Here is a 70,236-nt window from a genome sequence, read left to right as displayed (position 1 = left end):
AGAACAAGAGCCAAATCTCTTTCTTTGGTAACTTCTACATTTACATATAAATTGCTACCTAATGGCTCTGCCCTCTTTTATCTTAGCTCCAGATTCTAATGAGCTGGAAAAATGTCCTGTGCCTGGGAATAATGAAGCTTCCAGGCAGAGGGAGGGAGAGAATGTGGTCCCCGCTTGCTTTGCCGTGGGGAAGGCAAGGGGAGGGGCGTGCGGGGCCCCATTCCCAGTGGGACATATGTCCCAACGTCTCAAAGGAAGGGGAAGAAAACACTTTGCAACAGCTTAAGACACGGTGGGAAATCAGCCATGAAAGTCTGTGAAACCCACTACACAATTTGCAAACAGCGCATCATAATCCTATTTGTTCTGCCCCGTGTACGTGTTGCAAACACTTCATCCAAACAGAAACTAAAAGTGGAGAAGAGCCAGGAGCGCCATCTGGGATGTGACCTGCCACTAGCCTTAGCTGTTCAAATCCAGAGATCTCTGCAGACACTTGGGCTGGGGAGAGATGTTATAAAGCGCCTCCCTGCTAGGGCAGGGGTGTAGCTCAGTAGTAGAGAGCCCCTGGGCTCACTCCCCAGTATGGGAAGAAAGGAAGAAGAAATAAATCACAGACTTCAATATCATATTACAGCAGCTGTTGATGTCTCAAAATGTCATTTGTGTTCATTGCTATTTCAGAATGTCAGTAGTTATTAGACCTCCTACAGGATCTTGTCATTTAATGTGTTAATAAAGATGTACTGTGGTAACCAAGTGGCTCCTGGAAAATAGAGCTCTGCTATACAACATTTGCCAATTCCCTTGGTGTAAATATTCCTACCATTGCCAATTTCAACGATTACTGTGTTTAACAACTGGTTTGCACATTTCCTGGAAATTTAACGATCAGCATCCTGGGGAGCACAGTTGAGCTAGCTCCAGCCCACCATTGCACAGGAGTGAATTTTCCTGGGTCTGTGTACCTGCCCATGTGTGCCTTTCTTCCCTGAAATTCCTGCAGCCTTCAGTGTAATAATACTAGTAGCAAAAACAGATTTTAAATATATATGCATATTAAATCCTTACCCTAGGCATACTCACAAGCACTTAACATGGCTATCTCATTAAAACTACCAACCATCCTCGAAGGCAGATGTTATTGGAGCTGTTCTTCAAGGAGTAGGGGCAGAGAGGAGGAGAGATGCGGTTTTTGTTAGGGAGATCTGAGCGGCTGGATGGAGGCGGGACATCAGGCAGCGCGCGCCAAAGAACAACCAATCAGACTCCGGCAAATGAACCCTAACGGGCTTCACACCCACTTGTCACTCAGCGGGACACCCCCAGCCAATTCCCGACTATATAAAGACCCTGGCCAGCCGAAGCCATGCACGGATTCCCCGGTCCTCTACCCTGGCCTTCACCCTGGAGGATTGATGAATCGTGCCGGAGACCCAATCCCAATAAAGCTTTGTTCAGTCGCTTTTGGTCTGACTCCTTTTTGGCCTCCCGCATCCGACCTTACAGAAATATTTGGCAAAGTGAAGGCATTCTTGATTGTCATAACTGGGTTTGCTACTGACATCTAGTGGTGGATGCTGTTTCGCATCCTTCAATACACAGGACACACACACCACCCAGCGACGAATTATCCAGATCAAAATGTCAATAGTGCTGAAACTGAAAAATCCGGTGTTGTTGTTATTCCCTTTTTAAAGATGGGGAAACTGCACCCCATGGAGATTCCTTTGCCCAAGTTCACTCTTTCCATATAGTAAGTTCTGAGTGAAGACTGGTTTCTAGCCCCCGCCCCCCTTTCCTCTGGCAGATGTAGGGGAATTGCTTATCAGAAAGAAAGAACCTGCTTGGGCTTAGCCTTAGTAACATGAGTCCAAGACTCATGCCAGGGAGATGCAGGCATTGCATGTTGGGGATCCGACCTCAGCCCCTTCTAGGGGTAGAAGGAGACACGGCCTCAGAAATTATCTCTAGGGGTTGGGGGGGGGGGGTCAACCAGCTGTCTGAGAAATCCACCTAAGACAATAAAATGGCCAGGGTTGAGGTATAAGCCTGTATTACCAGTTACTCGAGAGACTGAGACAGGAGGATCACCAGTTTGAAGCCAGTCTCAGCAATTTAATGAGACCCTTTCTCAAAATTAAAAAAAAAAAAAAAAAGCTAGGGTTATAATTCAATAGTAGAGCACTTGCCCACCCTGTGTGAGGCTCTGGGTTCAATTCTCAGAACGGCAAAAAAGGAGAAGTGGGGGTCGTTCATTATTCCCGCAAATATTTATTAAACACGTATTATGTGCACTATTCTAGGTTCTGGGAGAGAGTAATAAACAACACAAATGCTCTTGCCCTTGTGGGGTATGCAGTGTGGTGGAGAGAACAGAGAATCAGGGGGAGACGCGGGATAAGTAAGTACAGATGGTGCTCAGTACCGGGGAGAGCAGCACGTGAGCTGCTGTGATAAACAATTTCAGGGCATCCTTTTGAGACAGGGTGGTCAGGGAAGGTTTCTCAGAGAAGAGGACACAGGAGCAAACACCTGAAGAACAGGAAACCAGTGGGGGGGAACAGAGAGGAAAGGGAATGTCACCCCGGAGGGACTGGCACTGCAGGTGGGGGGAAGCCCTGCAGAGGGAAAGAAGTTGGTTTGGTCTAGCCTTCGAAAGGAGGCCAGTGTGGCTGGTACAGGGGACAGACTGGAGGGGCAGACCAGCACCAAAGAGTGAAGAGGACAGTCTGCAGGGGCCATTGCACATGGGTGCAAAGACTCAGAACAGGTAGACACAAAACAGGGAAGCCCCAGGCTATCAGGGCTGGGCAAGTGAGTGCTGGGGAGAAGGAGGGTGGCTCAGGCACCCAGATGGACCTCTGGACTCTCCCCTGCTCCCCCTACCCACGTCCCTGAACCCAATACCTTCTGCAGTCTCAAGACTCCCAGATGCTAAGACCCAGGACCCAAAAATGTGTGTGTGTGCAGGTGTATGTATGTGTGCAACATGATGGTGCTCAAATACTCAGTGGTTTTGCAGAAATCCTCAGCTCCAAGGTCAGCTGGGACACTGGGGGACCAACACCCCTGGCTCTGTCTTGTCATTCGGTCAGCTGCTGCCCACCCATGCCCCACCACAGCACTGTCCAGCAGCAGTCGATGGGCAGGCCTCCAGAGCTGGATTCACTCTGCAGAGTGGACTCAGGCAGCCAGCTCTGCTCAGGGAAGCCCAGAATTCTAGATTGGGGTGGCTCCGCTCAGAGAACAGGGGATGGCGGGAGACAGAGAGGAGGAGAAGGAGGAAAGAAAACACGGCCAGGACTCAGTCCGGGTCAGCATCCCTGTGAAGCTTTGCTGTTCCCACAATAGCTCATCTAATCTTTCCAAACACCCACTTAGGATTCTGCTCCCCATTTTCTACTCAGGGACCTCATTGGACTCCTTCAGGTCCAGGACAGGAATCCAGGTCTTTCTTTTACTCACTGAAATGTTCACCCAAAGCTTGGATTTCACCACCAGTGACTGGAGAAGTTTCTTCAACCACACCAAACTTAAATAGGTGAGCCGAGGGGCCACCACTTGCCCAAGACGAATATGGCCTCTGAGAGTAGAGGAAAGATGGCCCTGATATAGGAAGGAAATGCAGAAAAGAACTTGCCAGAACTCTCCAGAAATAAAAAATGCCCAAGAGGAGAGCAAAGGTATTGAGAACTTGGAGACCCATTTCACCATGCTAAGGCAATGATGTTTTACAAACTAGAAAACAGATTCATCAGTTTCCACCCCTACAAGTCATGATGTTCTGTGTCCCTTCTCCCCACCCCACCCCATCCCATTAAGCAAAGGACATTTATTACTTTCGGAGGAGGGCAGTCGCCACTTGAAATAAAGAGGTCACAGCTTAGCTTCAAGTCTGCATGGAGACAGTCATCTTAAAAAACCCACCTGCCCTGGCACAGTGACGCACACCTATCCCAGCCATGCAAATGGCTGAGGCAACTGAGCCAGATCTTTTCTCAAAATTAAATGAAAAGGGTTAGGGATGCTGCTCAGTGGTAGAATGAATGTCCCTGGGTTCATCCCCAGTACTACAAGAGATAATAAGATAACTGGCCAGGTTGGAGGGGGGAAGGAGGATCTTAATTCCAAAATCTTCCTTTTCCGTATCAAGGACAGGGCTTGGCGGTCTGGGCTTGGAGTTTCTCACAAGCAGTGGGGAGATGGAATTCAGAGCACTCTGGAGTGTGTCTGCCCCGCAAGAAAGTGATCTCTTCCACACCTGAAGGTGGAACCAAGGAGATTCAGAGATGTGCCCAGGAGAAAGACAGCCTGAGTCTCTCAGGGACACCTTCCTCAGCCCTGGGTGCCAACCGGGGAGGTAAGAAAACAGAAATGCCAGTACGTAAAGGGTAAGGAAAGATCAGAGAGGGCTTCGTCCACGGAAGCTCTGAGACTGCTGCAGGGAATGAGCACTGTACGAACAAGAGATATCACACCGGAGCAAAACTCCACTGACGTGGGAGGGCATGGAGGAAAGAAAGCCACAGAAACAGCCATGATGTGTCTGCTGGATATCAGAGTTTTCGGGAAAATCCAAGAAACCATTCCCATCTGCCAAAGGGAGACTTGCAGCAATGGAGACGGAAAAGAGAGAACAATTTTAAGGGATGTTTGGAGGTTGATCTGAATTGAGACTGGTGCGCACCTGTAATCCCCGCTGTTCATTTTAATGCGATATTGTTTTTCAAATCAAAATGAATGAATGCAAAAAAATCCATGATGAACAAGATCAGTACTACTGATTTTTCCTTTTTGCCTCAGGCTTCAACATGGTTTGGCTCAGCTAAGTTACTGATCCTATGTTGATTAAAACTTTTGAAATTTGGTTCATCATGGATATTTTTGCCTTTATTTATTTTGTTTTTAATACTGCACTAAGTCCTCATTTAATCACTGTGGTTTTGATGACTTAAATGTCGCACCGGAGATGAGGGTTTCCGCTCACCTCCCCTAATCCCAGGATGCGGAGGTCTGGGGAGAGGAGGTCAACCAAAATTCAGTCTTGGATACACAGGAGGATTAAATGAGAACTTGTGTTTAAACTCCTGGGCCAGAGTAGACCGTCAGTCCCTGTTGCAGCAGACTCTGTGGGTACCTGGTTCCTCCGCAAGGCCTCACCATTTCAAGGCACACCTGCTGTCGGTACCTGCATTTCTTGCCTGAGGACTTTCTTGGCTACCAAGAGAGATAGACTGGAAGAGCTGGGTAATTAACAGCCTGGAGCAACCCTCAACTGATGAGCCACAGGAGTCAGTGTATGAACACCCAACTCTCTCGCCCCTAGGATGGGACAATTGGGAGATGTAATTTCAAGCCTCATTTCCCAGAGTCCCCAGGTGAGATGAACCAACGTCACCCCAATGTAACTAACTTGATAAGGTACCCCTGTGCTGGGTCCCTTCCCCATCTCACATGAGGCTTCTTGGGAAGTCTCCCCAATCTGTTGCACATATTTGCCTCAAGATTTACTCTCAGGACAACCCAAACCAAGATACCCGTGTCCTTCCTTTTTATCCCTCTTCTCCGTGGAAACACAAAATGTTCTGCACACACTTGGAAGTCCGGGCATCCCCTCAAAGGAGAGCCCCCCGGCCCCCCAGCTCTCTCCTGGGAGGGAAGTCCATGGGGGTGATCGCAGCGAGCACCAGGAGGCCTAGATCTGAAATGGACTTGGCTGCTTTTCTGTAATCTCTACACCTTGAGTGGAAAAATAATGGGCAGACACCTTTCCTGGCCGTTAATTCTTTATAGCCAATTCCGAGCCCTTGGGGCAAAAACTGATTGTCTGCTGTTACTGCCAGCTGGCTTGTCTTTCCCCTCACCTTCCTTACAGACTCCTCTTCTGATGCCTTCCCCCACCTCCTCTCAGAGCCTGAGAGGGACCAGAGAAGGCTGACGGTACAGACTGGAGAAGACAAGAAATGGTCCTCAGTGCAGAAGAACTAGGGGTTAAAGGCCAAAGGTTAAAAATCGGGGAGGTGGTGCCTGCATGCCTTCACGCTTTTCTGTGAGGATGTATTTTTTTGGATTCATGCTTTCTGTCCACGATCTTGTCCATACTCATAACAAATGTGTGTAAGTGGGGTTCTTATTATGCTCACTTTATGGAATAAGAGGTTCAGGGAGGGAAGCGTCTGAACTCCGGCCACATACAGAATAAGTTGACTGGATTCCCAAGGTCATTCTTGCCTGTGTCCCGTGCTGTTTTTGTTTTTTTCAGTAAGCATTTCCAGAACACCTACTATGTGCCAGGCTCAGTGGGGTCAGACTTGCTTCAATTGATTGGGATTCCCAAGGTCATTCTCTTGCCTGTGTCCTGTGCTGTTTTTTTTTTTTTTTTCCTCCTTTCAGTAAACACTTCCACAGCACCTACTATGCGCCAGGCCCCATGCTCAGTGGGGTCAGACTTGCTTCTATTACAATGATCCTCCCTGGAGAACTCAAGTGGTCACAGGAAAACCACCCGCCCACTCCCCAGCGACTCTCAGCACATCCCTCTAGAACCCGCCTCCCAACAGCTCCGCCCTGGGAACCAGTTCTTTATTCACGATGAACTTTGGGGGAGCGTTCCTACCCTAACCAAACCACAGAGAGGAGGACAGTGCAGTGGGCCATCCCCCCGGACCCTCAGACCCCATGAGAGGCCGACCACTGAACACTCCAACTGGACACTCCCCAGCCCGCTAGCGGAAGTGGGCGCTGGGCTAGCCCCTTGTCACGAGCGGTTAAAACCTGAGACGTGAGTCAGGCAGTTTCTCACTGCGCACGATCACACACAGTACTGGCGCCAGCTCCAGTCCTGACCCGACTCCGGTCTCACGCCGCGCATCCCGTGCTCACCCTGGACGCGCCCGGCTTCCTGGGATTCCATCCCGCCCGGCGGGCTCCCCACACGGGAAGCAGAGGCCGCTGCACCTCCTCGGCTCAACTTGCCCAGGGTCTCAGCTGTCTAGTGACATCTGGTGACCTCTGGTGTCCTCTGACGTCCAGTCCGGCCTGGTCTCAGCTCTCCGCTGACCCGCTCCTTGCTCTCTGGCCTGTCTTCTTACAGTTCTTGTGTCTGTCCAGGCTCAATAAGATGGATGGCACTTGCGGGTGTCCGGTGTGGCTGCTCTAAGCTACTTCAATTGGTTACACCCCATCTGGGGCGTCTCTCACTGGTTACACCTTTTTTAGGGTCGCATCATTGGGTTTTTGCACAGTCACACATAACACTGCAATTTTCATATAATATTCCCTAAAGTTCCATATAGTAAAAGATAACAAAGCAAGGGAAAGTCGTAAAGATCCACACAGCCAAAGCAGAACAAAGCGTGCCACTCATAAGGCCCCTAGTCCCCACTCTCCTGCCACCTGACAGCTGCCAAGTTGGTCTCAGAGCAGAACCCGGTCTGGTCCGGCCCTGCCTGGGGGCCCTTCTCCTAGGTATCCCAAGACCCTTCATGAGGCAGACGGGCATCCACATGTTCACCCACCACCTGAGGCTGCTGTGACGATCTTTATTGGTTTTGTGACTCAGACTCTGTGAGAAGGGCGGCGTGACAACCACGCAGGCTGGCATGCCATGCCATGGAAGATCTGGCAGAGGCAGGGACATGACAGAGGGCGCCGGCAGGAGTGTGTTGCATGACAAAAGTAGCCCAGGCCAATTCTCAGGAAGCGACATTAATCCGTTCGGGGGGGGGGGTTGGGGGGGGATGCCATGGAAATGAAATTTGCAAGCGAGGCAAGGTGACCTGCTTGTGGCAGGTGCCGTCTCTCTGTCCTCCCAGCATTCGACCTCCGCCACCAGGTCAGCCTGCTGGGAACACCTGCTCCTTGCCAGGGGCCTGAGTGCTGGCTACGGGAACATTCAACCCCTCGGGCAAGGAGCACGTGTCAGAGTGAGTGCCCCGGGAGCCCCCCTCAACCCAGGATCGCCGGGAGGCTGCTGTGTAAGCGCCCAGCCTTCCTCCCATTCCCTCCTGTACCTGCGCTGTGTTCCGCTCCGTCTCCCAGAGTTCCCGGGGACAGTAAGCTCCACTTACCCCAGGTTGTTATCATCCCCAAAATGCATTTACTGACTTCTGTGAAGAAGAAGAAACGAAAAACAAAACAAAACAAAAAGTGCACCTGCAGTGTTCCACATAAGACACTTGTGGGGACATCGGCCCTGTGCAAATGACTGCGTCCCCCAGTGACCAGAGCCAACCCCACAACAAGCACGGGTAGCCAAAAGGTTTGAGGGTGTTTCAAACAGCATGCATGAGCTTCCTTTGTGTCTTCAAAAGCTTCTCCTTGCCCCTCCCACAGCTTCCCAGTGAATCCAAACCAGGTCTTGCTGTGGAAGTTCTTCATACCATCCCCCCACCTTCCCTGGGAGCTGGGACCACCGGCATTTTTCAGAGATGAGGACTTAGGGGTTTATACTGTTAGGAATTAGCAAAGGCCAGAGTGCGCAAGAAAGGAGAGGAGAGTTGAGCCTGTCTTCTTGACCACAGAGTGAACCATCCCAGGCCCAGGCTGAGGCCCCTCGATCTCATTCTGCTCCAGCCCCAGCTCCCCCACCCCATGTTGCCATCCCCAGGAATCCTCCCCTTTCCTGAAAACATCTGGAGTGGGACCGGGGTCTGCTCCCAGAACCTGCCTGTCATAAAAGGCAGAGTTCATAAAGAGCTAAGAGTACTTAGTTTGTAATAAGTTCACAAAATGATCTCTGTGGCAAAACTGGAGGAAAAGATGATAGGGGTGAAATTTACATTTGTCAAATAATCAAAGCCAACATTCCTTGCGTGCCTTTTATGTGCTAGATGCTGTTCGAAATGCTTTACAACAAATTTGTCAACTTTCACAAAATTCCTTGGGAAAGATGTAATTACTTTCTCCATCTTATGGACAAGGAAACTGAGGCACAGAGAGGTTAAGAAACGTGTCCAAGGTCACACAGGATGTGCTGGACCCAAGCGATCTAGTTCCAAAGATATGTATGAACTGAACCTTCTTTATCAAAAGGCATCTGAGGCACCTATATTAGGCTACCTCCTGGTAGCCGTCAAGTGAGACACTTCAGGAGACAGTGCCCCCTGCAGGCCTGGAGGTCTGTTTTCATTTTTGTACAGTGGAGGGGGAGGCTCAAGACAAGGAGGATGTAAAAGGCTTAACCAAGGTTCTCTTATGATCAAAAATAAATAAATAGAAAAAATAAAATGAACTTCGTGGGTTTGCTTTTTGTTTTTTCTTTTGTTTTTGATCTTTCCTTTTTCTTGCTGTGCTGGGGATGGAACCCAGGGTTTTGCACATTCTAGGCAAGTGCTCTACCTCTGAGCTACAACCCCGTCCTTTCTATCATCTTTATTGATGTGTAATTCACAGACAGTAAATTTACCCATGGGGAGTACCGAAGCGCTTGACCTAGGGCGGAGTCACATCCTGAGGGACCTGTCATCAGTCGGAAATGTCTTAAGTCACAAATGCGTTGAATGCACCTGATCTAACACCTAGTTTGCGCTGTGCGCTGCAGAGTATGGGTTTTGATCATGCTCCTGATCAGGTGATACCCCTCACTCCAAAAAGTCCTTTCCTGCCTCTTTGCAGTCTGTCCCCTCACCCTCACCCCAACCACCAGTCCCAAGTAACACTAAGCTGCTTGCCGTCCCTTTGATTCTGCCTTTTCCACGTGGCCAGCTAACCACGCACCTGGCAGTCCTGCAGCAGGAGTTAATCATATAAATCCCCAGGCCTCGCCCACCCAGGGAACCAACCTGTCAGTATTTAAATGATGCTCTCCAGTGCCCGAGGACCACTGCCTCAAGATCACAATTTGGGGATGGCCCAACTGGATCCAGGTTTCTTTCCTCCCTGTTATATCTCCTGAGACAAGCACTGCGCCCATGAAGACTTGCCTCTCCTCACTCTCCTGGGAAGCAGGTTCTGTACCTCTGGCGTTGTACTTCTGGCTTTTCCTGCCAGATGGCATTAGAGGGACATCATTCCATGCAGCCATAGAATAAGAGCTATAGTGGAAAGCAAGAGGGCCCACAGGAGTCCAGGAACAGGCATGTGGACCTACTGATAGGTAAGGTATCTGCAGCCTCAGCTCAGCACCCAGGGGAAGGATGGACTTCTACGTGTGCCAGCTTTGGGAGGGTCTGGGAGGGAACTTGCACTGCCTCTCATGGAATTTCTAGGGGCTGGAAGGGCACTAAAGTCTGCCGTCAGGGCTGTGTGTCATTGTCTTCCAATTTCCCCTGTGGTCTTGTGCTCCACCCTGGACACGTGGCCTGTAAGGATCTTCCTCTTCAGTATCTCCATTTCCCCATGGCCCCAGATCCTGAGCAAGGACCCCAAAACACCCTGCCAACAAGCACAGACTCTCACCCTGCTGTCTACACTGCTTCCATTCTAAGCCAAACCTTGTTTGTTTCCAAACAGCAGAGGTAGGGCTAAGGGATTAGGCACCAGCTGCCACTTTGCAAACAATAACCCCAGCTCTTCACTGCAGCATCGACGGGAAAACCCAGACGTGTCCAGGAGGGCCACGGCCAGCCCTGAGGGTCACACAGGAGTCTGAGAACATAAGTGTCCGTGTAAAGGTGACAGAGGGACTTGAAACCAGGTCGGAGGGCAATTTGGGAGACTATGCATTAGAAGGGAGGCTATTGAACAAGGGTCTCAGTGACGTCCCATTTGTGAGAAACATGTGTGCATGTTCACAGAAATATGAGACAATTTGAGGCAGCAATTTTTTACTATATATAAAGAATAAATTATGTACAGTGAAAGAAGTCCAACAATGAACTTGGCTGCCTTGTAAGACAGTGAACTGTTCATCAGAGAAGGTGGTCAAATAAGGGACAGAAAACTTCTGGGTGAATAAGGGGTTTGACAATCAGAAGATTTGGACCTTTCAAAGACCTTCATCTCTGAGCTTTGAGACCCATGTTATTTATCTACTACTGTAATCATACAGACAGCCACCAGGTGGCGCCAAAGCTACACCTTCCTCAGCATCCAGCACTTCCTAATGGGAATACAAAATACCCGCATTACCACCACCAAACAAAGGATAAAGAGACAAGACTACATCCCTACTCTAATGAAGTCGCCATCCTGGAGGTGGGGGAGACAGTAAATAAATATGTGCCAAGGGATAAAAAGTTCTACAAGGAAAAATAGGCCGGGGCAAGAAGATGTAGAGGAGGGATGCAATTTTAAATGGATGGTTAGGGGAAGCTCCGCTGGTAACTTTGTACAGAAACCAGAAGGAAGTGAGGGGACAAACCATGGAGAAATAAAGTTCCAGAAACAGGAAGCTGTTCAGCAAAAAGGCCCCGGGGTGTGGCAGTGGGTGGGGAGTGCACTCTCAAGAAAGAAGCTAGTGGGAGGAAGAGGGGTAGGAAGGCAGTGAGAGTCCCCTGGGGACCTGCCCCCACTGCTGTTCAAAATCAACCACAAAGCCAGCCCGCAAAGATAGTCACAGAAAGGGCTGGGGCTGGTGATGCAGCTCAGTGGCAGAACACATGATTAGCACTCCCAGCACAATAAATAGATAAATAAATAGTTGGGGTTTTTAAGGTTTGAGGTGGTTGTTGTCCACAAAAATGGGTTCGTGAATATATTAAAGCAGACTTCTTGCTGGGTGTGGCAGCCCACACCTGTAACACCAGCAGCTTGGGAGGCTGAGGGAAGAGGATTGCAAGTTCAAGGCCAGCCTCAGCAACAAATTGAGACCATCTCAACATAAAAAATAAAAAGGGATGGGGATGTGGCTCAATGGTAGAGCAACCTGGGTTCAATCTCCAGTACCACAAAAAAAAAAAAAAAAGGAAAGAAGGAAGGAAGGAAGGAAGGAAGGAAGGAAGGAAGGAAAGAAAGAAGAAAAGCCAGCTAGTCAATATTTCAGGCTTTTGCAGGTCAGGTGATCTCTGCCACAACTACTCCATGCAATCATAACCACTCAATATGGCCCTTGTTGAATGAAGTCATAGAAGACATGTAGATGAATGAATCTAGCTGTGTTCCAATAAAACTATTTACAAAACAGGTGGGGGTCCAGATTTCCACGGGGACACATACCTTTATTGCTGTAACCCTAACAATCACTGGCACACAGTAGGCACTCAGTATATATTTGTGAATTGAATGAACTGTATTCTTTCTAATACTTGAAGAGTATTCTATTGCTGAAATAACCATCCTCAGACTATAGTTTTACAAACTGGCCCTCTTGGCTGTCAAAGAGACTTCTAAGGAGTGAGGTTGTGGGTCAAAGTCTTCTGAACTTACTGCTTTCAATTGACTGCATTCTTAAAATCTAGTGACACTCCACTCCTAGGTTCCCCGTCCCCTATCTCTTTAGCAGTTCCTTCCCAGTTACCTCTCCTGAATTTAAATTTAAGAGTCCTTGTAATGAGCAGAACAAGGTTCCTCACAGAAGACACTTGTGTCCTAATCCCCAGAACCTGGGCAGATGTCACGATAGATGGTAAGAGGAACTTTGCAGATATGATGAAGTCGAGCATCTGGAGATGGGAAGGTCATCCTGGATTTTGCAGGCAGGTCAAATGCCACCATCCAGGTCCTTACAGGAGCGGGGAGAAGGGTCCAAGTCAAAGAAGGAGGCAAAGGAAGCAGGGCTCAGGACCAGAGGGATTGGCCTAGGAAGGTCTCAACCACAGTCAATGGCTTTGAAGATGGAGACTGGGCCAGAAGCCAAAGAATGCAGACAGCCTTCAAAGCTGGAAAATGCAGAAGAATGGATTCTCCCCTGGAGCCCCAGAGGAAATGTGGCCCTGCTGTCACCTTGCTTTTAGCCCAGTGAACCCCTCCAGAACTAGAAGATCAAAAATGTGCTGCTTCAAGTCACTGACTGGGTGCTATTTGTTATAGTGGTCATAGGAATTCTATACAGAAACTAATCCAGGTCACCCAGAGCATCCTCAACCTTCTGCTCTCCAGCTAAGACTGTTCTTTTGGGCTTTGCATCCAGTTTGTGACCAACTCACAAATGGATATCTCTGGTCCTCTATGTTCACTTTTCCCACTTAACATGAACATATTTTATTTTTCACAGGTTCTTAGCACAAGCATTTTCCTGGGTGTGTGATTAGATGCTGTGGGCCCAAATCCATGTGTTCAGGAGGGGAAAAAAAGTTTGTGTGTTCACAGTTAGTCATATTCTAACGATTACATTTCCTCACCACATCATTCAGATAATACAAGTATTTAGGTGGTTCAGCATAGCCCTACTCTTTCAGAACAGTGGAAGCTCATTTTTCCATCAACATCTAGTTGAAAACTAAAGTTAATCCTTGAACATGTGGAACACCAGGGAGGCCCAATCTCAGAACACCAGTCCCCTGTCAGAAGCACTGTTTCAGTGGTCGCAACCCCCAGCAATTGTGTCCCCCAAGGAGACATCTGTAGAAAACATTTGATTGTCACGTCTGGAGGTGGGAGGGAGCTCCTGGCATCTCAAGGGTAGAAGCCAGAGATGCTGCCAAACATCCTACAATGTACAGCATGGTCCTACAACAAAGGATTATCTGGCCCCAAATGTCAGCAGTACTGAGATTAAGAAACTCTGCTCTAGATGAATCTCATACAGATGTTTTTTTAATAAGAGTTTGGACTGCTCAGAAACATTTAACCCAATCTCCCAGGAAAAGCCTCAGAGGCTCTTTTGACCATTATTCTAACTCTACCACAGACAATTTCCAGTTCTGGATTCGGTTTCTGGAGCAACCCCTTTACATTCACTCCATTCACAAAACAAACACCCCTGAGTCACTATATTAGTCAGGGTTCTACAGAGAGACAGAATCAATAGGAGACAGAGAGAGAGCACGCAAGGGAGAGATGAGAAGGGACTTACTAGGGGACCTGACTCACACATGGAGGTCGAGCAGTCTCATGATTGGCTGTCTGAAAGCTAGAGAAGCCAGTAGAGTAACTGAATCCCAGTCAAAACCAAAGAAGTTGATGGTATGACTCAGTTTGAGGCCACCAGCCTAAGAACATGAGGGATCTCTAGTCTTTGGTGTGAGTCCTGGAGTCCAAAGACCATAAAGTTCTGACATCCAAGCGCAGAAAATGAGGGTTGTCCCAGTTACAGGAGAAAGAGCAGAGTCCCTCTTCTACCCTGTTCTCTCCAGAACTTCAGTCAGTTGAATGATGCCTGCCGTTGAATGGGGTCGAGAGTGAATCTTCCTTACTCAGTCCACTGATTCCATGTCCACCTCTTCCAGAAACACCTCACACACATTCCCAGAAATCTAGGTATCCCTTAATCCAGTCAGGTTGACTCCTAAAATTGGTCATCGCAGTTGCCATGATCTCCCAAGACCCATTCATGATGACAGCGACTGGGATGCCAAGTTTTTTCAGATGGAAAGCAGAATCTTTCAGAACGCAGTTTACACCCACTTCAAAAAACACAGTGCTTTGAAAATCTCTTTGACTTCCAGCTAACTATGTAAGAAAGAGCATGCACTGGATTGAAAGCCACCATCATTATATACCTATCTTTTACGATCTGGGTCATTAGGCATTTGAAGTTATTAATACTCTTTGGGATGAGATGAGATTAGCACACCCTTTCCTGACAGACTCCTGCAGTTACCTCCATAATTTTAAAATGAGCAGCACTGGAGTGATCTTTATCAACTGCAATTGCAGATGTTTAAAGAAATAAACTCCTGTGCTGCAATCATTTCTCATTGATTTGTTCTTCCAAAATATCAACAGTTAGATTATCGACAGGACTCCACAGAATTTTGATGGTCTACCACCTGCTTAAGGATGATATAGGAGGCTGTTTCTATTACCAGTGATTTTGTTTTGTTTTGTTTTTGTTTGTTTGTTTGTTTGTTTTGTTAAGAGTAGCTATTCAACTCTGGAAAAGAAGGTAAAAGGACCTTGATGGCAGGGGGTATCTTTCTTTTGGGGCAAATGAACAAGGCAGCAACACCACTTTTCACATGTATCCTTTAAGAAATACTACTCCAGTTCCTTCTCAAAAGGAATGTTCAACTAGACATGGCGGTATGCGACCATAATCCCAGAGATTCAGGAGGTTGAAGCAGAATGATTCAAGGATCGCAAGTTCAAGGTCAACCTCAGCAACTTAGCAAGATCCTGCCACTAAAAAAATTAATGAATGAATGAAAAGGACTGGGGATATAGCTCAGTATTAAAGCTCCCTTGGGTTCAATCCCCAGTACCATTTAAAAAAAAATTAAAGGAATGTTCACCCCACTAACACTATACGAGGGTAGTTTCCCAGTTCACCTCTTGCAAATAATGAATTTTCACAAATTTTTAAATATTGACAATTTGATGAGTTAAAAAAATTACAACATTGTTGAAGTCCCATCTCCCAAATTATATTCCATAAATATTTAAATTTTGTTTTAAATTTCTATTTATCTAATTTTAAGATTGACCTCTACCCACCAGAGGGGGCGGGGGCGGGGGGTGGGGTGGCGGCTGGGGTTTGTTGTTTTAAGCTTTTTTGGCAGTAGCAGGATTGAACCCAGGGGTGTTTTATCACTGAGCTACTTCTGCAGTCCTTTTTATTTTGTCCCTAAATTGCCCTGGCTGCCTTGAACTTGCGAATCTCCTGCTTCAGTCTCTGAAGTAGTTAGGATTATAGGTGTGCACCACCAGGCTAAACCGGATGACAGTATTAACTTGCCCCCCAGTCAGGACAACCAAAAATGCCTGCAGACTCTGCCAAATATACTCTAGGGGAGCAAATTCGCCCATCTTCAACTAGAGGCTGAAGAATATTGAGGCCACATGACTCAAACTGGGCAGGAATACAGAAATATGTAAAGACCTGTATTATCTCAGCGATAGCCTTTTTTTTCCTTTAGGGTCTGTGACATTGTACTTCTGATCTTTTGTGACTTTGTAGTCACTCCTTTTCCAGTCTCCTTTCCTATAATTAATATCAGCGTACCCCAGGGTATGGTCATGGGTCTTCTGTTCGCAACTGAAAAACTTACTCCTTTGTGCTTATCTAGTTCTGCAGTTTTAAATGGCATCTCTATTGATAAACTCACAAATGTGTATTTCTGCCACAAATAAAGATGCCTTCCAAACCAAGGGGGGAAAGATAGATTTGGTACCACGGACTCTCCACTTGGAGGAAAGAGCTCATTGATGTGGGAGGGCTGCCAGGTCTTGCTCAACCTTCCTGGGCACCTGCCTTTAGTGTCATGCTCCCTTTGTGAGCAACTGCAGCGAGGGCGGGATTCCCACGTACACTCCAATCTACAAAGCTGTCAGCGCTCCAAGAAAAAGTCATGGAGGGAGAGGGGATGGTGCAGGGAGGCAGTGAAAGCTGATGAAGGCCGTAAGACCCCGAGAGACTGAAGCTGGAAGGGCACTGTGCTCGCCAACCCACACCGCTGTCCCAGCATGTCCTGGACTTAGTGAAACTGGCTAACCAACTGTGTGCGAGACCACTACCACCAACAAAGTGGGCGTGAACCAATCGGTGGTGGAAATTCGCAGCCTCGTTTTAACCGACCAATCAGAAACCAGGGTGACTTATTATGACAACCTCGAGAGCCAATTGAAAAGGGGGATTCGTTCAGCCCAAGAATACAGAGGGGAAGTTTACGAAAAGGCACAAATCAGAAGACACGTACGCGGCTGGACCACAGGATATTGTTTACAGAGACGGGTGAGAGTGCTGGAGGAACATTTGAAAGCAAGGTCGCACTCCACCGACACCCCACGCGCAGAGTACCCGCAAGTCACCCCCGAGTCCAGAGCTCGACGCGGGAGGGTACGTGCTGCGCACTGACGTCACGCGCCGACCCCGCCCCCTGGCCGCCCATATAGCGTAGCCCTGGCGCGCGCGCACACCATTGTGTGGCTGGACTCGGCCGCCGCTGCGGTGTGAGGCGCGTGTTCGGGTTCTCGCCGTCCCCGCACCCGCACCGCGGCTCCTGCCTTGCTGTCCGCCGTCCGACAGCCGGCCTTCGGGACCTCGCCCGCCACGGACATGCCGCGCGTCTACATAGGACGCCTGAGCTACAACGTCCGGGAGAAGGACATCCAGCGCTTTTTCAGCGGCTATGGCCGCCTCCTCGAAGTAGACCTCAAAAATGGGTGAGTCGGACCCGGACACCCGCGTTCGTACCCAGCGCCCAGCTCCCTGGGCCTGGTGACGGCGGGGGCTGTCGGAGAGAAGAGGCGGCCAAGGCCGCGGCGCCGCGTGGCAGAGCCTCCAAGATGGCGGCGGCGCGGCGCCACGGGTGCGCGCGGGGGTCGCGGGTGCGCGCACGTGCGCGACACCAGCTAACGACGACCCCGCCGGTGCTCGGCCCGCGCGCCGCCCCCAGGTACGGCTTCGTGGAGTTCGAGGACTCCCGCGACGCCGACGACGCCGTTTACGAGCTGAACGGCAAGGAGCTCTGCGGCGAGCGCGTGATCGTGGAGCACGCCCGGGGCCCGCGCCGCGATCGCGACGGCTACAGCTACGGAAGCCGCAGTGAGTCCCACCCCCGCGCGCTCCGCGCCTTTGGGACCTGGGGGGCGGGCGCAGGCTCTAGGGTGGGCGGGGTGGGGCCTCCCAGCCCGGGCAGGTGCGGGGGCCGGGAGTCGTTTGACCCGGGTGTCCCCGGGCCCCGCTGCCTCCGCGCCTGCCCGGGGCAGCCATGGGACACCGGAGCGCGGGGATTGGGTCTGGGTATTCGGTTTGAGCCAAGTTGGGAGGGGGTGGCTTCTGCTGGGCCCTCCTTGGCACTGTCGTGGGTTCTCCCACTTCAGAAGCAAGGGATGACTGTATTTCTCACATCCCCCTTGCTTATTTGTCAGTGCGTTAGTTAGAAATGTGAAAGTTTGGGGGCAGGCTGGGTGGAGGTGGGGTAGGGGCTGGGGAAAGGGGAGGAGCTTGAGGTGTAGGGCTTAAGAGTAAAGTCGGAGGGGGGCCAGAGAAAATACTATTCTAAAGTAATGTGGTATTGTACCACAGAGTAAATCTAAATGAGCTTTATGCTGTACTTAAACTAGTTGGGGCATGTTACTGGGAGGAGGTTGGGGGGATTTTTGGTTATGTTAAATGTTTGATGTTGAAATTGTTGCATGTTGAATTCAAACTTTTTAACAAGTCCTTGATGTTTCAATTTGAAAGTGACCAATGGGGCTGAGGCTGTGTCCACTGAGGCTAAGATGACTGCCTTTCCTGATTGGCCTTGGCTTTTCCATACATTGTGTGACCCTTGCCCTATGACCCTTTGGCTGACCTTACCGGAAGCCATGACGACAGCAGCCTTTTGCCATTAGACGCAGGGTGATGGTGAGGATTCCAAGGGTTAGACAAAACTGGTTAATCTGAACTAGGTGACTGTTACCTTGCGTGTTTTGTGGCCAAACCACCACCAAAAACCTCACACTGTGATGTAAGTACTTAGTGTAACTAGTAAAAATTTTTGTAAAATGTAGAAATGCATGTAATCAGTTAAGTTTTATATTTTACAATGTTCTGTAAAATAAAACTTAGCGAGGTAAATTGAATAAAGGAGCAGTCACTCTCTAACAGATTGTAGGAGAGGTTTAGTTGGATTTAGTCTATTTGACTTGCCCTTAATTTAATTTATGGCAAATCACAAATGTATCAAAGGTTTAGCAGTATAATAGCAAAGTCCTACTCCAGTAAATAAAAGTTGATATGTTTGTACTAACTTTCAAAAACATAATGCATCCCTATCATTACAAAGCAACTAATTGTTCCCTTCGTGTGATAAAGGTGGTGGAGGTGGATACAGCAGTCGGAGAACCTCTGGCAGAGACAAATATGGACCACCTGTTCGTACAGAGTACAGGCTTATTGTAGAAAATCTTTCTAGTCGTTGCAGTTGGCAAGATTTAAAGGTACGTGCTGTAATTTGAGGTGAAAAATAATATGATTAATTCTTAAAAGGTAGGACCTTTTAGCACTTTTTTAAGAACTAAAACCAGTATAACTAGATCTTTTTCTGAATCTGATAAATCTTACTGTTTCAGGATTTCATGCGGCAAGCAGGTGAAGTAACATATGCAGATGCTCACAAAGAACGCACAAATGAAGGTGTGATTGAATTTCGCTCCTACTCTGACATGAAGCGTGCTCTGGATAAACTGGATGGTACAGAGATAAATGGCAGAAATATTAGGCTTATTGAAGATAAGCCACGAGCAAGCCATAGGCGGTCTTATTCTGGAAGCAGATCTAGGTAACTTGAAAGACTTGTAGTGGGGAGGAAAAAGGGGTACTGGAGTCATTTTCAGTTGTTGCTTAATTGAACTTAAGATGGGTTTCATTTTGGTGTGTCTCCTTGGGTTCTTTTTCAGATGTTTTGATAATGAGCTAGATTTTATAGTAAGCACACACATCCTTTTTAGCTTTATCATTCCTTTTGCTAAATGGCACAGACATCCTCAAGATTGAGATTCGTTGTATTTTACAGGTCACGATCTAGAAGGAGGTCACGAAGTAGGAGTCGCAGGAGCAGCCGCAGTAGATCTCGAAGTATCTCAAAAAGTCGCTCCAGGTAAATGATGTGGTATTAGGATTTTTCCCCCCCCCCTAAATATAATTATACTTCTTCATGGAGTGTGTGTGTGTTCTGATCCAATACTCAAAAAATTCTGCCTTTTCTTTTCCAGATCCAGGTCACGGAGCAAAGGTCGATCACGGTCTCGATCAAAAGGCAGGAAATCTAGATCAAAAAGCAAATCTAAGCCCAAGTCTGATCGGGGTTCCCATTCACACTCTCGAAGCAGATCTAAGGATGAGTATGAAAAGTCCCGAAGCAGGTCTCGATCTCGGTCCCCCAAAGAAAATGGAAAAGGTGATATAAAGTCAAAATCCAGATCAAGGAGCCAGTCTCGTTCCAATTCACCCCTTCCTGTTCCACCCTCAAAGGCTCGTTCTGTGTCCCCTCCACCAAAAAGAGCTACTTCAAGATCCCGTTCTAGATCTCGCTCAAGGTCAAGGTCCAGATCAAGTTCCAGAGATTAACCCAGAACTCTACATTCTTTGCACACTATTATGGAACACTTTCCTACTTGCTTAGGCAGTTACTCTTCCATGTTTATACTTGGCCTCTTCTGCAAGAGGAATCTCCTGAAAACAGGAGCACACAAAAATTTGATTTGTGGCCAAATTTGATGAAAAAGATGAGGTTCTAAAATGGTGGCATGAAGTCAAAGACCCTCTCCCTTCTTTGTAGAATTAAGATAACTTTGATTTTATAGCTTTTGAGCTAAAATAACTTTTGTAAAGATTAAGCTCACTTAGATTTTTTTTTTTTTTTTTTTTTTTTTTTTTTTTTTTAAGTATTTTCAGCAGGATCTGCTGCAGGGGTTTTTTGTTTCATTTGTTTGCTTATTTTTAAATTAACTGTTTCAAGCTTTGGATACTTAAGGCTTTAGAGGGAGAACCCAATTTTCAATTATGTTGGCTTTTTATAAAGCTTGAGTTATATAAGATTTAAATAAAAGTTTGCTACCAAGATGATTGCCTTATTGAATAGGTCACTGTTAAATTCCTTTAAATGTTGATACCTGCTATTTGTGGAAACAGTGTAAATTCTACTAAAGTGTAAAACAAGGCAAGCCTCAGACCAGCAATAAATTATTCAGTTTGGATAACATTATTTTGTGCTGTTAATCAAATTTGCCAAAGTCTTTATCTGCCCCTCTAAGAAGTTGGGTTAAAAATAAAAGATATTTTGTAGTCAATCTATAACAATTTTGCCTGAAGTAATAAGTTTTTAAATAGTGAAACTGTTTTGAAACTTATAATTTGACTGAATTATTTAGGAAATAGCTCCTAGTATTTGGGATCTTTAGTTAGTGATCCCATGTTCTGGAGGTGGTTAATGAGATTAGTGTAGTTAAGAGTATGGTTCAGTGGTCTTTAATGTTATGTAAAAATGGAAGTAGCCTTTCTTTGATTAGAAATTAAGTGTATTGTTCAAAGTGGATAGGCACATACCGCATTTTCTGCTGAAAGATAACATTCAACAGGCACTTAGATCATTTGGTAAAGTCGGTTGCTTAACAGATCATTTGACAAGTAAAATTCCAGCAGTCAGTCAGTCCTCTTTGTAGTTTGTGAGGTTATGTGATAATTGGTTGGATTATTCTTGTAAATTTTTTAGACTTCTGTATGGTTGGTTTGAAAAGCAATGAAAATGGGCAAACTCAAAAACCATTAGTCCTTTATTATGAATGAAGTGTAGTACTGTGTAAACCAGATTATAGTACTGCAAATTTCTAGGGATTACTGGGTTAGCAATTAGTTCATACATCCATAAGACTAATAAGTTGAGACTGCAGGTCAAAAAGTGAGTTATATCCCTTTGGGATACTTTTAAATAATTTCTCTTAAAAATACTTATTGTCCACTTAAGATGTAGAAGAAATGGCTCAGGTTTAATATCTTCTTAGAGAGCTGTCAGTTATGTAAGGTAACAGGATTGTGACTGAGCATGGTATTCTGGGATTGGTTTGGAGAACTAAATAATACCCAGAGGACATTTAATGAGGCTGAGGGGAAAACTGAGTCAAGGATCTGGGTGTCAATCAGAGTAGCTGAGAGTACTTGGTAATAAAAAAGCTTCACCTGTAAGAAATTTAGACTTCCTGTTTAAGAAAAAAAAAAAAGTCTTGAAAAACCTAACTTTGGGAAATAGTGGCCCATAAGGTAGATGCTGCTTCCATTATCTTTTCCTTGGTATTTTGTTTGTTTAGATGTTTATAAGAAATGGGTTTATTTTTCAAATATAAACTTCAGAACTTAAGAGAAGAAAATGGTGTCTAATTATAGTTCATTATTTTGCCTATTCAAAGAACAGAAGTGATGATTACGAATTGGCTTTGACCAAAGTTCTCTTGTTTCCAGGGAAAGAACATAAAAGCTTTTGAACCACAGCCTTTTAAAAGGAGGGGGGGAGCGATATTACAGTGAATTTTGGCTTTCTAAAAGTATGCAACATCTTCAGCTGGGCTTTCTGTTGTTATTGTGACATCACATGGTAAGAGGCATATTTGACATCATTGTTAAGCTGCCCCAGTAAGTGGGTAATTGTATAGGTAAATGCCTGCACCCATTAAATCCTTCTAGTAATGGTGAAGAAGACCAGTTTATTAAAAACAGTTCTATTCTAAACCTGTAGACCCAAGTCATTGGATATAACGTTGGCCTACTTAAGAACTTAGAGTTGACTGGTGTAAAATGTTAAGTTCCTGCTTCCCAGTGAGCAAGATCTGAGAGGCAGCAGTGTGCCGCAGTCACCAGTGGCTAGATGAGTATTAACCTGATGGCGGAAAAGATTGAGGAACATCTTGAGTCCCCTTTCTTTTTTGACAGTGTTTCTTGATATGCCATTAGTGCCTTTATGGCCAGTTTGAGTCCTACCTACTCCAGCTTTTATGTTCCCACTCTTCTGTGTTACCACCTTTCATCTTGGTATCTTTTTTTTCCACTTTGTTAACGTATTTTATGTTAACTCAATAAAATGCTTACTGAGGGAAAAGCTTGTTTGATTTCGTTGTGTATTACCACTTAATACCAAATTCTTACTTTTTGCATTGGAGTTGGCACTCACTAGCCATTGCTGTCTTGTATGAGAAAGATTTGTTTCAGTTCTAAAACAGTTTGAAATCAACATGCTAGGCAAATCATTAACCCTTGTGCCTCCATGTCACCTAGGGATAAAACTCAATGGACTGTGGTGATTAAAACTGGTAGAGCGCTTCCTGGCATGTGTGAGGCCCTGGGTTCAAACCTCAGTACTGCATATAAATTAATTTTTTAAAGATCCACTGACAAATTTTTTTTAAAAATGTATGAAAAGTACTTAGTACCACATTAAATATTACCTCCTATGATGAGTAAGTGTGCTAACCTTTTTTAACTTGCATTGTTCTCATGTAAAATTCACTCATTTTTATCTTTTAATGGTCTGAACATTTTCTAACATTTCTCAAATAATCAAAGTAGGAAGCTTTAATCATTTCCTAAGTCCTTAACCTTATTTCCTTAATTCTGGATTTAGTACTCTAAACTTTGGTAGTTTATGCTGCAGTACTATCATGTTTCCATTACTTAACGTTGGCTTCAGAAAACACTCTTCTCCAACTTCACTTTCTATGATAACATTCAGTTTCAGATATGTAGCAATGGAGCCTGTTAAGGAACATTTTGATTTTTTTAATTATATATTTAAAAAAAAAATCTAAGAGCTGGAGGTGTATCTCAGTTCGTGCATGCCTAGCTTTTGTGACACCCTGTGTTTGACCCCAGCACCGTGTTCCAAAAAGAAAAATATGATTGAAATACAAGTATCCCTCAGTTCACATAATGAAGTAGTCGCCATTAATAGTTCCTGTGTCTGTTCAGACTTCTGTAGCCACGTGTCCTTCATTTGAACCATGAGTGGTAATGTGCAGCTACTTTGCATAATACATCTAATACCATTCTCTAGATGATTAACTAATACACTGTTGAATATGTAAGTACATTTTTTCAGAGCCACGAGTTTAAGTAATTTTGGCTCTAGTAACATGAATTTTAAAACTACTTTGACAGCATCATGAAACTTAATGTTCCTAGATTGTAGAACCTAATGTAATTTCACACTAATCTATCATGGTGGCCACATCTTGAATAAGGTGTATGTTTATGTTCCTAACAGTGTGTTCTTAAATTTGCCAAAAAGATGTGTTGGTGCAGTTGTGTAATTGTTCTTTTAAATCCTAAATTGCTCTTAAGCAGCAGTCCCAGAAACAGTCCTCCCAGGTCAGCACTTAATAAAGTGATTCTTATACCTCTTCAATAGAAAGGAATTATGGTTCTAAAATCAATAGATAGGAAAGGGTAATAACAGCAAAGTCCACCATTGACTGCTTGAAGGAAGTCAGGATTACTAGTTCTTATGCCTCCTGGAAATGCTTAATGCAAATCTAGAAGAATTCACATTCCCCTACATAAATTGATCACAGCCTGTTTGAACTTAACAAAATCAATGTAATATTAGGTATTAAAGCTTATATTAAGAAGCTCTATCATTTGTATTCAATTACTTCCATATGTTTACACCTATTTTAAAGGTATTTTTGAGAATATATGGTGTAACAAGGCTAAGTAGAGGCAGCGTTTTAAATCTCAGTACAGTTCCTAACAACTCTAAAGCATTGAAGTTCAGTGCCTCTATCAGGTATTCTGTTCCTCTTATTAAAAGCTCTCCTTTAAAAACCAGGTTAAACAGGCACTGTGGTGCATGCCTTTAATCTCAGCAACTCAGGAGACAGAAAGATCACAAAAGCCAACCTCAGCAATTTACTAAGACCCTCTCAAAAATAAAATTTTAAAAAGGGCTGGGGATGTCACAGGTAGAGGCAACCCTGTGTTCGGTCCCCAACACCAAGCAAAAGTAGGTTAAAGAAGGCCAAAAAAGATTTGGTCACTTGTAAATGTTGTATGCCTAAAATCCCAGTAAGACAGGACAATTAAATTCAAGGCCAACCTCAACTGGGACCTTGTCTTAAGAGAAGGTGGGGTGAAATAGCTTCAGTGGTAGAGCACCCCTGATAGTGCCAGGGATTGAACCCAGAAGCACTGTGTCGCTGCAGTACAGCCCAGCCCTTTTTAATTTTCAGATGGTCTCAGTTGCCCAGGCTGACCTCATATTTGGGGTCTTCCTGCATCAGCCACGTTTTTCATTTACATGATTTTCTTCCTGAGCCATCTGAAAGTAGGAAACTGCTCCTTTAAAATCTCAAAATCATACTGTTGTCCTTTAGTATTCACAGGGGACTACTTCTGGGGCTAGGATATGCTCACATGAATCTGCTCGGGCAATAGCAGGTCGTCTGTTGGAACTGTGTTCCTGCTGGGGTCCTGGAATAAATTCTGCTTGGAGCAGAACACAAGGCCAGAGTCAGGCAGGGGCCAGGAGCAACCCATGAGGACAGGATGCTGGGATCAGGTTTTCCAACAAGAGGATCTGGAGGGATCCACAGGCACCCTAGGGAGGGAGGAGTGCACTAGCAGCCAGCCTAGTACGCCGAATGGCATAGTGGGTTTTTGTTTTTTGTTTTTTTGTTTGTTTTGCTTCTTTGGTACTTTGGATTGAATCCAGGGACACTCTACCACTGAACTACATTCCCAGTCCTTTTTATTTGTTATTTTGAGGTCTTGCTAAGTTGCTAAGGATCTTGCCAAGTTATTGAGGCTGGCCTTGAACTTGGTGATCCTGCTTCAGCCTCCTGCATCTCTGGAATTTCAGGCCTGTGCCTCCATGCCCAGCTCAAATGGCATAGTGATTCATGCATACATCCTCCTGTATGCTTGAAATCATCCTGCGATTACTTGTCATACCTAATTGGTATAAATGCTGTGCACCTGCAGTTGTGCATTGCACATTTCAGTCAACGGTGGACTGCACATACCTCACTGGTCCCAGAAGATGGTGTCACCTAGTGATGTAACTTAAAGTGACCTCAACAATAGTCACACAATGAAATCTAGCATTAACACATGACAGTAGTTATGGGACAGTACTTGTTGGGAATAATAACAATCTGCAGATGTGGAACCTGTAGATGGAGAGCTGAGTTTCCATTGATCTGGGTTTGTCTCATGTATCTACATGATTGCCCTGTCCACAGGAATGCCTCAAGAATGAGACTGTCATTTATCATATCCAGTGATCGATAATAATAACCTGGATCACTATAAAGTCACTTTTCTCCTTTGTAATTAATGCTTGGTGAGGGAATGACAAGTCTGTTTAGTACCCACATCTTTGTCAAAATATCTTCTGAGGACATTTACTAGTGATAAGTACTTTATTTGCAGTTCTAGGGCTTGAACCCATGGGTGCTTTACCACAGAGCTACACCTCCAACCCTTTTTCTTTTCTTTATTATTTTGAGATACACCAACTCACTAAATTGCCAAAGTTGGCCTAGAATTTAGGATCCTCCTCCTACCTCAAGCCTCCCAAGTCACTGGGATTACAGGCATGTGCCATCACAGCTGGCATGCTCTAAAAGAAGCGCTTTCTCTGGGGAACTGTCTTAAGTCTAGTAAAAGGTCTTGGAGGGGGGGCTTCAGGAGGGAGCCAGTCAGTATGGAGATGAGAAGGAGTTGCCAAAGGGGAAACCATGATCGCACCAGCTTGAGCTCAGGTACTCAAAGCAAGAGATTCCCCTAGCCCAAGGCTGGAAAGAGAAAATGGAGACATGATTTGTGTAAGAGGAATATGCAAGAGAAACGTGTGTCCTCATCTGTAGAACAGTATGTCCTAATACTGAGAAAAATAGATGCTGTTATTAAAGCACTCATAGAGTGAGTGCTGTCTATAGTTCATTGGTAAATGGTCTGAGTGTACTAAATATGTTGCTCCTATGGCATAAAGAATTTCAAACACCAGTAAGAATAGTATGATAGGTCACCCACATACTTATCTAGCTATAACAATATATACCAGTCCACTTCCTCAAGGAAATACTAGACACTTCATCTGTAGATAATTTAGTGTATACCTCCAAAAGACATGGAAAGCCTAAATTGACAGTCCCACTGTATTTCCCTTACAACGTGTTTGTTGAGGAAGCCAGGTCACTGTCCTGTGTTGCTTCCCAGTCTTGATTTTGTTAATTGCAATCTTGTGTCATGAAGCATATTCTATCCCTGGATTTCTTCTAAATCAATAGGCCTACAGCAGTTGTTCTTTGACCAGAATCTTCATCACCTACAAACTTGTTAGAAATACAGCTTCTCCAGCCCTTTCCCAGACTCAGAATAAAAAACACTTGGTGAAGTTCAATCAAAAATATTTTAGCAAGTCCTCCAGTTGGTTCTGGTACATGCTAAAATGTAAGACTGTTCCAGAAATTTTATCAAATTCTAATGCTTTTTTTTCTGGTTGGGGGAGACGCTACCCAGGATTCAACTCGGGCACTCAGCCACTAAGCCATATCCCCTGCCCTATTTTGTCTTTTATTTAGAGGCAGGGTCTCACTGAGTTGCTTAGCACCTCAGTTTTGCTGAAGCTGGCTTTGAACTCATGATCCTTCTGCCTCAGCCTCCCAAGCCACATGCACCACCGCACCTGGCTTCTAATGCTTTTTTGCAAGACTACTTGGGTGGCTTGTTATAATGGCAGTCATTGATCTTTGCCTAGATCCATCAAACCATGAATTCATGATTTAAAATACTTCAATTCATTGCATTTCTTAAAATTGTTACAGCAGCAAGACTTAAGTTGCCTCCTGAGTTCTGAAATAAGCCTGATCAGTTTTAATGCTTTCACGTTTGGTAAGATTTTCAGGATCATAGTGGACATTTCCAGTCTGGAATCTAAAATCAGCCATTTCTCCAAAAGAGCCTTGGTATGTTCAGTTTGAAATGGTATTTAGCAACTACAATCTAGGCCTTAGGGTGCTCACTGCTACTACTTTTTTTTTTAATTTATTTTTATTGTAAACAAATGGGATACATGTTTCTGTTTGTACATGGAGTAACAGCATACCATTTGCATAATCATACATTCACATAGGGTAATGAGGTTTGATTCATTCTGTTATTTTTTCCTTCCCCTCACCCCTCCCACCCCTCTTTTCCCTCTATACAGTCCCTCCTTCCTCCATTCTTGCCCCCTCCCACCCCCATTATGTGTCATCATCCGCTTATCAGTGAGATCATTCATCCTTTGGATTTTTGAGATTGGCTTATCTCACTTAGCATGATATTCTCCAATTTCTTCCATTTGCCTGCAAATGCCATAATTTTATCATTCTTTATGGCTGAGTAATATTCCATTGTATATATATACCACAGTTTCTTTATCCATTCATCAATTGAAGGACATCTAGGTTGGTTCCACAATCTGGCTATTGTGAATTGAGCAGCTATGAACATTGATGCGACTGTATCTCTGTAGTATGCTGATTTTAAGTCCTTTGGGTATAGGCCAAGGAGTGGGATAGTTGGGTCAAATGGTGGGTCCATTTCAAGTTTTCTAAGGAATCTCCACGCTGCTTTCCAGAGTGGCTGCACTAATTTGCAGCCCCACCATCACTGCTACTTCTTTGATCATAGGTCATTTCAGTGGATGGAGTTGGAAAATTTGGTCCTTGATTCTGCCTCTAGTCACACAGATCATGTTACCTTCTGGTCATCTGGGGTCCTACCTCATGCAGCAGTTTTGAATCCCCTGACCTCCTCAGTTTTCTTCCTGTCCTCAGGTTTGTGAGTGTCCTTTTTACAGAGTAGGGCCCACTGGAGGCACAGGGCTCCAGGTTTCCTCTAACCTGATCAAAACAGCATTACCTGGCCTTCCTGTCCTAATAGATGCTTCTTCAACTGAATTCTGGATCATTTCTGGAAAAGGTGTGAGAGGAATAGAAAGAGCTATATTTCTCTAAGACTCCTGTAGACTCCTCTCCATCTTCAAAGAGTTTAAAGCAAATAGTGTGCTCTGGGTAATGAAGAAGGAACATTCGGAACCTAAATTTCAATATGATTCTTGAGTACAGAACAGCACTATCAATGGAATGAGTAAATATTTTAAATTATCATTTTTCATCCACCACTGCTGCAGACCCAGCAGGAACTCAAGCCCAGACAATGTAGTTGTTATTTTAATAAGAGGATCACAGCTCATTATTTTCAAGGGACCCTCAGAGTATAGTGCCCTGAGTCACCATGTGGTCCAAATTCATATTCAGTAAACAAGACCTTTCCTGGACATGTGGTAGATCAGATTACTGTCAGAAACACTGACTACCTCCCTGTGCCACCTCCATGAGCAAGGTACTTTCCATTTCTTGGTTTTGGCCGATGGAATTTTAGCTAGGTATGTTTGGTAGTCTGAATTATGCCCTCCTCCCCTTAGATTAAAATGTTTACACGCCAATCCCCAGAATCTGGGTGTATGTCATAAGGTGAAGCTACATGGTAAAAGGAACTTCACAGATTTAATTAAAGGTCTGTAGATGAAATTATTCTGGGTTATCTGGCTGGACCCAGCAGAGTACAAGAGTCCTTATGAATAGGGAAGCTGGGAGGCCAAGAAATCAGAAAAGACTGCTGTGAAGAGGTAAGCAAAGTCAGGTTTGAGATGCTGCACTGCTAGCTTTCAAGATGGAAGGGGCCATGAGGCAAGGAAACAAATTGTCCCCAGAAGCCGCTGGAGGAAGGGCAGTCCTACCAACACCTTGATCTGGCCTACTGAAATCCACTTTGGACCTCCTGTTTTCAGAACTATAATGTGATAATTTTTTTTTTTTTTTAAGCCACAAAGTTTGTGGTGATTGATTCCCATGGCTGCAACACAACTGAAGGTTTAAGAAACCTTGCACAACTGGGCTTGCTCACTTGACTGTCTGCCATCTCCATGAGAATAGTATTCCTCAGTCAGCCTGCCTTTCAAGGAGATGGAAGACGGGTGGATCAGAACTGTCTTAGCCCCACCCACCTACAGCTTGAAGCAGAGCCCAGCCAGATCAGCCAACCTGCAAAGGTGAAAAACAAAAGTTGTGTGCTGTTGCCAGGTGTGGCACATGCCTGTAATCCCAGCAACTTGGGAGACTGAGGCAGGAAGATCACAAGTTCAAGGCCAGCCTTAGTAACTTAGTGAGACTCATCTCAAAAAAATAAAAGGGATAGGGATGTAACCTGGTGGTAAAGCATCCCTGGGTTCAATCCTCAGTAGTGGGAGAAAAAAAAGGTGCTACTCAGTTTGGAGGTTAGCAGTAATAATAGCTAGCTGATACACGATACTGGGCAGCCCTACACGTCTTTCCCATACGTATGCCTGTACAGTAACCATGTATGGGGACGGGTGCAGTGAGCACCCAGGCTCCCATTCTTTCTCTGCCTATTCAGAGCCTCAGCAAGCTAGCTTTTCATCCACACTGCATAGGTTCAGCTTATAGGGGGCACCAGTAGAATTTGGGAGGGAGGGAGAAGATTAAAACTGGGGTGTTTATAACTCCCTCCCTGCAGGCTTAATTGACACTGGCTGTGGCCCTCATCCAAAGGTCTCAGTATATGGCCTACACAGTCCTCTTGTTTCAAGTCCTGGTAAGGGCCCCCACCCCCACACCCATGTCCTTGCCCCATGGTGCAATGCTAACAATTGTAATATTCCTCCACCCTACGCACACCTTTAAAGTGTTTATTTCAATAAAGTGTAAAACATTACACTTGATGGTGTAGATTAAGCAAAGTTAACAGAAGTTTTCATTAACCATAAAAAGCAGGAAAAGATTCCTGAATTAACAAGTGCACCAAGCAATTTTATTCTCACCCTTTAACTTTTCCCAAGAGGGCACCACCTACTGCCCTCCTCTGGCAGTGCCTGACCTACCTGTCAGCCCAAGTTTATCCGTCTGGCATGTACCTGAAAATTAACATGTTCTTTGGAGGAAGAAGAGAGATTAAAAGATAACTCCCTAGCAAATGCATTCAAACAGCTGATTGTGGGATTATTGGTTTGCACCACCACAACCAGCTCACCACCAGTTCTTTTAAGAACACAATATTTTAATAATGAGGAAATGGAGAAGGACTCCAACCGCAGTACACAGTATTTCCTCCTCAACCCCCTGCTGCCGCCCGAGGCCCTATTTGATGGTTCCACCTCTATCATGCAGCCACTTCCCCTCTCCATTAAAAATAAATTAAGTTGGCTTGGGGTATAGCTTAGTTGGGGCACACTTGCCCAGGCACGTGTGGGACCCTGATTCCATCCCCAGCACCTCAAAGAAAAAAAGCGTATACATGAACTATGCCCTGTGTCAGGTAACAAGGACAGGGCTTCCAGAGATTCTCTAGGCCAGAATAAATTTCCATCTTGTTCCATGTCTGATGTGTGAGTCTGCTTAGCTGGATCATCTATTCTGATATGTGGCATTTTTAAAGGATCTATTAGAAAAGGCCTTGTCATACTAAGTCATAGTAGTCACACCATTGTCAAGGGTTTTTGTTTTGTGCGCACGAGCACATGTGTGTGCGCGCGCCCCAGCCTTTTTTTATTATTTTGAGACAGAGAGTCTCACCAAGCTGCTAAGACCGGCCTCCAACTTGCAATCCTGCTGCCTCCGACTTCTGAGTTGCTGGGATGATAGGTGTGCACCACCACACCTGGCCATCACCTCCCCTGTTTCTTTGATTCCTCTGTTCGTTCACCTATGTTTGGTCCTCCATTAGGCACAAGAGACCAAAGAGCACAGATCCCCAGTCTTCAGCAGCCTGTGGGTTTAAACAAGGCAATGTAACATCTTCCGTCAGGGTGGGCTCAGGAGCTAAAATTCTGGGCTTTATTTTCTACCTCGACTTAATCTGACAAATGAAATTTATGGGAGGCCATTGTTTGGGACTGAGCTGCTGCACTAGGCCCCAGTGGAACTGACCAGGCCAAAATGGAATGATTCAGACCAAAGGTTTACGCCACCAACCAAAACTAAGCTGTTTAGGTGACTTTCCAAGAAATCAAGAGATGACGACCAGTTTTTCGCCAGCATGGTGAGGAATAAGGAAGTGCCCTCTGCTTTAACCCTTACAAGGAGAGTCATCAGAAGTAACCTGTTAATCAATCTGCCTTTTTATTCACTCATATATTTATTTTGAGAGAGAAACTCTCACTAAGTTGCCCAGGCTGGCCTCAAACTTGCAATCCTCCTGCTTCAGCCCCAAGTCACTGTGATTATGGATGCATGTCACTGCACCCAGCTACACGTTTATTTAATAGTCTCCTTAAGTTGTACTGTCATCTCAGGTTCTTGTGGGTGCTAATCTTCCTACTTCTAGTCTGCCGGTGGTTAAACAAGGCAGCTTGTTTCTATGACTATTTTGTGTTTTTCTATCCTGAGCATTCTACTTGGCCCGAATCGTGGCAGTATCTCTTCCGAGCAGTTGCATATTTATTTCAGCAAGTGTTTCACTTGCCCAGGATCAGTTTTTGTATTGCTTCCCTAGCTTGAAGATGTCTATAGCAGGAGAGTAGTACAAATTTAGAATCCCAGTCTACATAGTGTAGACTGAGGGACTTGATTTTCCAAGGGCTGGCTTGTCTTGTCCTCTCCCCTGGGCACTGAGTATACCAGATGGAGACAAACTTCCTTCCAGCCTGCCCACACACCCCCCAGCACACTCACACATGCTGAGTTCTTCTAGAACTCTCTTCAATGAATTATAGAGTCCGGTGGGGGAAATGTCCAATCTTTATACAGGGAGGTTTAGTTCTAAGTTCCAATACCGCATGGTCCCAAGATCCTGTTTTCTGTCATTAAGTGGGTGGTAAAACCTAAGTCTCCAGCAGCTGAGTTGTTTCTACCCAGTCACAACCATCACTCAGTTGTTGCTTCCAGAACAAGAGAGATGTCAGACCATCTCCTTGTTTCTGTTTTCCTCTTTGTTTCTGGCTCCTGAGGACTTCCCCTTGCAAGTTCAGCTGTGAATTTCCTTCCCATCCTTGTGTGCTTGCTTGCTGCTTGTCTTATGTTTTATGCAGGATTTTTAGGTGGTTGTGTTAGAAAGGATTCCCTACTAGTGCAGTCTGATGTCACTGATACCAGAAGTGTTTTCACACATAAAGGGCATATCCTGATGATTTTTCTAAAAGTAAAGGACTGCCCCAATTTGTTTCTACTCTTTCTTGTAGAAACAAAACTAAAGACTGCTTATAAACAACTTGTAATGCTTCTACATTCCAATATATTTTGGGTCCTTTCTTGGGTAGGGGGTTAACACGGAGAAGCAACTGGGGGCTGTCAATCTGTAAAACAGAGGAGTTTGTCACTTAAAGGAAAGGTTGGACTTGCTCACTAGCTCTCTTTTTTGGTACCAGGGATTGACCTCAGGGACACTTAATCACTGAGCCACATCTCCAGTCCTATTTTGTAGGGTCTCACTGAGTTACTTAGTGCCTTGCTTTTACTGAGGCTGGCTTTGAACTCCAGATCCTCCTGCCTCAGCCTCCCGAGATTATAGGCGTGTGCCACTGTGCCTGGTACTCACTAGCTCTTGAAGAATGGACACCAGCAGAGCAGACTCAGGTCCCATAATGCAGACCCTTCCCCAAATTACATCAACTTGGAAAGGACTTTCCATCCCTGAAGGTGCTGAATGAAGCTAGCAAGCTAGGACCTAAGACGAACAAATACTGCTAATGGGCACAAAAAAATATTTCAGCAACTCAGACCCATGTTAGTTGTTTGTTTCTTGATCCCACTTGTTCAAATTTCACTTGTGTGTTTTAATCACTGTCTAAAAGATGCATTTGTTATTGAGCAGCCGTGTGTTTGCGTAGGTTCACTACTTCCTTTTTAATCCTTTGAATACCTAAAATAAACCTTTTGGAATCCAGAACAAGCACAGTCTGGGTAGAGATGAGAGAAAACCTTGTGATGGTTGTGTGCGTATTGGTGCGTATAAAGAGGCTTCCATTGTTATGGCAACCAGCATCCTTAACTGATGCAATCCTGTTCCCAATAATATGAGATGTGATTAAAAACTGACATTGCAGCAAGGCAGAACACATGTAATGCGTTGGCGTGGTAACCAGAATAGTTAAATTCTGCATAAATTTAAACCTGTTGATCAGAGCAATTTGGGGGGGACTTGCCCACAATTCATTATGAACACTTTTTTCATCTGGACTGGGAGTCAGTAGCCTAGATGTCTGAATGCTGACCATGACCCAAGGTCAAATTAGACCTCAGTTTCCTCGTCTGTAAAATAGGGAATTAAATTTAAAAATCAGTGAAAGGATGGGGCCCTGGAGAGTTGCCCTGTTTGGTTGCCCCGTTTCTTTTGCTTGGGGTACATAAATTAGTCGATCAAAGGATACTTATTGAGCGCCCACTCTGCGCTAGGTACCAGCGATTTAAAACAAAAACAAAAACAAAACTCAGTATGTTGGGTGGAGGGATGTAGTTCAGTGGTAGAATGTTAGCCCAGTGTGTGAGGAGGCCCTGGGTTCAATTCCTAGGTTCCATTTCCAGTAAAATACAGACAGAAAACGTGTTTTCCTTCTTCTTGGAGATTTCAGTCTCTTAAACTCTTGAATTACTCACATCTATATGAAATTATAGCTGTGATATACATAAGACAGGTGTTTTGTTTTCCAAGAACCAATAAGATTCGACTAGAGAGATTAGTCAATGGAATCGAAGCACAGGGGAACAATGACTTGCTCAAGTCAACTCCAAAAGGGGAACCATTACTGAAAAGAGCCACACGCCATGAAGTAGGTGATTGTGTTTACGGGTGTTGAAATGGAAGACCAGAGGGATAAAGTGATATTTTCCCAGGTCACACCATCAGTCAAATGGTAATGGGGTCATCCAAAAGCGGGAGCGGCTGACTAGTCTTCGTGCCAGGCAGGGCCAAGGTTCCTTTCCTCTAGTCGCACTTCACCTTTCCTGGGCCAGTTTCCTGACGCCCCTGGACTCCCCCTCTCCAGACGAGGGGTAGGCCTGGTGAGAAGGCTGGACGGAGCGACCTACTGCCTGGGGTGCATGCGGGGTGCAGCCTTGTCCTTCGTCACCCACCATCCAGCTCGGGGATCCAGCAGGTGCGCGGTCTTGCCGGCTCGGTGGTCCCTGGCCAGCCACCCTGGGCGCCCCGGCCTGGGATGCAGGGGGTGGGGGGCAGCAGGAAGCTCGACGCGCCCGCCTGCGCAAACCGGTCCCGGGGATAAGGGGAATTGGGCCGGCGCTGCGGGGGCCTGGAAGAGAGGCGGGAGGCCGCGGGCACCCGAAGCCCCGCCGCCCAGGCCAGACGGCTCTGCGGGCGCTCGGGCTCCGCGCTCTGCGTCCCGCAGCGAGGCGGGCCCGCCCCCTTGAGCGCGCAGGCGCCGCCGCGCCCGCTCCCACCGCAGCTCCGCGCGGGGCGGCCACCGCGGGCCCTGCAGGTGAGCACCGTGCCGGCCGGAGGGGCGGCCCCGGCGGCCCCCGCACGGCGAGCGCGGGGCTGCGCGGTCCTTCGGGCTCCCGCGGCGGGGGCGCGGGCTGGGCCGGCGGCCGGGGCCGAGCCGAGCGCGAGGCGACTGGGCGGGGGCCGGGCGGCGGGCCGGGGGCCAGCGGAGCCCGCGGGGCGGCCGCCGCCGGGACCTGCGGGGCTGGGCGGGCGCGGCCGCGGGCGCGGCGGGAGCTTCCCGGAGCCGGAGGAGGTGTGGAAGGCGAGGCGCCGGTCTCCCCAGTAAACCGGCCATTCGGCAAACTTTCTCTTTCTTATCGTTGATTTTCGGTATTTATAACGGAAAATGGGATTTTAAAGAATTTTAGTTTTTTTTTTTTTTTTTTTTTTTTTCCTTTAATGTAAAGGGAAAGAATAAGAAGATTTCCGCCATTTTGGCCTCTAAAAAAGTAACCTACGGACCGGTGACCGCCCGGCCCGCCGCTGGCTTAGTCCCGGAGGCAGGTGGAGGGTCGAGGCGGGGACCCCGGACCCGCCGTCCCGCAACCGCTCCGACGCTTCGGCCAGGGAGCGGGCGGGGGCCCCAAGTTTGCAAGCACTTCGTGCGTGGCTTGTGCGGTTTCTGCCTCTGACACTTAGCTTCCCACCCCCAGCACCAACCAGGGCATTTATTGGGCGTCTGTTGTTTACAAGGCCATGATGGGCAAGAAGTGGGGAAATCTTGGCAGGCAGCAAGAGACAGTATGGGCACATTTATTCAATTATTTATTGAGCATCTACTATGTGCCCTGCTCTGGTCTGGGGATTTATTGGTCGTTTTAACAGATCCCTGTAAACAGACTGAGAGTCGAGGGGTTATTTTTTGTTGTTTGGGCGGTTTTTGTTTTGTACGGGAGATTGAACCCGGGGGCACTCAACCGCTGAGCCACATCCCCAAACCTTTTTTTATATTTTATTTTCAGACAAGGTCTGAGTTGCTTAGGTTCACGCTAAGTTGCAGAAGCAGGTTTTGAATTGCCATCCTCCTGTCTCAGCATCCCAAGCCGCTGGGAGATTTGAGTTTTGAGTGTCAGCTTAATGCCCTTGTGAAGACCGTAAGGTTGGACAGAGACAAGCTTGAATGATGAAATAATCTCAACGCGGCCGGGTGGTGGGGGGTCTCAGTCTGTCCCAAGGGAAACTCTGGAACTGAGGTGACCCTGCAGATGCCCCAAATTAAGGCAAGGGGTTGGGGCCTTTATAACTCTTATCAAATAACCATCAGGTGGTTCTACTGGAGAAAACCCTGGGGTGATGGAGCTCCCTTGGCCCTGGGCAATTCCAAGAGAACCTATAGCTGAAGACAGAAAACTTTCTTTAGCACCCTCCAGAAGCCCAGATTCTTCTGGATCCCCCCTCACCTGGTTGCAGGTCCTCTGAGTCTTTCACTGGATACGCTTCCTCTTCTCAACTCCAAGTCTCCCACTCTTCTGGTTTTTTTTTTTTTTTTAATTTTTAATTTTTTGGTACTGGAGATTGACCCCAGGAGTGCTTTACTACTGAGCTGCATCCTTAACCCTTCCTATTTTTAATTTTGAAATGGTCTCACTAAGTTGCTGAGGTTAGCCTCAAACTTGTGATCCTCCTGCCTCAACCTCCTGAGTCATTCTGTTTTAAATGGCACGTATACACGATGACTTTCAAATGTGTATCTTCATCCCCAAGAGGATCTGTTATCTCTTGAGTATAAACTACAGAAGAGCCCTTAGTCTTGTTTGTAGCCATATCCCCAGAGCACAGAGTGGTGCTGATGCCTCCTTGGTTCTCCAAGGTTTGCCAAAAAGGGCACAAAACCTGAACAGAAAGTCATCTTCTCAGCCACTCCTCCTTGATAGACCTGAAACGAGACAGGTTTTGAAACAGAGGGGAGTTCTTTAAGAAATAACCATATTTGCCAGGTACGGTGGCTCATGACTATAATCCCAGCAACTTGGAAGGCTGAGACAGGAGGATCACAAGTTTGAGACCAACCTCAGCAATTTAGCGAGGCCCTAAGCAACTTAGCAAGACCCTGTATCAAAATTAAAAAGTAAAAAGGACTGGAGATTATGTCAATGGTAAAGTGCCCCTGGGTTAAATCTCCAGTACCAAAAAATAAAAGTAGCTATATTTGCTTTTAACAATTGCCAATACTTTGAATAAAAAGTTAAATTCTATTTAAAATAATTAAGAATTGTACAGATACTTCAGCTGTGCAAAGCAAAATAATTGGGATTGAAACTCAGGGGGTTCTGTGTTATTTTTTAAATGGAAAACTGATCTTGATTGATTTGGATGTTTCCTTAATCAGGTTATATATCTAAACTTTGCCTACCTGAGTATATGTCTAGTTTATATGCCTCCATAATATAAAGGATGGGTTCTATATTTTAGAAAAAGCTAGAAAAACGAGTGCACAAGACTATCGAGAGAGAGGGAGGGCAAGAGAGATGGTAACCACTGTAAGCTGACTTTGCAAGCAGGCAGCTTCCCTATATTGACCAGAAGCTGCGAAGCTTCTTGGAATTTCCATTTAAGGGGAGTGGATTGGTATTTGTTGAAGGCCTGCTGGTATCAATACTTCACCAAAACCCTTTGAGGCAGGTATCATTACCACTTTCATTTTACACGAGGAAACTGAGGCTCAGAGGGAGTAAGCTACTTATTTGGAGTCATGGGCATTAGGTGGAGGAGCTGAGATTCAAAGTCTGCCTTAGGCCTAGGTCCGGGATTTCTGTTAACTTCTGCACCAGAGCCATTGCTAAGTACTGCAAACAAACAAGTTGCAGTACAAACAACTCTACAATGTCGTTTGTTTTTTCCCGCCTTCCCCCCCCACTTCTTTCTGGTATTGGGGATTGAACTAAAGGCCTTGTGCATGTTAAGAACACAGTGTACTCTTGAGCTGTTCACACCAACCTGTCTATGGTGGTTTTCTATTAACAAGTTAGAATTACTGAAAGCTAACACAGGTACTTGTGTGGGGGACAGTACTGGGGATTGACACAGATACTTCTTGTTTTGGTTTCGTGGCGCTGGGGATTGAACCAAGGCCTCATGCATGCGAGGCAGGTGCTCCACCAATGAACTACATCCCCAGCTCTCAACACAAATACTTTTTGAGCACCTACTGTGTGTCAGGTGCTAGTCTAACTACTCACTCAGGATAGAGAGTGAACAAAGAAAGATAAAGACTTTGCATTTATGTGGGGATGACTGATCAAACATAAATAAATAAATCAAAATCACTATTGATAACAAAAAATGTGAAAGAAACACAGTAATGGGAGTGGTGAGAGGTGTGCTCCTTCTTGTGCTCAGGAAAGACCTCTTTGCAGGAGGTGACTCTGAGCTGAAGCCTAGAGGATGGGGACAAGCCAGCCAGTTGTGGGACTTGGGGAATAACCTTCCAGGTGGAAGGAACAGCAATGGCAAAGCTCTGAGGCGGGAACATTAGTCAAGCAGTAGAAAGAAACCAGTCTGTCACGGATACAGAATAAGGAAAGAATGGTGGAGGATGAGGTAGTGGGAAGCTGGAGGTGAGATTCTGGAGGGTAAAGCACACTTACTTTATTCTAAAGTCAGTAGAGAGCCATTGAAGAATTTCACATAGGGAAATTAGTTTTATATTTTCATAGCTTTTTCTCATTGGAAAATCTCAGTCTCTCTCTCTCTTTTCGGTAGCGCTGGGGATTGAACCCAGGATCTCATGCATGCTAGGCATACACTCTACCTCCGAGCTCTACCCGCAGCCTCTTACTGGAGAACAGACCATAGGGGGCAGGAGAGGAAGCAGAGAATGAGTCAGGAGGCACTTTCAGAAGTCCAAGGAAAGCTAATGGTGGTTGGGCCTAGTATGGTGGCAAGGAATAGAAGTGATCAGACACGGAAATGTGTTTCAGAGGTAGCGCCAACAGGCCAATTATGCATAAAGCTGTGGTGTCCAGTACATTAATCATGGCCACTCTTGCTATTTAAATTTAATTAAAATTCAGTTAAAAAATTCATTTTCTCCATCACACAATCTTAGTTTCAAATAGTCTCGTGTGGCTAGTGACTGTAGTATCGGGTGGCATATGTGTAGAACATTTTTATCATCACAGAAAATTCTATTGGACAGTGCTGGTAAGATATCTGGGACAGTGGCCAGCACATTTTAGGAGCTGAATAAATGCTAGATATTAAATATATTATGTCATTATGTCTTTTTTTAATGTTCAACTTTTTATTAAATGCCTTTACTGTCTTTGCTTTATTAAAGCAGAATCTCATGCTGACTGGGTTTTTATACACTACCCCTTTGTTCTTCTGATACATGCATTGGTTTAACAGATGTTTCAGTGCCCACTCGAGTACAGAGAGTGTGGTAGGCAGGGGGCATAAAATAACAAAAGATTCCCTTTCCCAGGAAGATGAACCTGTTTAGATAGAGAACCTGATATACACGGGCTCTGAGTCCCCAGAAGGAGAAGGGAGTGCTTCTAGTGGAGATGGAGGTAGGGTCAGGAAAGAGGAGAGTTTGGGCTTGCCTTGGACTTTGTCATGAGAATCCTAGCCAAATAGAAGCTTGACTTGAGTCATGCTTCCTGGAGTCAGTTCTGTACACAGTTTGCATAGCACCCACATCCATGCCAATATGCCCATCTTCACAGAGGATGGGGAAGTGCAGTGTCTGGCGGGATCTCTCACAGTGACCTGAGTAGACCCGGGAGCCAGGCCTGATGGTGGGCCTCTAATACTCTACTTTTCTCAGGGCTGAGGCCTTTCTCTGGAGGTTACTGGCTTGTGTGTGGTCAGCTCCTCCTCAAAAAAGCCCCTTGCCTTCTCATTTCCCTTGCTTTCTCAACAAAGGTCCCCTCTTGATCACACTGGGGACTGTGTTTGGCTTGTAGGCCTGTCAGGATGGAAGGGCATACTGAAATGGAGGTGCTGAGGACACTGAAAGGGTCTTCAACAGGGGAGGTCAGCGTGCATCTGGTGACCAGAGACAGCCCTGGTTCCGGTCCCCTCCTGCCGGCAACTGCCTTCATCATTCCAGGTAGGTCAAGTTCAGGTCTGGGGAGGCAGAACATTACCAAACCTGCTAAAGTAGGTGTGGATCCTAGGTAGAAGGTGACACCTTTCACTTTCCTACACCTGCCTTCTTTGACTTGCCTACACAAGTGGTAGAATCGAAGCAGGGCCACCAGGCCCACCTGTGTATCTATCTCCGCATTCATTCGCAGCCAGCTCGGCCACCCTTGGCCTGCCCAGCAGTGCCTTGGATGTGTCCTGCTTCCCAGGGGAGCCGATCCATGTAGGCGCCCTGGAGCGGGTGGTCGGCAATGAACCAGTTACAGCCACCGTTCTGCCGCAGCTAAGCGCCGGGCCAGCGGCCAGTACTAGCACCAGCACAGTGCAGCTGCTAGAGTGGACAGAAGCTGTGGCTCCGCCCCCTGGGAGTGGCCTGCGGGTCAGTGCCTGTGGGAATTGGCTAGTCCCTTGAGTGGCCGCTGCGGGGCGGGGCCTGTTGGCCAGGAGGCGGGGCTTGAGATGGAAATGGGGAGGTGGACTGAGATGATGGATCCTGCCAGATGGGGCCTTGAATGGGGGGCTTTCGGGGTGTGGCTTGGGTCGAAGCCCTCCTGGCCTTGGAGGCCGTGGGGGCGTGGCTGGGAGTGAGGCACCCTGGGACTGGTTCTGCAGGTGCAGGGGGCGTGGCCCAGGAGACAGGGGGCGGGGCCTCGAGGCCTAGTGGTGGGGGGCTGGCCAGCATGAGGCCGTGAGAAGGGTGCCCACCGCCCCGCAGTGGGCCGAGGCCCGGGTGGGCTTCGCCGTCCTCACACTTTCCCGTGCTCCAGTTCCGGATAAGCGAGTACGCGCCGCTAAACATGGTGGGAGTGGAGCGACCACGGAGTCCAGAGCTGCGGCAGGAGGGCGTGGCTGAACATGAAGATGGCGGGGCCCCGGAGGGAGGTGGCGATGCGGGCACCCAACAGCCCGGTAGGAGCCCGCGCCTCGGGCCCTGAGCTGGGGCACCGCGCGGTGTGGGGTGCGGCCTGAGCTCCTGAGGAGCATCAGCCGGGGGCGTGGCCCCGCGGTTCCTGCAGGTGCGCCCCGGGGTGGGTCCTGCGTGGAGAAGGCTGGGGGGCTGTCCAGTGCGGAGGTGGGACCAAGGGGAGGCAGGGCCCGAGGACCGTGGGCGGAGCCTGAGCGTGACTGTGAAGGGGTGGGAGGCCTAAGGCCCATTGGCCCCACAGGGGCCCTCCCCCAGGACCCTTCAGAGGAGCCCTCTCAGGACCCCCCAGAGGATGATAGCGCCTGTCGGTGCCAGGCGTGCGGTCCTCCGCAAGGCGCCGATCCAGATCTTGGTTCCTCCAATGCCAGCTGCCCTCAGCTGTTCCAGGAGCGGTAAGGGAGTAGGGGTCGCAGCTTACTTAACTCTGTCTTCCGCTCCCAAAGCCCCATTTCTGTTCAGGTGTAGGTGGGGGCTGGGTGGTGCAGGGCAGATGGTTCTTTCGCTAAGGCTGCTCTTCCCTCAGGTCAGTCATAGTGGAGAATTCCTCAGGCTGTGCCAGTGCTTCTGAACTCCTCAAACCCATGAAGAAGAGAAAGCGCAGGGAATACCAGAGCCCATCAGAGGAGTCGGAGCCAGAGGCCATGGTAGGAAGAGGGCAGTGGGAGGGAAGAGGGAGGCTAGAGCCGATGCCTCAATTCCTGCGTTTTCATCAATCCAAGAGATGGGGCTAGGCCAGAGAAGACTCCCATAATGACTTGTCATAATTTGGAACTCATCTTGAATACCCGGTTGGAGGGAAATAAATAAATCACTCTGTTTCCTGGAGTGCCCATCTCAGTCTATTATTAGGATTAAGACACATTCTTGTGAAATGGTACCCAAGGTGGATGTCTAGGAGGTGGGAAACTGCATCACTGGAGGCCATGAACCAGGCCCAAATCAGGAAACAGGGCTCTAGCTGCATAAGTGGGAAGAGACAGAGCATGAAAATTCTACTGAGCAGGTAAAATCAGCACAGGGCACTTGACCATGTACTCAGTTTCCCCACCTAGGAATGAGAACCCAGCCAGGCAGTACAGCAAGGGTGTGTGCCCAAGTGGCAGCAGGTTGTCTGCTGACACTGTGTTCCTGCTGGTGACCTAGAATAAATTCTGCCTGTTTGGAGCAGAACACATGTGGCCAGAGAGTCAGACAGGGGCCAGGATCAGAGATCGGACCTTGGATTTATGAGGACAGGAAGCTGGGATCAGGCTTTCCTTCTACAGGAGAAGCAAGAAGGAAAGGATCCAGAGGGACAGCCCACTACCAGTACTGCAGAGAGCGAGGAGTGGAGCAGCAGCCAACCTGGTATGGGGGCCTGTGTGTATATATTTGTGTGAGGTGTGTACATGCCTGTTGGATGTGTGAGGCCGGGAGTGTGGGTCATGGTTGTGATGGTAGGTTTTACATAACCAGATGAGCATGGGTTAGTGTATGTGAAAGAAAGAGACTGCTTCTAGCTTGTGTGTTAGTATATGTGTGTCCTTGGGGGTTATATTATGTGTTTGTTTATCCTGTATTATTCAGTTGAGAGTAGGCCCCACAGCCAGGGATGTCGTAGCTCAATATCTGAAGACTTGAGCAGCCTCTATTGGCACCAGATGGCATTGCTGGTCATTGGTCTGACTTGCCCTTTTCTGGCCCTTTGAATCTAAACAAAATGGAGCAGAGATCATTCCTAGTTGGCTCCAGCCCTGAGGCCTTCTCTGTTACAATCTCAGTATTCCCAGATGACAACTGTCAACTGGAACTAAGTACCATGTATCACACTTGTCATCACCTAGATTCTGGATAGCAATTTGTTTAATGTTTATCTTCCTCCCTGAAACTTAGACTCCATCAATAGGGACTGAAATTGTTTTATTGATCATTATATCTCAGTTGCTTAGCCTAGAACCTGGTACAGAGTAGGTTCTCGGTGAATACTTTGTTCAATAGATGAATGGATGATTTGGATGATTCCTTATGAACTGTATAGTTCAGTTGCATGAGTCACTGACTCTCCCCCACCAACACACACACACACAGAAAGAACTAGAAGGATGAAGTCAGTTCTTAGTGCATCATCAGCCTCCATTAGCCCAAGGTGCCCAGTCTGCGTCCAGGGCTCAGAACTTGATAGTACCCACTTCTGCCCATCACAGCCAGTCAAGTTTTTACTACTGTCACAGGCAGTCACATCAGAAATCAAAGGCTTATCTCTCTTTGGTGTATGGCTTACGCAAAAGGAAGAGACAGTGGATCACTACTCTTGGCCCAACTGCCCTATCTTACTAAGGGAAATAAATTCATGAGTCAACATTCTTTTTTTTAGCAGGGCCCCATGAGCTGGTACAGAATTATTATTATTTTTTCTGATGCTGGAGATTGAATCCAGGGCTTCATGCTTGCCAGGCAAGCACTCAACCAGTGAACTACACCCCAGTTCCAGAATTATCTTTGATTCATGCCACTCACCATCTCAACTGTGAACATTAGTGCAACATTTGTTGCTGAGTATTTTTCCCCTGTGCTTTTCTTCTTTCTTTTTTTCAAGAAAAAAAAAAATCTCAGCAGACGGAAGTTTGCATTTATGACTAAAATGTTTTCTACTCGTTTTCTGAGTCTTCTGACAGAAGGATCTGGGGGTAGGGATGGGGAAGCAGGACTGCCTGAGTTTTCTGTGTGTGTGGAGAATCCTTTTATCTGTCCCCTCTTTGGCAGCGCGATGGCCAGCTATTGGAGTCCTGGTTCAGAGACCTGATACAGCTAGTGCTGGTGGAGTTCTCCAGGAGTTGGGAACGTGTGACTCACACGTTTGGGCCTTCTTTCTCATATATTTCCTTCACCTTTTCAACTGCCATTTTGTGTGAATGGTCATTTTCTGACACACTGCGGTGAAAGTCCTCGAAACTTACTTAGCCATGAATAGCTATTCTGACCATTTTAACAGTTCCTGACATTTTCATGCCAGGTCTTGTTCTGCACACAGCCGATCAAGTGTCCGTAGTGACATTCTCCAGGATCAGCTCCTCACAGCCTTTTCAGATCCAGAGCTTCCTACGCCGCTTCTTTATAGTTACTTTAGGCAAATGTAACTGTGTTATTTCTCTAATGTTAATTCTTTATATACTCCAGATATAAGTCATTTGTCAGAAATATATTCACAAATAGTTCCTCTAGGTTTGTCTTACCTTTTCTAAATGATGTCCCAGGATGTCCCAGGCCCATCCCTGGAAACCATCCTGCCTTCCTAGATCTCTGAATGAGAGGAGCAGCCTTGAAATTTTCCTGAAATGATATTGAAGTTATCCAGTTGTCTTGATGAATAGAACCTGGCTTCCTTTTAGGCACATCAATCTTTTAACAAACTGTCCCTTGGCCACACCTTTGGTTTGTTCCACTAAATATGCCTTTTTCTCTAAATGATGTGTTTTGAGGAACAAAGTTTTCAGTTTGATGATTGTTCTAGTCAACTTTTTCACTACTATGACCAAAAGATTGACAAGAACAATTTTAGAGGAGCACAAGTTTATTTGACCGTCATGATTTCATAGGCCTCAGTCCATAGATGACCAACTGCATTGCTCTGGGTCCAAGGTGAGGCTGAGCATCATGGCAGAAGTATGTGAAGAAGGAAAGCAACCCAGGACTTGGCAATCAAGAAGCAATGAGAGCTCTGTTCACCAGGGACAAAACAGAACCCCAAAGGCACACTTCCAGTGACTTACCTCCTCCAGCCACACCTTACCTGCCTACATTATCTTTCAGTTAATCCATATCAATGGATTAAGGCTCTCATAACGTAACCATTTCTTGCATTCTCTCATACATGAGCTTTTGGGGAATGCCTCCTGTCTAAACCATAGCAATGATGTCTAATTATCAGTTTTTTAAGTTGTTAGTGCTTTATGCATCAGTTTTTATAGGGTACAGATTTCTTTGACAGCTTTATTGAGATATGTTTCTCATAACATGAAATTCATCCATTTGAAGTGTACAATTTTTTGTGTGTCTTCACAGAGTAATGTAATAATCAGCACATCAATGTTAAAGCATTTTCAGTACCCCCCAAGGAAACTCTGTACCCTCCCAAGCTTGGATTAGCTGTTGCCAACTATCAGTATGCTTCCTGTATAAATAGATTTGCCTATATGGAACATTCATATAAATGGAATTGTATATGTGGTCCTTTGTGAATGGTTTAATTCACTTCAGCACATTGTTTCCAAGTTTAGTCATGTTTTAGTGATACAGGTCTTGGAAATCAGGATCGGGTCCTGGTTCCCCAGTGTTGAAGATTAAACACTCAAGAAACGCTGAGGCAAGCATCGAAAGCAAATTTTTTTTTTTTTTTTTTTTTTTTTTTTTTTTTTTTTTTTTTTAAGAAAGAAATGGAGCAGAGGTAGCAGACTTGTTTGGAGAGAAGTCAGGGCCCAGAACTGGGTGCCTTGCCTTTTTTTTTTTTTTTTTTTTTTCTTTATATATATATTTTTTAGTTGTAGGTAGACACAATACCTTTATTCTTAGGTGGTTTATAGACCCCCAGAATCCCCAAATCGGAATCTCCTCACCTGTTCTTTTTTTTTGCACATAGGTGTCAAAGGGCAGGAAGGAGCGGCCAGGGGCTAGTCATTAGCAACTCCTTGTTTTGGGAAGTATGATCCCCCACCCCCAGATGTTGGCAACCCATTTCCTTTTCTTTGATGATCAGCCCTGTCTTTCTGACCCAATCATTTACTATCTAGGCTGACTGCCTGACCTTCACCCCTGTCTCATTAGCATGCATCTGAACTTTATTCCTTCTTCTTATCTAATAACATTCCATTGTATGTATGTATCATACTTTATCAATTAATGGATATATAGGTTGCTTCTGCTTTGGGGCTATTCTGAATAATGTCAATTAATATGAACGTTTATGTACAAGTTTTTGCATTGGCATGTTTTCATTTTTCTTGGGCGTATACCTAGGAGTGGAATTGTTTGTTCCTGTGATAATTTATATTTAGTCTTTTAAGGATTTGCCAGACTTTTTCTTTTATTTTTTTGCTGTTTGCTGTTGTTACGGGGGGTTTAACCTAAGGGCATTTTACCTCTGAGTTACTTTCCCAGCCCTTTTGATTTTTTATTTTGAGACAGGGTCTCACTAAGTTGCTGAGGCTGGCTTCAAACTTGTGGTCCTCCTGTCTCAGCCTCCCAAGTTGCTGGGATTATAGGTGTATGCTACCAGACCAGGCTAGACTGTTTTTCAAAATGATTGTGTCATTTTACACTCCCACCAGCAATATATGAGGAGTCCAGTTCATCCATATCCTCACTAGTGCTTGATCTCTTTCTCTTTCTCTCTTTTTTTTAACCTTAGCCAGTCTAGTGGTTTTGATTTGTAATTTCCTGATGGCTAATGATGTGTTGAGCATCTTTCTATGGTATTATTGGCTGTTTATATATTTTCTTTGGAGAAATGTGCAATCCTTGCCAATTTTTTTAATTGGGTATAAGAAACAGATTTTATATTGAAATTCAAGAGTGCCATATGGAATTGGGGAACAAGTCAAGAATATGAGTGTATAATTCAGTACAAGACATCAATGAATATGTCACTTACAGAAACTCTTCTTTATTCTTTTCTTTTTTGATACTGGGGATTAAACCCAGGGGCACTTTGCCACTGAGTTATATCCCTAGACCCTTTTTATTTTTTGTTTTGGGACAGGGTCTTGCTACATTGCTTAGGGTCTCGCTAAATTGCTGAGGCTGGCTTTGAACTTTCAGTCTTCTTGCCTCAGCCTCTTGAGTCACTGGAGGCATGTACCACCGTGCCCTATTTACAGAAACACTTTATTATCTGAGGTCCCTAATCTGAATTTACACGCAAAAATCTGTGATTTGTTCATTTATCTAAGAAGATAGTTTGGCTTTCATTAGATTTTCAAAAGGGTCCTATGATAACAGCACTAATCCATTTCTGAGGGCAGAGCCCTCTTGACCTAGTTGCTCTTACAGGTCCTACCGCAGTACCATCACCATGGCAATACATCTCAACACGAGTTCTGGGGGCAATATTCAAGCCACAGCCTTCCACCCCTTTCCTTCCCAGACTCATGCCTTCTGACAGAATACATTCATTCCATCTCAATAGCTGCCAGACTTCTAATTCATTTCAGCATCAACGTGAAAGTCCAAAGTCTAAATCATACCTAAATTAGATGTGAGTGTGACTCAAGGGACGGATTCATCCTGAGGCAATTTCCCTCCAGCCAAGAGCCTGTTTCATCAAAGTTGTCTGCTTCCAAGATGCAACAGTGGTATAGGTGTAAGATAAACATTCCCATTCCTAAAAGGGGAAAGAGGAAAGAAAAAGTAGTAACTGTACCCATTAATTAACTCTACCCATTAACTATAACCATAATTCCAAATCTAACAGGAAAAACAACATTAAACCTTAAAGCTGTGAGGCGCTGTGGCACATGCCTGTAATCACAGCAGCTTGGGAGGCTGAGGCAGGAGGATCGCAAGTTCAAAGCAGCCTCAGCAATGGTGAGGTGCTAAGCAACTCATTAAGACCCCGTCTCTAAATAAAATGCAAAATAGGGCTGGGGATTGCTCAGTGGTCGAGTGCCCCTGGGTTCAACCCCCAAACAAACAAACAAACAAATAAATAATGATATTGTGTCTAACTACAACTGAAAGTATTTTTAAGTACTTTAATCATGAGGGCTGGGGCTGGGGCTTAGAGGCAGAGCACTTGCCTAGCACATGTGAGGCTCCGGGTTCAGTCCTTAGCACCGCATACAAAAACAAGCAAATAAAATAAAGGCATGCTGTCCATGTACAACTACAATTTTTTTTTTTTTTAATCAAGCATGAGAGTTGGAGGGGACGATCAAACACAGCAAGGTCCATTTATGCTCCCTAGAAACTAGGCAACCCTTATGGCTGTCACAAGGTAGACAAGAGACCATAGCATTCTGAAGCCCTGCCTCTTCAGTTTGGTGTTTGTAGGCATAGAGCCCTAAGAGGCACATGGTAAATACAAGTACCAGGAATGAACTTCCAGTATCTTTTTTCTCCTTTGGTGCTGGGAATTGAACCCAGGGCCTTACACAGACAGAACACGTGTTCTATTCCTGAGCTACAACTTCAGAGCACTTTAACTGTCTTAAAGTAAACTGATTCTGGGTTGGGGATGTAGCTCAGTAGTATAGTACTTGCCCTAGGAAGGCCCCAGCACTGAGAAAATAAACAAACAAAAACAGGAACTGATTCTGAGTTGGCTAACTATGTTATGTAAGAGGTGGTAAACACAAAGATATGTCTGTAACATTTTAAACAACAAGACAGTCTTTAGTGGTACCCTGATGACTGTGTAATTGGCTGTCCTTAAACTTTGGCATCCTGTTCTTCCCTTTATATTTTCTCTCCTGTAGATGTTGCCTACTGTGTATCAGGCACTGGGTTAGATGCTAAGGGCTCAGAGTGAGGAAAGCACAATATCCACACTTAACGGAGCTTGCAGACAAGATGCAGAAATGGGCCTATAAACAGGTAGTTAGTGTATAACAGTGTAAGTGTTGTGTTTGAAGTATGTAAATACAAGGAACTGTCACAGAACGGACTCTGCCTCATGCAGTAAAGGAAGGCTTCATGGGACAGTTGGGGTTTCATCCGCCTACCTGCCCACCCACCCATTTTTCCAGTCACTTAGTAAAATTTGTTGAGCATCTATTCTGTGTAAAGCTTTGAACTGGGTGCTGGAGCTCTCAAAGTGGGAGAAAATGACAGGAGGGATGGGTTGACAAAGTGGGGACAGGATCTTTACAGCAGAGGATCGGCCTGTGCAGGGCCCAGGGCACAGGGATATGGAGGCACATGGTGAATCTGAAGCAAATGGAGTGGCTAGTTCCCTCAGGGTTTTGTGGGCTTGGAAAGATATTTGAATTTATTTCGTTGTTGTTGTGTTGGCTGGGAAGGAGAAGCCATTGTGGAACTTAAACAAGTTTTTATTATTTTAGAGATACTCTGGGAGTGGAGAAGGTCTGAGGCAGCGAGGTCAGATAAGGGGCTTGTGAACTAGGTTCAAAGCAAGGAAGCAAACGTGCAGAGTTAGAGATAAAAAGAGCCATCCAGGTTCTTGGCCTGTGCGACACAGCGAGTAGGTGGTGGTGCCATGGACTAGGATGAAGAATACCAAAGGACCCGCAGACATTGGCACGGAAGTTACAGGTTTGGTTTTGGCCAGACTGGGCTTGCCAAAGAACGTGCTAACCAGGAGCACCTAGGTGAAGGACGCAGGGGTAAGCAAGGGAGCCTCTTGGAAGCAAGTGTGCGTGTTGCAGCCAGCCTGCATGGTGCCTTGTACAAAGCATAGAAAGGTGCCTTTCTGAGCTGCCCAGTTAGAAAAGGGCACCTTTCTTCTCTGTAGACCCAGCCACATGACTTGGCGAGAAGTCCAGGCTGGACTTCAGTCCCCGTCCTCCGCTTGCCTGGGCATCTGTAGACAGTGTGCAGATTGCACAGCCATACCCAGAAGTTTGAGATTGATTTGGTCTTGGGGATGTGCCTAAAGGCTCAGCCCATTTCTCACCAATGGAAAAAGAATGAAGGAAACTGGAGGAAGTTGGGGGCTTGCCCAGGGGAGGAATCCAGATGTCACAGAAGGGTTTAGCGGGCAGACCTCTTTCCAGTGGATTAATTTCTTTTCTCATCTTGAAGGGATTTACAACCAGTCCTCCCTGTCCCCTCAAGACATTGGGAGACCTAACGGAGACGATGCGTATGAAGTCTCTGAGGCCCCTCGGTACCCCCAGCTTCTGTTATGACCTGTGGCCCCACTGAATGGGAAAGGAATGTTCAAGGTAGAACAAAGAAGTGTGCGATAGTAAACGTGGAGGTGCGTTAGGTCTAGTGAGAGTCAAGATGGCACAGGTCCAGGGAGGGTTGGGGGCGGTCGTGGAAGAGACGGTGAGTAGAGAGGGTGCTGCTCAGAGGTGCCTGCTGTGGCATTGGGGTCTTAGAGCATGGCCGTGTTGCAGGATGGCTAACGGGTAGGGGTGCTCAGAAGGAAGTGCTGGGGAGCCACAAGGATACCTGAGATCAGAACTCTGGCAAGTAGTCAGGCCCTTGCTTATCAGGTGCCGCAGTAGGGGAACGGTGAGGGGAGAGAGAGAGAGAGCGAGCTGGCCGTTGGGAAGAGCTCTGTCCTGGTCCTGGTGGTTTGGAATAAGTAGAGGCATTGTGCAGAACGATAGGGAATCCCTGTGGCAGGAGGCAGCAAGACAAACTAAACCTGGCATCCTGAGGCCCAGCCTCTCTCCTCTTTCCCCTACTCAGTGTGGATGAAGTTGGGTGAAGAACTATTTTTTTAGTTGTCAGTGGACCTTATTTTAAATTTTTATGGGGTACTGTACAGAGCGGTAGTCAAGCACTCTTCCACTGAGCTACAGCTCCAGCCCTTTTTAAAAAAACATTTTTTTTTTTTTTTTTAGTTGTGGATGGACATAATACCTTTATTATATTTATTCACTTTTTTATGGTGCTGAGGACTGAACCCAGTGCCTCATTTATGCCAGACAAGTGCTCTACCACTGAGCCACACCCCCAGCCCTCGAGGGTTTCATGAGGAACTTAGTAGGCTCTATGTTATAAAGAACAGTCCAGGTCTCACTTAGGACAAAAGATAGCCCAAAGAGATGTGTTCTAAATTAGAGTTTGGGAATGGACCTAAGCGGGTTCGACGGTTTGGCTGAGCAGTTGGTGAACAGCATACAGCTTTAGCCAAGTGGATCAGGTGGTTGGATCTCTTGGTTTAGTGCAGTGACTGAGGAATGAGGTGGCTACAAGACACACACAGTTTCCGGCTGAGGAAAAACCATCTTCTGGAGTGGCAAACCACTCCTTGCCTGAATACCCAGGGCAGAGAGTCGAACTAGGATCCAGGTCTCACAGACTTAGTGAAGGCCAGTTATGGTTTAGATAGGAAGTGTCCCTCAGAAGCTGCTGTGTGAGACAATGCAGGAGGGTTTGGAGGGGAAATGATTGGGCTGTGAGAGCCTTAACCCTATCAGTGAGTTAATCCCCTGTAGGGATGAACCCAGTGGTAACTGAAGGCAGGTAGGTGTTTCTGGAGGAGGTGGGTCACTAGGGGGTGCCTTTGGGGTTTATGTTTTGTCCTGCTGAGGAGAGTTCTCTCTCTGTTTCTTGGTGGCCATGTCCTGACCTGCTTTCTTCCCCCACACTCTTCTATCATGATGTTCATTTCACCTCGAGCCCCAAGGAATAGAGGCAGCTATCTATGGACTGAAACCTCTGAAACTGAGCACCAAATAAACTTTCCCTCCTCTAAAAGTGTTCTTGTCAGGTGTAGCAGCAAGAAAGCTGACTGAAACAGCCAATACCATGAGTTCATAAGGAACTCCCGACCCAAAGCGTCTTCTGTAGTTCTCATGAACGACCTTCTGTGATAGATTCCACTTTATAGATGACAAAATGGAGGCATTGAAGTTTCCAGAAGTAGCTGGAGCTCTTTATTGAAGGCATATGAACTGATTCTTGTGAGTTGTTGCCTTTTGGGTTGTCTGAGGCCTTCAGTAGAAGGCAGCTAGGACCTCACAGGTAACTCACTATTTTAGCCTTTCACAGTGTTTGTCCTCCGTGTTGGAGGCTAGGACTCCACTTGCAGAGGAGTTCATCTTCCCTCCCCAGGACACCAAGACTCCAAGGTATGGGCAGGGCCTGAGTGTAGGCCTCGACCAAGTGTATGCACATGTGCGTGTGTGCGTGTGTGTGAGAGAAAGAGAGAGAGAGAGAGAAGGGGAGGCTTGCACATAGGCACACTCACACACAGTGTGTCTGTGTCTGGGAGGGCCATGGAGTCAGTCCATTTACTCTGGGATACACAAAGCACATAGATACACATTTGCCTGGCTCTGTGTGTGCCTGTACGTGTTCAGGAAAAGGAAGAATTATAAAAAGGACTCTTATTTCTGTGTGTCCCCTCTCCTCCATTTCTCGCTTCCTTGTTTTCTCTCTCGTTTCTCTTTTTCCTCTTCTTTCCTTGCAAGCTTAGGTAGTGCTGTGATTTAAGTCCTCTGGCTCAGGACTTGTTGCTCCTTTGTCCTGTGTTTCGAGGACAGGGTGCCTCGGGCTGAGACTTTATAAGCCTCGTTGCTTGCTGAGTGCTTCTGCTGATGGGGCCTAGGAGTGGGGGAGTGGTGGCAAGATTTGGTTGCCTCCCCTGAGCTCACCATGGCTTAGTGGGTCAGCGGATACGTGGGACTGCAGAGCTTTGTTTTGGAGGGTAAGATAGTGTTTGGTCAGGGGAAAGAGAAAAGGCATGCATCAGCAGCAGCCCAGGAGCTGGCCTGTGTGTCTGCTTCCACAGCGTCAGGTGAGAAGAAGAAAGGCTGGTCGTGGGAGTCCTACCTGGAGGAGCAGAAGGCCGTCACCGCCCCAGTCAGCCTCTTCCAGGACGTGAGTTGGGCAGTTTCCACCTGGGAAGAGCTGGTCTTCCCAACCAGGGACTCAGCACCATACTCAGACCTTCTGGTGTTTTCTCTTTGACATTCCTCGATGGACTGGCAGAATGGAAGGGGAAGAGACTGCTTAGGTGCCTGGAGTAGGAGAGGGCCCACCATCAGGGGCAGGAAGAAATGGGGAGATGGCATCCAGGCCGTCCTTCACTGGGCCTACAGACTTCTGAATTCTAGTGCCTTCTACTCAGTTTGGCACTGATCTTTCCACGAGTCAGGCTAGAAAAAGCCCTAAGTCCAGCCGTGGCGTGGGCCCCTCAGAAGAGCCCCTCAACTGTTCTGTCCCTCTGAATCCCTGCAGTTCAGCTCCCCACGCACCTTGCCCCCTTTGGTAAAGCAGGCAGGTGGGGCCTAAGGCAGCTCCTTCACCCCGAGCCCACTAGGCAAGGATAAGGCTGGATGGAAGCTGGGTCCTCTCCACTCTGTGCGTTGACAGTCCCAGGCCGTCACTCACAACAAGAATGGTTTCAAACTGGGCATGAAGCTAGAAGGCATCGACCCACAGCACCCGTCCATGTACTTCATCCTCACCGTGGCCGAGGTGAGTGGCACTCTGTAATCCCCTTCTGGTGATGTCTCAGTGTAAGGTGGCTCTGGGGCACAGAGGGAGACACTGCTTCGCCTCAGAAAGGCTGATCTTGTAGGGATGGAACTGGAACACAGAGAAAGCTTTATTAAAAAAAGACAGATGAAGCGCTGTAGACTGGCGATGTCACCGAATGCACATCGACAGCCTGTGCGGGGGATCTTGAGAACACTTCCAAGGGTCGGGGATGTTGGCCGAATCAGACGAGGTCCTGGTGCTCCGGGAGCTCACAGTTGTGTAGGAATCAACCAGATACACACCAGTGACATGCCACATGCCACAGGGTCATGACGGAGGTGGAGTGCTGTGTTTGGTCGGAGTGGTCAGGAAGAGCGTAGAGGAGGGTCTCTTGCTGAGTCTTGAGAAGAGTGGTGAATGAGGGGGAGTTTGAGGCAGAAGAAGCAAAAGGGCCAAGACTCTGGGGCATGGAAGAGACCACCATGTTCAAGGACAGCAAGACCAGAGCAGGGTGTGTGAGTGGGGAACAATGAGAGGTCGCAGAAGGGAAGGCCATGCGGGCCCTGAGCAGGCCTGAACCTTGTGGGAACCTTCCAAGTTCTGTCCAGGGCCCAGGAGGACAGGAGGCTGTCATAGATGGACCCATCCTGTACTCAGCACTCAGGGTTCACAAGTACCTGAATTGTCCTCACCACAGGATGGGAGGGCTCCGGGAAGAGTTCAGGATGGAGGAAGAAAAGCGGGTATGAAAGCCTGCTAGCCCGAGGGCCCCTGAGACCAGTCTAGGCCAGGAGAGGTAAGGGTTAGGGAGCCGGGCATTTGCTAGTGTTGGAGTCCCTGAGATTCCCTTCGTGGGGCCAGGTGTGTGGCTACCGCCTACGTCTGCACTTTGATGGGTATTCCGAATGCCATGACTTCTGGGTCAATGCCAACTCCCCTGACATTCACCCCGCTGGCTGGTTTGAGAAGACTGGACACAAGCTGCAGCCTCCCAAAGGTAAGGCCCACCCAGGTTGGTTCCAGCGAGGCTGCGCTCAGACCCCCTCTTCCCCTTGTCAGTGATCCCTCCAGCTGCCATGTTTTCAAACCTTTCATCCTGGTCCAAAGCCACCTCTCCATCACATTCTGATACATCTCTGCCCTGGCCATAAGCCCCAGGGCTTCTGCTTTGCCCTTCAAGTATTCACCAGGTCACATCCTGCTTTAACTGGGGTTCCCTGGTAAGATTCTTGAGGGTCGTGGGGTCCTCAGATCTGCTGAGTTCTGCTGCTTTGGTGTGCGGTACCCTTCCCGTGTCCCCACCTCTGCATAGCGCCCTCTCATTCCCTTGAGGGGCCCAGGTTACAAGGAGGAGGAGTTCAACTGGAGCCAGTACCTGCGCAGCACCAGAGCCCAGGCGGCCCCCAAGCACCTGTTTGTGAGCCAGAGCCACGTGAGTGCCCTGAGCAAGTGGACAGCACCCCCAGGCCAGTCACTGCAGCCGTCCCCGAGGATCTGACTCATCTGAAGAGAATTCATTTGCTCTTGCTCAGCTTCGTTCTGGTCTCTATCGGATGCAAGGGGCGTAGCCAAGGGCCGGAGTGGGAAAAGCTGGTCGTGGGTTTTCCCCAGGTTCCCTCTTTCCAGTCTGTCTCAGTCCATTTTCTGTTGCTATGACAAAATACCCAAGCCTGGATAATGACTGTTATTTAAAGACTGAAAGTTTAAGATGAGGTACCCCCAACCGTTGACCTCTGGGGGGACCCTATGGCAGATGGCATCATGATGGTGGAGCTCGTGGAAGCGATCACGGGCATGGTTCAAAGTCAGAGGGGTTCAGAGGCCAGGCTTGCCTTTTTTTTTTTTTTTTTTTTTATAATAACAGTTAACTCTTGTGGGAACTAACCAGCGTGCTACAAGAACTACTTTAGGGCTGGGGAGATAACTCAGTGGGTAGAGTGCTTGCCTTGTAAGCACAAGGCCCTGGGTTCAATCCCCAGCACCGCAAAAAAAAAAAAAAAAAAAAGAACTACCTTAGTCTCTTCCAAGAGTGATACCCCCCAATAACTTGATATTATCTCCTGTTAGGTCCCACCTCTTAAAGATTCCAGCATCTCTCAATATTGCCTACTGGGGACCAACCCTCCAGCACAGGAGCCTTTGGGAGGCATTTTCAAACCGTATCCACCCTAGCACTTGCCACCTGCAGAACTCTCCTCCACCCCTTCCCTCAGAGCCCCTAGCCCACAGCCTAGCCGCACTGATGTGCCATCGCTGGGCTTAGTTTGCTCTCTAGTTCTGTGGTGTAAGTCAAAGCCTCTGCTCTGGGAGCTCCTTTTTCCTTTTCTGCTAACATTGAGGCTCTACCATTCATCCCCAATAATTCACCCCTTATTTTTAACTCTATTCAAGACAGCTGGCAGCTTTATTCAGCAGCTAAAGTATCTCATGATCCCTAACAAAGAGTCTGAGAGTCTAGGGAACTCCCATTAGAGATATTAGCATATTGGGGACTGGGGTGTAGCTCAGTGCGACCATCGAGGGTCTTTGGACATGCATGAGGCCCTGGATTTGATTCCCAGCACTGAAAAATAAATAATAAATAAATACATAAATAAAACAAGAACCACATTACAGTTCCAGGGCCCCCATGGGCTAGAGACCCCACCGTACTGCTCAGGCACAGAGAGTTATGCCCCTACCTAGTCCAGCCCCAGAGACCACACTTGCAGGTTCGCAGGTGCTGGTGGGGGTCCCACCTGCTGTTGTGACAGGAAATAGAGAACTTTTAAAATCCTGTCCCCGACCCATTGACTTGGGTTGTGTTCCAGGTCAGACTATTTAACTTCTAAAGTGGGACTAATAACTCTTACCTCATAGAATGTCATAAAGATGGAGGGAGGTGATGTCTTTTGAAGCTTATGCCTGATACATGGCAGGTGCCCAGTTAAAACTGGTTCCCTCCCCACTCCCTGCTTCCTTCAGGAAACACGGGAGTGCTTCCTTCCCCACCACCCACCCCACTGTGGCCCCCAAGCCAGGCCAGGCCAGCACGGGAGACTTGTACCGAACCTGTCAGATGCTTTGGATAAAGGCACGGCCTCTGCCTATTACTTACCCTCTGCTGCAAGTCAGGCTTCCTCTGAGTGCACCCGGAGGCCTGAAGTTCTGAGCGACTCAGAGCTGGGTTTTGGTTCTGCCCTGGAGGGACCCTCATTCCCAGCCTGTTTCTCCCTCCCTCCCCACTTTTTTTTAGGGGGCCCTTCTAGGAAACCAACTCCTATATTTGCTAGTGGGCTCTGGCTAGCACTAGCCAACCTGGCCCTGGTCACAACATCCCTTCTTATCCCTAGAGTCCCCCACCCCTGGGCTTCCAGGTGGGCATGAAGCTGGAGGCTGTTGACCGCATGAACCCATCTCTTGTCTGCGTGGCCAGTGTGACTGACGTGGTGGACAGCCGCTTCCTGGTGCACTTTGACAACTGGGATGATACTTACGACTACTGGTACTGGAAGGTCCCAGACTTGATCTGCAGGGGGAGGGGGTGGCAGGGGGCAACTACTTTCACATCAGGCGCCATGGGGCAAGATTCAGATCTTGCTTAAGGTGGGGGATAATTGGCCGTCCTGTGGATTTGAACTATATCATAAGAAATACAGCTCAGTCTTACATGTTACATCCAAAGCTTCCTGGCTAAGATGCACGTGCCTTGTGACTCAATTCTCCCTTAGATGTTGTGGTGAGCAGGAGTTTTTAGTTAATGCAGTAGTTTTCTGACTGTTGTCAACCACCTGTCTCCCTCTGGCTAAGAAGTAGGATGGGCAGCCCTGAAGCCATGCTATGAGCGGACAGCAGGCTCCGCCGGCCACATTTCTCCTGGGACAGTGACATTCTTGATTTCAGGTGTGATCCCAGCAGTCCCTACATCCACCCAGTGGGCTGGTGCCAGAAGCAAGGGAAGCCCCTCACCCCTCCACAAGGTAACCCTGCGCTGAGCAGGCGCCTTCCCAGCCTGTCCTGCTGGCCTTACCAGAACCTTGATAACCAGCTCTCTAGGGTCAGGGTGAGGGGACAGATATGGCCCGGGGCCGCCACTTCTTGGTGTAGGAGTTGAGTCCTGTCAGATCCTATCTCTGGTGAGGCTTAAGGGAATAAAGTTAGAGGACTGCCACATCAAGGAGCCGGGGTCCAAAGCAGAGAGTGACCTTCCTCCTGGGAGCACTGAGCTGGCCAAGTCCAGCAGAGATCCAGACAGGACTGGGGTGGGAGCAGCAGGGCCGGGTGATGGGGTCAGGGATCAGGGTTCCCAGACGGCCTGCTGCACTTGCTTCACAGCACCCGTCTGCCTCAGCAACCTGTGCAGGGCGCTGGCAGCGGTCATGGAGGGGATTCTACTCCAAGGCTCTCGGCCCTTCCACGTTCCTGATTCCTGCTGGGGGGCAGAGAGCTCCTCCAGTCACCTGCTGGACATTGCTCTTGCTTTCTTCGTAGACTACCCAGACCCTGATAGTTTCTGCTGGGAGAAATATCTAGAAGAAACTGGGACCTCTGCTGTGCCCTCCTGGGCCTTCAAAGTGGTAAGCTGATGCTCCCTTTCCCTGGAACTGAGCTCCGGCAGATGTGGAGCCCTCAGCCAGCCCTTTAGGGCAGGCCAGCTCCCCAGGAGTAGTACTTGGGCTGTCTTCCTGGAGCCCCAGCTCTCCTCAACTGGGCATCTATCCCCTTGCAGCGACCCCCTCACAGCTTCCTGGTCAACATGAAGCTGGAGGCTGTGGACCGCAGGAACCCAGCCCTGATCCGTGTGGCCAGTGTGGAGGATGTGGAGGACCATCGCATAAAGGTGGCTTCGGGACCCTAGGGCTAGGGGAGTGGACAGGTCAGTTGGGCAGGAATTCTGTGGACTGGCTAGAGGTCAAGGGCGTGGCATGAGATAGGAAGATGAAGATGCTGGATCTCGTTTTTGCCGCATCAGTGTCTTCTGAGGGCTTGAGCTATAATCTTCTTTTCTCTCAAATGGACCCGATCATCCTTGTCCTGTTCAAGGACCGATGGTGCACGACATGTGCCGGTCATTTGATGGGTGAAGCCCTTGGTAAACCTTGTTGTGGGCTTGGGCCTTGGCTCTTCCAGTCCAGGATCTTGCTTCTACAGGCCCCAGGGCTGGGGAGAGCCTGCTGGAGCCTGGAGCCCCTCAGCCGAGCTGGGCTGAGTGAGGAACACCTGACCTGCACGGGCTTCTCCTTCCCAGCTCCACTTTGACGGCTGGAGTCATGGCTATGACTTCTGGATCGACGCAGACCACCCAGACATCCACCCGGCGGGCTGGTGCTCCAAGACGGGACATCCCCTGGAGCCTCCTCTCCGTGTGTACCCTGGGGCTCTCCATCCCTTTCCCTTCCTTCCCCTGGCCTGCCTAGGGGTCTTTCCCTCATACCCAGGTCTGACACAGGACTTTGGTCCCACAGTGAGCCCCAGGACACCCATGCTCCCCACCGAGAGCTGTCTGCTACCCTGAGCAGTGCTCCTGGCTCAGAGGGCAAGGGCATGGCCCACGGGTTTCAGCAAACTTTAAAGAACCAAGCCTTCCTTCCCAGCGAGAGGCAGATAGATGACAGTGTGGAATGGAGGCCTGACCTGGCTCAGGGCCCTGCTCCTGGGGGACCAGTTCCTGGCGCTGACCTCCTGCATGGAAACCATCCCTTCCCTGCCCTCTCTTCCCCGTCTCTAGGACTCTGTGCTGATTCTCTTCCTGCTCCTCCAGGGCCCAGAGAGCCCAGCTCTGCCTCCCCTGGGAGCTGCCCCCCTCTCAGCTATAGGAGCCTGTCCCACTCTAAGACCTCCAAATACAGCTTTCACCACCGGTGAGTACAGACCTTGGGACACTCGGGCATCTGTGGACCTTCTGGGAGGGTCTGCTTTGTACCTGCTGAGTGAGGCCATGAAGGCTCACCAGGACCTTCTGACTAGGGCCAGAGCCTGGGAGGACTCAGTGGGACGAGTGGATCAGCCCAACTTAAGCTTTCTTCCTCCCCAGGAAGTGTCCCACTCCTGGCTGTGACGGCTCTGGCCATGTAACTGGCAAGTTCACAGCTCACCATTGCCTCTCGGGCTGCCCACTGGCTGAGAGGAACCAGAGTCGGCTGAAAGCAGAGCTGTCTGACACGGAGGCCTCAGCACGTAAAAAGAACGTCTCAAGTTTGTCCCCAAGGAAGAAGCCTCGCCATCACGGCCGGTGCGAAGGCCAGGGAGTGAGGGCCTGGGCTCTCCGGGTGTGGGACCTCATGTCCTCTTAGGCCAGAAACTGATCCCCTGCCATGGACCTGGTCCCTCTCTCTCCAGGATTGGACGCCCTCCAAAGTATCGGAAGATGCCACAGGAAGATTTCCAGAGTAAGCCTGGGTCCTTGGCTCTGGTGTCTTCCCCTCAATGCTCCCAGCGGGTGCTCTAGCTGGTGGGGATGAGAATCCAGGGTGCCCACAGCAGGAGAAAGCTGGAAGGGAGGCCATCTCTTTGCTCCAGGCTCTTCAGAAGCACAGAGGAGTGGCAAGAGCACAGACCTTGAGTGGCCTTTGGTTCCAGTCCCAGGGACTTGCTATGCCTTGGTGCATGAAAAGGCACCAAGTGTGGGCATCTGGCGGGGGGAATCTGGGATCTATAAATAGGCAAGATACACCCCTCCTGTGGGCACCCTGCCCTGGGTCCCCTTCTCTCCAGAGAAGCCTGCTATCTCTGTTCTCTTTCTTTCTTTCTTTTTAGGAGTCTTAAGGTACTGTTTTATTTAGTCTGTAAAACCTTAACTAAGATATTTTAGTCAGGTTGTATTTTTTAAATTTGTTCTAATTAGTTGTACACGTCTGTAGAACACATTCCTGACACATCATACATAAATGGAGTATCTTCTCATTCTTCTGGTTGTACATAAGGTAGTATCACACTAGTCATATGATCATATATGCACGTAGGGTATTAATGTCCGATTCATTTTGCTCTCCTTCCTACCCCCATATCCCCTCCCCTCCCTTCACTCCCCTCTGCCTAATCCAAAGTACCTCTATTCTTCCCTAGTGCCCCCTGCCACTTATTGTGAATTAACATCCACATATCAGGTAGAACATTCGACCTTTGGTTTTTAGGGATTGGCTTATTTCACTTAGTATGATAGTCTTCAGTTCCATCCATTTATCAGCAAATGCCATAGTTTCATTTTTCTTTAAGGCTGAGAAATATTTCATTGTGTATGTATACCACCTTTTCTTTATCCATTAATCTGAAAAAAACAAAGTGTGGGCATTTGGTTCTCCACTATGAAGCAGGATGATGCCCCAGCTCTGCTATTCTGATTCTAGGCCTCCTGGGGAGGAGACCAAGTCAGTCAGTTTCTAGCTGTTTGATGTTGAGCAAGTCATTTAACCTCTCTGAACCTCAGTTTCCTTACTTGAAAACATCAGTAAAACCTGCCTTTTGGGCTGAGGATGCAGCTCAGTGGTAGAGCTTGCCTAGCGTGTGCATGCCAAATGCTCAATCCCCAGCATTGCCAGTAGAAAGAAAGGAGACCTAACTTTCAAATGCCAGTATCTAGCTCACACCCATAATCCCAGCCACACAGGAAGCCGAGACAAGAGGATCACAAGTTCAAGGCCAGCCTCAGCAATTTGTCAAGACCCTAAGCAATTTAGTGAGACCCTGTCTTAAAAAAACAAAAAGAACGGGCCAGGTACAGTGGTGTACACCTGTAATCCCAGTGACTTGGGAGCTGAGGCAGGAGGATGGGGAGTTCAAAGCCAATATCAGCAACTTAATTAGGCTCCCAGCAATTCAGTGAGACCCTGTCTCTAAATAAAATATAAAAAGGGCAGGGAATGTAGCTCAGTGGCTAAGTGCGCCTGGGTTCAATTCCTAGTATTAAAAAAAAAGTACTGGAGATATAACTCCATGTCAAAGCACCCTTGAATTAAATTTCCAGTACTAAAAAAAAAAAAAAAAAAAAAAAAAAAAAAAAAAAAGCAGTGGTCACTACTACCATTTACTGAGCACCTGCTATGGGCCAGGCATTACGCTGAGTTCTTCATATATACTCTTCAGCTCTCACAAGTGTCTTATAACATATCTGAGAGAAGGGAAATGAGAGGCACAGAGCGAATTCATTTGCTCCAGGCCATTCATCTTGTGGGAGGCTGAACTGGGTTCACACTAGGACTGACTTCTGCTGTGTGCTACAGGTATAAGACAAAGCACCTGATCCAAATGTCAGGTCACTTCTCGCTCCCCTGTGAATCACTTTGCATGAGTCACCATAACAAAACGCCACAGACTAGATGGTTTAAGCGACAGATGTTCATTTCCCACGATTGTGGACGCTAAAAGTCAAGGTGTCAGTAGGACTGATACTTTAAAGGACTCCCTCCTTGGCTTACAGATGGCCATTTTCTTGCTGTGTCCTTGCACGATCTGTCTTCTGTGCATGGACACCCCTGGTATCTCATTGTGTGTCCAAATTCCTGGAGCCTTAGTGTTCTTATTTTTTCTGATAATGACAGCATCCCCTTCTTGGGTAGGGAGACCTAAATGAGATGAGGCAATCATGTAAAATGCTGAGCACAGTGACCAGCAGTTGTTATTAGTCCATCTTGCCAGACTCTCTCTTGCTGTTCTATACTGTGTCCTTTTGGTGCAAACAGAAGGCACCTCTTGCAACCTCAGGCCTGAGTGACAAGGGTCTCAACCAGCCTCTAGGCCCTTAGGTAGTGAGCACCTCTTCACCTCAGCTGCCTGGTCATCTTCCATTGCAGGACTGAGTTCTGACCTCCAGAGGGCACTTGCCAACCAACGTGTAGAATGCTTAGGAAGTTATTCTTTCCTGTGACTGAGACCACCGCCCAAAGAGGGCAGAAAGGACTTGCCCAAGGTCCCGAGGCACAGAGCCCCAGCCTCTGACCTGTGTGCTCTAGCAGCTGGCCTTGCTCCCAGAAGGACAATGGTCACTCCTAGCCCTTCTGGAGAAGATTCTCACACATCCATGGCAGACCTCAGTTCGGGTTCAGGTCAGGGCTCTCTGGTAAACTGCTCCGTGGGGAGAGCTGTCTGAGACAGGGCTTGGCACTGCTTGCTGTGGAGTCCCCAGGAGCAGCAGCACCACCTCTGATCTGCATCAAGGTGGTTGAATAAGAGGCTGTAACTTGCCTGTGAGCTCCCAGCTGTGTCCTGGGAAGGGAAGATAAGGAGGGACACTCCTGACAAACTTGGTGTTGCCCCCAAGGCTATGAGGGAGATCAAACCCAGGACTTCAAAGAGGGAGCTCCTAGGTGAACAAGAGGCCAGAGCGTGGCCAGGTAGAATGAAGTGCTAGTGGATCTCAGGGGAGATCCTGGGTGCGCCCTGGTGGGCCACCAGAAGAGCTGGCTGATGGAGTGGGGCAATCGGTTCCTTGGAGGTACAAAGGGGGACTATCTGGTTAGGCTGATGAGTGAAAGGCAGCAGGGAAGAGAGCTGCAGAAGAACGGCAGTCATGGGGCTGGTGATGATCCTAAGGTCAAGTGTGAGGAGCAGGAGGGTCAGTGAAAGGCTGAGGCTCAGGGAGAGGGCAGAATGGTCTCTGGCAAGCAGGGGAGATCATGGAGAAGAGGGTGCTGGAGTCACTTCATTCACCAGCGTCCAGAGTTGGCACCAAGCAAAGAAGAAAGAACAGCTCTCCTGCAGTGGTAGGGCCCCACGCAAAGATGGCCACACTGCCAAGGCCAGTGGAGGAGGGCCAGGTCGGGTTTGTCAGAGCAGCCTGAGGTGGGCCAAGTTCAAATGGGTGAGCACCAGGCCCGGCCAGCAGAAAGCCGAGCAGAGCAGTATCCCTCACCAGATCAAGGAGCTAGTGTGAGGCTGGAGGTCAGGAGCCAGAGATTCCCAAGCATATCAGGAAGCCAAGCAGGTCAGAGCTCACTCCCAGGGCCAGGTAAGGCAGGTGTCTGAGGCAAGATCACCTTGGCTCTGAGAGCTGGCTGGGGCCACAGCACTTGGGAAAGAAGGCCCAACAGAATGCACTGGTCACATCAGGGCCAAGCCTGTTTGGATGTGGGGGACAACTTTGATGCGAGACGTGTAGAGAAGAGTGTCTGCAGATGCCCTGGCAGCTCCACCGAGCACCTTTCAGGGCCCAGGTTTCTGTAGCCCAGGGATAAAGTGAACAGTCTACCTGAGTCTAAGTGAGGGACCCACTGACCAGGAGCAGCAGCCCAGGTAAGGAGTCAGGATATGCAGGTCACCTTCTTGGCTCTGTGGGCTGCCAGAAGCAGCCTGGTCCTGTCTGTGGGCCAGCCAGTCTCCTGTAGAGCATGGCCGTGGGCGGGCTTCAGGGGACAGACCGTCCTGAGATCAGCCGCCGCCTCTGCCTGCCCCTCCAGCGCTCTCACCTGACGTCGTCCACCAGTCCCTCTTCATGTCGGCCTTGTCAGCCCACCCGGACCGCTCGCTCTCCGTGTGCTGGGAGCAGCACTGCAAGCTCCTGCCTGGAGTGGCGGGCATCTCGGCCTCCACAGTCTCCAAGTGGACCATTGAGGAGGTAAGGAGCCTTCCTCCAACCCTCCTCCCTCTCACCACCCCTGTAGGAGGGCTCAGGAGAGGCCTGGCCAGGTAGAGCCCCGCACCACCCCTGCTCATCCTTCCCGCTGCCCCGCGGGGCTGACCAAGATGCTCTTCCAAGGCCCATTGTGTCAGATAGGGGTGGGGTGGGGCGAAAACCTAGCAGGGGGGACAGAGCTCAGCCCTGGGCTTGAGGAGCAAGGAGCCTCACCTTGAGTGCCCACTGGCGTGGACACCAGGGTCCCTGAGGCTGATGAGAGCAAGCGGCATTGGCACAGCCCAGAGGCCCCAGGGCCGTGTGGATCAGTCCCCGCTCCACTCCCAAGCCCATCCCTTGTCAACACATCTTCTTTGGTTTCCAAGGTCTTTGGCTTCGTTCAGACTCTGACAGGTTGTGAGGACCAAGCACGCCTCTTCAAAGATGAGGTAAGGTGCAAGTGCAGAGTGGGGGACAGAGACAAGGTCACTGTGTCGTTGAGACAGCAGGAAGCGGGGGCTCTCATCAGTGCTGCCCCAGCCAGTGCCTCTGTTGCCCACCTGGCTGAGACTATGTCTCTGTGAAGAATCTGGTGTGAACCGTGGCCCATCTGGGGACATTGTATGTTCACACCTTCTTCAGGAAGGAGACACTGCTCTCTGCCCGGTCTTTTGTTTGCCAAAGTTGGCTTCCCCAGTGATGGACAGTAAGTTCAAGTCTGTCTGTGGTTTCCTTTTCTTTTTCCTTTTTTTTTTTTTTTTCTTTCTTGGTGCTGGGGACCAAACCCAGGGCTTTGCACAGGCCAAACAGGCTCTCTACCACTGAGCTAACACCCCAGCCCAAAGCACGTTTGAGGAATGAGGATCCCAACCCACACTTCCAATCGACCCAAGAGTTTTGCAAAGACAAGAAGCAGTGAGTTATAGGTAAAAGATTGCCAGCTCTGGAGATGGGCTGGGTTGAAATTCCAGCTCACCCAGTGGGAACTTCCATGTCTCTGAGCTGCAGCTTCTTGTCTGTAAGGCGGAGATGGAGTGAGCATGGCGAGGACCACCTTGCAGAGCCACTGGAATTGCAGAGTGGATCCTTATGCCAGAGTGCCATTTATGGTCACGCACTAGTGTGTGTACACAGAGTAAGTAATAGGTTAATCATGGCGCTGCACAGGAGTGTACAGTTGCCCTTAAAGAAAGAACTTGTCATGACTCCTGATTTGTAAAGTTTGAAACTGCAAGGGACCTTTGAGTTTGTCTAGGGCTTCCTTCCAAAGAATAGAAACATCCCTCCTGTACAACCCCTTCCACCCAGGACAGCTTGGTCTCAGCTGCTCAGAGCTGCCCATTCTAGGTCAGTGCCCATGAGGAGACCACTCCTCTTTCCCTGGAAGGATGTCCTCATCGAAGCCCAGCACAGCCAGTTTCTCCCTCTGCCCCTGAGCAGGGGAGCGTCCCACCTCCTCCTATCTGTGCTCCTCTTGCCTTCTGTGTCGGTGATCCGATTTTTGTGTTTGTGTCCAGAATTGAGTGGAAATGTTTTTATTTTTTATTTTTATTTTTGTATTTGTTTCTAGAACCTAGGGGTGCTTAACCACTGAGCCACATCCCCTACCCTTTTCATTTTTTATTTTGAGACAGATTCTTGCTGAGTTGCTTAAGGCCTCACTAAGTTGCTGAGGCTGGCTTTGAACTGCCTGTTTCCCAGGTCGCTGGGATTCCAGGTGTGCGCCACTGCGCCTGGGGAGGAGAAATGTTTGTGAAAAACAGATAACCTGGAATGTGTTGGGCTGTTGCCCACATGTTTGGGGATTTTGGTGCTGGAGCTTGGACCCAGGCCGTGTGCATGCTAAATATGTGCTTTCTGCCAACCTGTGCCCCTTGTCCCCGCCCCCGATGGCTTTTAAATGTAAGGAGACCAAAATGCACTCATCTTCAAAGAACAGTGCCACAAGTTTTCTGAAATGTGTACACTTGAACCCAACACTTCAATCAAGATAGGAAACATTTCCATCATACCAGAAAGTTCTTTTTCAGTTTCTTTTAGTTCCCATCCCAAAAGACAGCCACTAAGTTTTAGCACCATACATTAGCTTTGCCTGGTCTTGAACTCAGATAAATGGAATCTAACAGCCTGGACTCTCTTGGGTCTGTCTCTTTCTGCTCAGTGTAATGTTTTTGAGGTTCTCCTTGTTGCTGCGTGGACCTGTGGCTTATTCACTGCTGGGCGGTGCTCCGTTTATGAACACACCTCGGTCCTGTTCCTGGTCCTTGGGCTGTTTTCCCTCCCCGAGCCCTTGGCCCTGCACAGCCTCCAGGCTCTTTTCATCTCACTCCTTGCTCAGGTTTCTTCCCTCCCTGCTGCTCCCCTCACCCTGTCCCCAGGAATTAGCAGTTACCAGCATTTTCCATGTTTGTTTCTTATTTTTGAATAATTTTAAATAAATTACAAACATGATAGCATTTCACTCCTGAAATTAAGAACTTCTACATAACCACAATATTCTTATCCCCCCAAAAGTGAGAGTTACTTGACATCACCCCATGCCCAGGCTGTATCCAGATTTTCCTAGTTGCCCCAGAAATTTTTTTCCTTCAGTTTTTGAGCCTGGGTCCAAATAAGACCACATAATTGATTTGGGTTGTTATATCTCTTAAATATCTTCTATTCTAGGAGTGCCCCCCTCTCCCTTTTTCCCTTTTTTTTTTTTTTTTGTTTATTACTTTTATTACTTTTATTTTTTCTCTTTTCTTGATGTTTTAAAATGTCTTGCAGAATGTTCCCTTCTGGATTTGTCTTGCTTTCTGTGCTGTCCCCTGTTCCTCTGTTTCCTGTATGCTATAAACTAGCAGTCAGATACAAAGGCTTGGTTAGATTGAGGTTAAATCCCTCCCCACACGCTCTCTCTCTCTGGCAAGAATAGGTCAGAGGTCACAGTGTGCCTCATACTGCACCACATCAGAATGCACAGTGTCCACCTGTCCACTGTTAGCACACTAAATTCTACCACTGGGTTCATGTTGGGACAACAGCATTTTTTGTTTTATGTTTTCTTTGGGGGGGTTGTTGCTTTATTGCTTTTTGGGCATTTCAAAGATTAGTTAATCCCACATGTTGATTTGGCGGGTTTACACAGATTGCAAAGGAGTTCAGGAAACCGCTGTAAAGTGGATGGCCAGTGAATGAAGCTCCTTAAGGAGGCAGGCAGACGGGCTTTGTGGGGGTGCGATCCGAGCAGCCTCCCAGGGTCCCCCTTAGGAGAACCCCACAGGTGGCTTAATGCTCATCTGTTGCTATCTTGAAATTTGTAATAATTTTTGAACAAAAGGCTCTACGTTTTCATTTTGTACTGAGCCCCACAATTATGTAGTAGCAGCAGGTTTTTTGACGCTACTGTTGAAGAGAACTCTGGAGACATTTTGCAAATGCAAACACTGAGACTCAGACTGGCCAGCCGAAAGGGAGAGGGCATGCGTGGCACACGGGGAACCAGTGGCTATCTTTCTCTCCTTCTCCGTCCCCATTGCTGTCTTCCTTTTCTCCTTTCTCCTCCCTTCTCCTTTCTCCTTGTCCTTCCTCTTCCTCTCTCCCTTCTCCTTCCCTTCCCCCACATTTAACATCCTTTACTCCCGTTTTCTTTCTCCTTCTCCACTCCCCACGCATATGTCCCCACCTTTCCTCCTTCCCTTCCCCCGACCCTTCCCACCTTCTCCACTTTCCACCCCCCTCAACCCCTCAGATGATTGACGGCGAGGCCTTCCTTTTGCTGACACAGGCGGACATTGTGAAGATCATGAGCGTCAAGCTGGGCCCAGCCTTGAAGATCTATAACGCCATTCTCATGTTCAAAAATGCTGATGACACCTTAAAGTGACTGAACTGGGGCTGGGTCCTCCTCCGGTCCTTGCTGGACCTCTTCTCAGCTGATGCTTCCTTCCCGACTTGAGTTCCTCATACCCCCACCTGCGCCCCCTCCCCTCCCTATCTGACCAGGGCTGGTCCTTTCTAGAAGGTACATGGAGCAGAGGAGTCCTAGGGAAGGTGGGGTCCTGGCCCCCCAGGTTCTGGGGTTCACTCGCCTCCAGATGCCCTGGTGGGCTGTGACTAAGCTGGGGTCGCTACTGATGGAGCGGGTTGGAGGTGCCCTGCCTGAGGCAGCCCCGCATCTCCAGCCAACTTGCCTTGTCACCAAAGGGTCTTTTCTTAGCAGTGAAGAAGCGTGTGGTGGAGCAACAGTCCCCTAGGCTGAGGCCCTTTTTCCTCTTTGGTGTCTCTGTGCTTTTCTCTCGTTGGCTCCTTTCTTCCTACCACGAAGTGACCCTGTCACACACCTTTATGCATTAAGGTAGCGCCTCCCTTTCTGCCTGCTGGTTTTGTGGCCCTTATTCTGCTGCCTGATTTCCTGGGCAGAGCCCCAAGTGTAGCCCAGCCAGACCCCCATGACTGTCCTCCCTGAGACATGTAAACCTCAGACATGTGTCATGGGGCCCACCGGGAGCCTCTGGCTGCCCTTGGCCCTTTCACCCAGCAGTGGAGGAGACTCACAGCCACCACGCTTCTCTGATACGCCCCGTCTGTATTGCTTGGCATTCAGTGGCTGTGCCAGGTTCTGATTCCAGCAGAGGGAGCGGTTGGTTGAGCTGGGTTTGCAGCTGGCAGAGGTTGCATCTCATTGCTGCCTCCCGCACACCTTCTCTGTGTTGGGTGTGGGCAAGAGGAAGCCTCATCTGGTAGGTGACCCAGGCCAGGAGACCAAACCGAGGATGTGTCGGACAATCTCAGGCCTGGCCAGAGGGCAGTTCCAGCAGAGCGATGGCACCAGAAGCCGGAGAGCACCCTCTCTGCCACTGTGGCTCTCGGCCAAGGCCTGCCAGGCTCCTGCTGTGAGAGTGTCGCATTCTGTCTAGCACCCCATGATGTCACATTTGATCTGTCCCTTAGGTGTTTACCACTTGCTCTTGAGGAGCCTTACAAAGACCACTTGTGCTTGGGGATTCGGAAAGTGAACTCTGTCTGAATCCTCCAGGTCCCTCAAGCCCTTCTTTCCACTCTCCATCTGTCTTGCACTGCCACTTGGCTCCCTGTGGGCTCTGGGACATTGACCTCTTCATTCAAGTGGCAACCCAGCCTTCTCTAAGCCACTGCCAAACCTGCCTCCCAACCTGGGTGGGAAGGGCCAGGGCCCCACATGGAGGTGAGGAGCCTACACCAGGCTCTCGTGGCCCTGGGTGCTGAGATGGGTCTGCAGGCTGTGAAGCCAGGGGGTCCCCAGACCCCTTTGCAATCATTTGGTGTGTGTGTGTGTGTGTGTGTGTGTGTGTGTGTGTGTGTTGCACTCTGAGACGTGTTTGATAGGGTGCAGATGTGAAACTCAGTGTTGGGATTATATCAAGGGCTATTATTAAAATATAAAGCTTTATTTTTTTTCTTAGAAGTGGGAAACCCAAAGTCTATTGATTTCTACCATAGCCCTGTGGGGCCGCTCTGCCCTGCAGGCCAGACACCCCCCACTGTCCTCTGTGGAGCTTCAGGAGGCCCTTCCCTTTCAGCCCTGAGGCGGCCCTGAGCATAGCCTTTGTGGGAGGACACTGGGCAGGCCCTGCCACTTGTTGGGTGGCATTGCTGCCCCCTTGACTGAGACGAAGGGGGCAAGTCTGCACCTCTCTATCTGAGCTGCCCAGGTGGAAGCAACTCCTCAGCTGGCGCATAGTCTGCTCCTGACTATGGGATGGGAAGGCATCAAGTGCTCATGGCTGGTGCTGCGGGGCCTTACCACTGAGGACAGGGACCGGGGAGTCTGCGGTGCAGGACTGCGAGCCACCTCACGCTTGCCTGTGGGCAAGGCCATGGGAGAAAGTGTTCCCAGGCCTCCCAGCTTCAAGGCTTCAGCACTTTGTGCATTAATGTCAAACTCTGGGAAAAAACCAAATCATAAAGAAGTAGAAAGAAGTCTGCCTCTGTTCACCCCACTGCCCCACACCCCACCATGTTCCCAAAGGAGATCACTGCACCTTGACCTGGGAGTGCGGAGGGGAGGAAACGGGCAGTGGCCTCAGGTGCCCTGTGCCCTGCTCTCTAGCAACAGGCACCACTTACACTTTGGCCCTGGCGGGCTCACCCAGTGCCTGCCCTGCCCTAGCCCAAGACAGGAACGACCTTTCTGTTTAATTTCTGAGGCAGAGAGAATGGTCCCAGAGTTTGACATTGAAGCCTGTTTGCACTTTCATTCACATGCACTTTGGTGGGGTTACATTTTTGCACTTGCCTATTGTGTGTGTGTGGACGCGTGTGCACGCACGCGTGCTAAGAGAATCCTCTGGTTTAAGCTGAAGTGACTTGAAGGAGAAAAATTTACAAATAAAACATGGTGTGATTTGTCAGTGTATTGAAACAAATAAATTTGGACAACTGGATGATACGCAGTCAGAGTCTGTTTCTGTTTTCGTGGTAAAATACCCAGAAAACACTAAGTGAATGAATACTAGTGCCACCGGTACCAAAGTGCTCTCTGCTGTTGGATAGAGGTCCTGAAGAAGCTGGCTTTTATGCTATTTTAAAGGTAAGAAATAAAGGACAAGGAGAACCGGGTATATCTGTCTACATGGAAAGAGCGAGCGATGAGAACCCACAGAGAACAGTGTGGAAGGGGCC

The 70,236-nt window shown here is 47.8% G+C and overlaps 2 protein-coding genes across 6 annotated transcripts; both read left to right on the top strand.

Moving 5' to 3' along the window:
• The first annotated feature begins 16,749 nt into the window (after window positions 1–16,749).
• Srsf6 (serine and arginine rich splicing factor 6) lies at window positions 16,750–21,721 on the top strand. Its single transcript, XM_047541718.1, has 6 exons — window positions 16,750–17,145; window positions 17,379–17,527; window positions 18,785–18,909; window positions 19,042–19,250; window positions 19,485–19,568; window positions 19,684–21,721. The coding sequence occupies exons 1-6, from the start codon at window positions 17,039–17,041 to the stop codon at window positions 20,036–20,038; spliced, it is 1,029 nt and encodes a 342-aa protein (XP_047397674.1). The 5' UTR covers window positions 16,750–17,038; the 3' UTR covers window positions 20,039–21,721.
• A 12,799-nt stretch (window positions 21,722–34,520) lies between these two features.
• Window positions 34,521–69,983, top strand: L3mbtl1 (L3MBTL histone methyl-lysine binding protein 1). Of its 5 annotated transcripts, none has more exons than XM_047542097.1 (22): window positions 34,521–34,613; window positions 39,868–40,013; window positions 40,201–40,427; window positions 40,816–40,957; window positions 41,215–41,365; window positions 41,497–41,617; window positions 42,239–42,320; window positions 52,375–52,463; window positions 52,959–53,063; window positions 53,928–54,063; window positions 54,407–54,498; window positions 56,399–56,550; window positions 56,949–57,025; window positions 57,537–57,622; window positions 57,775–57,885; window positions 58,294–58,408; window positions 58,807–58,906; window positions 59,080–59,277; window positions 59,385–59,434; window positions 63,437–63,594; window positions 63,978–64,040; window positions 67,325–69,983. In XM_047542097.1, the coding sequence occupies exons 1-22, from the start codon at window positions 34,558–34,560 to the stop codon at window positions 67,457–67,459; spliced, it is 2,592 nt and encodes an 863-aa protein (XP_047398053.1). In that variant the 5' UTR covers window positions 34,521–34,557; the 3' UTR covers window positions 67,460–69,983. The 5 variants fall into 5 exon arrangements, with proteins under 5 accessions (XP_047398053.1, XP_047398054.1, XP_047398051.1 ...); XM_047542098.1 differs by having other exon boundaries at window positions 58,774–58,906; window positions 67,361–69,983; XM_047542095.1 differs by having other exon boundaries at window positions 58,774–58,906.
• Window positions 69,984–70,236: the final 253 nt, after the last annotated feature.

The sequence above is a fragment of the Sciurus carolinensis genome, chromosome 2 (assembly GCF_902686445.1).
Source record: "Sciurus carolinensis chromosome 2, mSciCar1.2, whole genome shotgun sequence".
Taxonomy (NCBI): Eukaryota; Metazoa; Chordata; class Mammalia; order Rodentia; family Sciuridae; genus Sciurus; species Sciurus carolinensis.
Note: the sequence above shows the minus strand (reverse complement) of the source record. Positions and strands in the feature narration are given on the sequence as shown.

Coding starts and splice junctions, on each gene's coding strand:
- Srsf6 (XM_047541718.1), top strand. CDS start 17,039: ATGCCGCGCGTCTACATAGGACGCCTGAGCTACAACGTCCGGGAGAAG. Junction 17,146..17,378: donor GAAGTAGACCTCAAAAATGG/GTGAGTCGGACC, acceptor CGCCGCCCCCAG/GTACGGCTTCGTGGAGTTCG. Junction 17,528..18,784: donor CTACAGCTACGGAAGCCGCA/GTGAGTCCCACC, acceptor CGTGTGATAAAG/GTGGTGGAGGTGGATACAGC.
- L3mbtl1 (XM_047542095.1), top strand. CDS start 34,558: ATGCGGGGTGCAGCCTTGTCCTTCGTCACCCACCATCCAGCTCGGGGA. Junction 52,464..52,958: donor CAGTCAGCCTCTTCCAGGAC/GTGAGTTGGGCA, acceptor GTGCGTTGACAG/TCCCAGGCCGTCACTCACAA. Junction 57,886..58,293: donor TGGAGGACCATCGCATAAAG/GTGGCTTCGGGA, acceptor TCTCCTTCCCAG/CTCCACTTTGACGGCTGGAG.